This window comes from Apteryx rowi, unplaced genomic scaffold (genome assembly GCF_003343035.1).
Source record: "Apteryx rowi isolate R43461 unplaced genomic scaffold, aptRow1 scaffold_146, whole genome shotgun sequence".
In the NCBI taxonomy this organism is placed as follows: domain Eukaryota; kingdom Metazoa; phylum Chordata; class Aves; order Apterygiformes; family Apterygidae; genus Apteryx; species Apteryx rowi.
The window spans coordinates 218,893-289,788 of record NW_020447708.1 but is presented as its reverse complement, the minus strand read 5'-3'; the positions used below and the strand labels follow the sequence as shown (position 1 = coordinate 289,788).

Below are 70,896 nucleotides of genomic sequence, written 5' to 3'. Positions count from 1 at the left end.
AATGAAGGAGAAGGTAAGCCTGCGTGGGTAAATACCATCCTAACCCTGTTTAAACTTGTCCCTCCTTCCAGCTCTTCAACGTATTTGTTAATGTGTTTGGATGAGAGTGCCTCTAAATAGGTAGAAGGATGACTCATTAATCTAAAGGGACAATGTGAACTGATTAAGTACTAGGAGACAGAAGTTAAAAATGCCCTGATGCTCTTGATCTGGAGTCACTGGGAAGTACTAAGTATGGCCCTTATGGCAGCATTTTGCATTGTTTGGAAGAGTAGGGGTGTTTTTTAAGAGGGTGTTGCTGAGTTCATGCTGCCATTTGTAGCTACCTTTCATGCTCTAAAGTGGAACAGAGGTCTCTGCTCCATGGGTAAAAACCTCAAGGGATTCACCTTTATTTTTCAAGCCTAGAAGTGAAAGATGGCTGTTAGAACATAGTTCCTGCAAAATCTGTCTCGGATTTTCCCAGCATAAATAAACTGGTTTATTTGGATTCTGCTTGCTGTAAAAGACCTTCTGACTGTGAGGAAACTGCAATTTTGAAAATAATTACTCAGTTTTTGAGTTGAGGCTTTAGAAAATTTCAAGATTTAGAAATTTTAAAAGTTCTAAGCAGTAGCGCAGTCAGGGTGGACTTGCCTAAGAAAAGGAATTCCCTCTCTATCTACAGAGGCATGGCTCTCTCCCCTAGTCACTGCCTGGTATTGCCAAGAAGGGGGCGGCAGCAGCATTTCTCCTGCTGCGCCTAGGAAATGAGCTCAGGTAGGCTGTTCAGCTTCATGAGTCACAGGCTCCTACCACACCGAGTGAGGACTGGACTTCCTCCTGTCCATTCCAACACATACATCTCCCCAAGCCTTACTCACAGCCACTTTTTCTAGTCTACAGATTGTTTGAAAGGCCATTATCATCATCCTTCTCTGGCCAGTGGAGAAACTGAAGTGCAAATGTGGCAGATGACTTGTCCCACAGGCTGACAGCGCAGGAGGAGCAAGCCTGCAGCCTCTTGAGTTTCACTTGAGTCTTTCATTATTCATAAGCCCAGTTTAATGCTTGGGAGGAAGGGCTCTTATATCGCATGAAAGATCTTCCCAAGACTGTTTTCAAATCACACTCTGGGGCTTTTGTGTGGGATTAAAAACTCAAAACTAGACAGCTATTTGGCAGGTTCTCCATTATAGTTCCACCACCTCCTCTTCTCTTCTCCTACTGCCCACCCCACAGTCACATGTACAAATGACAAGCTCATTTAGTCACATCTTTTTGTGTCATCTTGCCCACCTTCTTCAAAATTTTCTGTTAAGCACCCACTTATCTGCAGGGCATCAACTTTTGGTTTAATGAGGTCATCTCTGAAAAAAAGGGTTTGGGCTGCTAAATGGCAATGCTTTTTTATGCTCTGTGTTGGGCTTCTGATGATGGTTCATGACTGGTGATTTATGAGGCAGCTTCCCTTACACTCTGCTAAAATTAACTATCTTCACAGCAGAGGTAGCAAACCACAGGTGTTCAGCTGCTGGTTCAGAGAACCTGGTGTATTAACACAAATGAATGACTACATGAGACTGTGAAGCACGTCAGTTGAAAAGTGGATGCTTCCCCTCCCCTGCCACCCTTTGCCTACAGGATGATAAGTTTGGGCAGATGGGTAGGATGCACACCAAGGGATGATTACCTCCTAAATTAACTCAGTGTGCCTTACGAGAGCTCCTGAATCTGACCCCAAAGCAGTGAAGTAAGGTGGACTGGGCAATGACCAATAGCTCCAGTCAGCTTTATACATGTCTTCTCCAGTAGTATAACCATTTGATCCATTCTGGTTTATAAGAAACTAAATATTTGCCATGACTGTGCATGTTCTGAGGCTTTTTTCCTCTGTTCAGAGGCAGTAAGACTTTGGAAAGGCAAACCTTATTCTATTCCAGCAAGGATTTAGCCATTTGTTAAGTCATCTGTTGTTTTTTTACAGCGGAAGGATTAACAAAAACCTTTTAAGCTTCCAAATATTAAAACTCTCTTTGTCTTTAAACTAAAGACTGCTTATATTACTAAAGTTGGTTGGCAATACCCCAGTTAAATGTTGTTGTTGTTTTTTTTTTAAAGATGTCATGTTGAAACTGAAACTTGAGGGGGGGAGGATGAGGGAGACTGATGAGGGGGAGGAAAGAGAAATAGCCCTGCAGCCATAAATGCTATGGCCCTATGGCTGGGCACACTCATCAGGACATGTTCACAAGGCACAAGTCCCTGAACTGTTTAATTCAGATCAGGCAGCATTTTTCAGCCTCTGAAACTATGAGTGAGTATTGCAGCTTGCTTGGCGAGTGGCTACTCTAGAGCAGGGCTGCATCTCATTGTTCTAGTTTATATAAATAATTTTTTGATACATAGACTTAAACCTTTTTTTCTGCCTCTCAAGTAAATGGCTGTTGTCTGTTCTGAGGGAACGTGATGAACACTGTTTTTTTGACTCACAGATAAGTTTTAGGCCCAGTCCCCCAGAAGACCCGCAAAACCACAGACTTTTAATCATTACCTTGACAGTTCTTGGCGAATATCTGTAAGTCTGTGCTGGAGAAAGAGAAAGTAAACGTGTGATTGCCAGTTTTTTTATACAAATACAGAATACAAGCAAATGCTAGCTGAGAGATGAGGAGAGAGATGGGGGAGTGATAAGTACCAACAGGAACAAATAGGACTTTGTGTGGCACAGGATTTACTCAGACTTAGCTACAGGCTCAGCACAGGCTCTGGAAAATCATGAACCAGTGTGAAATTAGTTGTGGAAAGGGATGATGTCTGAGGGCTAAATAAATCTCATGGATTTTAAAGACACCTTTTCTCTAGCTTAATACGCACTGAAGTCATGCAGTACTGCTCATCAATCTTTATAAAACATAGATGTAGCTACTTGGTTTTTGTGGKTTTTTTTTGTTTTGTTTTGTTTTTTTAACTTAAATGGAATAAGTTTATGTATCTCTTAGAAATGGGTGTTCTCTCTTTCTTCCTTGCTTCCCCCCCCCCCAACCATATTTTACCTTTATTGTCAATGCAGCCTTAATATTGCCCATATTCCCTGACTGAGCGCTGGGTCACAGAGACGCTAGGTGATGTGTGTTATGTGTCTGGGCGTGCGTTAGGTGTTTGTGCACCGATGCTCAGTAGGCTTGTGCTTTTCTGAAAAATTTTCTGTCTATCCTGTAAACATCTAATTATGGGAGGGTTGTTTACATCATCCTTTCTCACAGCTTCATTTTTAGCTGCCTATCTGGTTCTTGTTATGAGGTTGATAGAATTGTTAGTTGCTCCTATAAAATTTGAGAGCTGAGTTTTTGCTTTTGCTTAAGATAACAGGATTTGAAGTGTACTTGCTTTACACCCTAAATGCAGGTAAGTCAACAGTCTCTCAATATTGTATTAAAGTTGCCATCTAGACAACTTCCAGTGTTTTCAACTATTGCTGTGCTGCCTTGCCACTGTCATGAAATTGCTGATGGACAGGAGTAACAAGAAGCTGCTCTTCCCTAAGCAAGTATTGCAACTTGTGGAAGTGATACAAAGTATTATACCATCTGTACATGAATTGCTTTACCGACTGTCTGAAAAGGTAACAGTCTGGATTGAAACCAGGATCCTGCGATTCACGTGAGTTCATGTGGTTCTAGCTACTAGATGGGTCTTCCCTATTTGCATATTTAATATAGAGAAAATATTTTATTAGAAGCTACGGTCCCTGGATTTGCTGTTTGTTTTTAATCTCTCAGTCATGAAATAACACAGTGTACGACAGTACATGGCTAGATATATATTCAAAGGTAAAACCTTCAGTAAGTTGTTGCCGAAACTGAAAAGCATCTATTTATTCCTGAACTATGTTTTTCTTCTGGGTGGGAAACTTAGCTTTGTTTCCCTCAAAACTCTACGCAGTGAATTCAGTGGCATGAGAGCTGGCATGAGTCACAGGGCTCTCGCCAGCGGTGCAGGTCCTGTCTTGTTCCCGCCTCCGCTCGCGATGCTTTCGTGACTCCAGATGTGCCTGTGGGATTTCACTTAGGCCAAGTGCGTGCCAGGACAACGTGTGGGTTTAATACTACTGACATCAGCTGCATGGATATTTCGAAGTGTTTCTAGGAAAATTCCTAAAATGTTCCCGTGCTTTGCTGGGCTATGCAGGAACACGGGCTCATGGTGATCACCTGGGAATGTCACTCTCGCTTGGCCCTTACTTATTCTGCCTTGTTCCCTGGCTGCCTCACACAAGCTCTGGTGCTTGGTTTCCCCCCTTTTTGCACAGATCGTGGGGGGGTAACACAGGAATCCTGCACAGCGGATGCTCTCACACCGCTGTTCAGGGGCTGCTGAGCCTGCACACCTGGCTGTGATGCGCCTTTGCGAAAGGCTGCTGCAGGGTAATCAGGGAGCAGCCCGGAAGCGCGCAGTGGCCGCGAAGCTGCCGGCACACGTGGAGGTAACCACGGCAGGTGTGGTGTAAGCGGCAGCAAAGCTGCGGCAGGACTGCCTCTCCCATCCTGCTACACGCCGGCGGCTCGCCCGCCCCCTCACGCTGCCGGAAATGCTCCCGCAGTTGTCGCACGCAGGGTGCCAGCATACGTGCTCGCTACAAGCGAGGGCCTGCCATGAGCACTGAGTATTTCAAAATAACATAGAGGCCCCAAATAACCCAGTGCAGGCTGGTGCCTGGCTCATGTAGCACCCCTCTTTGGGTGCAAAGAAGTTTCTTCCAGCTGGGACACAAAATGCCTGGAAACTTTCTCCTCACTGAACTTGATGCCCAAGGCTACATATGTGCATATATGCAGCAGGGAGTGGATTTTTCCCATCTATTGCAGCAGTGCTGGGTGCTGGCCAAGGGGCATCCTCCATGCTCTCACCCTCTCCATTCTGCCTTCTAGTCACGTGAAGAGCCACCTTACTTACTTTCCTTGTGGGAGTATCTTTTTCTTCGGATGCAGATGCACATTTTCCACCTGGAATATGGAAATAAGGGCAGGTGGGTTAGATTTGGCACTGATAGACCCACACACTCTACTTAGAGCCATGTGCCTGCAGCCGTGTGGGTAGCTCACTCTTTCTTTTCCTTGGGCGAGGTGGGACAAGTTGCTTCACACAACTTTCCTTGCTTGCCCTCTCTGCCTTTCCTTTTGACTGCCAGTAGGGTGGAAGGCAACATTGCTTGGTGTCTATGGGGGAGAGGCCAAGGGGGGCACTGGGACTCTCGCTGTTGGACCTGGGGCTGTGCAAAGGGAGGAGAGGCACAGATCAGGTCTATCATCATCCACACGGGTGGGTGGATGACAGGGACAAATTAGGAGCTGCCGGCCGACGTAAACACATTTAGCCATTCACGTGAAGCGCAGCCTCTGTCCCCTGGGGAAAGTGGCAGTGTCTCAGCAAGGCTCCTAATTTTGAGGAGGAATCGCCTGTTTTGGACTTGTCTGTGTGAAATAGCTCCAGATGGGCGAGCAGGCACTAAATGCTGAGAAGCAACATGGGAGAAAAAGTGATGAGAGGCAGGAGTACAAGCTGGCAGTGGAAGGAAGGCAGCAAGGACAGATGTAGCGGATGTGACAGATGATGGGAAGAGTGCCAACAGCCCAGCTCCCTTGCAGGTGAGATGGAGAATGGGTGGTTGTGCTCCCCCGGCTCTGGAGCAGCGTGCTGAATGCAAGTGGCAGCTCACAGCTGGTGCCTGCCACTGCAAATGGTCCAGGTGACTGCTTCTCCTTCCTGGTTTAGGGGTCCTCAGGCCTCCCCACAACATGGCGTGGTGCCACCACATACCCACAGCAAGCGGGGCAGTCAACTGCGACACGGGGCAGTGCTCACGCTGGCGGCCTGGCTTGTGGCTGGGGCATACTGTGACCGAGACAACTCTGGCACTGCTTTTGAGTGAAAGACAGGAGGAAGTCCCCTGGGGTTTATGGAAATCAGCTTAGCACTGACCGGGAATTTTCAAACGAAATCTGTTCYTTTGTTTATTTAGGTTTTTTTCTTCTTCCTGAGAAAATGTCAGTTTGTTTTCAAAAATGAAACTCATCATGGGGATGTACTGGTTTTGATGAAACTTTCATCCTAGAGGTGTTCTCAGTGAGGGTGAAGCATCACAGGGCACGTGGAGACGCCCAGCACAGGGTAGCTGAGCACGGTGTGGGCATGGGAGCCACAGCTCCTGCGCCTGGGGCTTGCCATGGGCCTCTCTCACTTCAGTAATGCCACCGCTGGTGACAGCACTGGAGCTCTCCACGGAGGCTGGGTGAAGTTGTCTCCTGCTGCCCCCGGGGCTGCTGCGGGGGATACCGGCTAACGGGACGGCCATGGGCTCTCCCGGAACCTTCGCTGTGCCACCCGCGTGCAAGCCCGTGAGCCTGTGTGCAAAGCAGSGATGCAGCAACTCGTGGGGAACCAGCGCTGGAAATGTAAGAGCAAGGAGAGGAAGGAGAGGGGGACAAGACCAAGCTGCATGGCGTCCTAAGGGTGAGGAAAAGCCGGCGAGAGGCAATTCCGACGGCAGCTTAGTCAAGGCAAAACCCACCATCGGGTTTTCAAGGAAGGGCCGGAGGGTGCCCCCTCACCCCCTGAGAAGACACTGAGCCATCAGCGCGGTTGGCTCAGCCACCACTGCCCTTACCTGCAGGGTGGCAGCGCGGGCACTGGCAGCTCGAAGCTCCTGCGAAAGAAGGAAACCCGTCATGGGCCGGACAAGGGAGGCAACGAACGGCCGGTGGCCCAGTCRCTGGCTGGGCACCACTGATTTTCCCTGCACCTGAGCAGGTGCCCTGTAGACATCGTTTTCCAGTCGCCTGTTTTATCCACTGAAAATATTTAGAAGTTCCTGCCAACTTGCTTCCTTCAGTCGTTCAAATAAAACCCTCTAGTCCTCTCAATTAAAAAAAAATATATATAGCCATTTGAAAACATTTAGTAGTGTTTTGATAATGGCATTTCAATGTTTGATTTTAAAACTGTTTCAAATGTTCCTCCAAAGACAAAAGGAAATAAAAAAGACTGAAATCAGGAAATAGCTTAACAGAAAAAGGAAAACTTTTTTTTTCTGGTCCAACAAATTATTTTATTTAACATAAAATGGGCTATGGCCAAGGACCAACCAGTCCCATCTCCCCACAAAATATTCACATAGTTCTGCTCACTGGTGTGTTTAAGTAAAAATAATAGGAACAGAAATAAGGTGGCTATGTAACACAAAAAAATGTGTACAAGCATGATTGTAAAGCAGCAGCTGATAGACAGGCCAGTTCTAGAGAGATCTAATCTCTGGCAGTCAAAATAATCTTTGTTTTGAGTGAAAGACTATACTTACAGGGCTAAGCACTGAAATTATCTGGCATATTAAAGATCCCTTAAATTATGTCTGGATTATTCTATTACCAGGTTTTCTAGTAATAAGAGCAAGGCTCACTGGAGCATGCACTATTGCTTATAGTTTATGGTTTTGTGTTTGTAAAATGCTTTTGGAGTAGTCCACAAAAACTACCACATTTTGCAATGTGGTATTCATATTTAAGTGTCAAAGTTACATACGTGCTAAAAATGTACTAAGGGAATGTAAAGCTGCCAGATCATATTAAGCTAGGAAATGCTCTTGAGCACTCAACTTGCTTGTGCATTTGCATTATGAGAAACTCTCTAATTGCATATTTGCATGTTATTTCTCTTTCCCAGGACCCGAGGTAAATAAGTAATGATACCATTCTTTGCCRCTGTTCATACTCTCCTCACTAAACAGGCACTCCTAGGGCTTATTTATTTCATATACTACAAAATTCAGCAATTGGCACAAAATAGATTCTTTCTGGACATGCCCTCAGTGTATCTGCTTATCAGAGTAGCAGAAAGTTCCACAAATATTAATGAACTTAACTTCCCAACCTCCCATTCAGTGGGAGAATTTAGTTCTCTTTTGTTATGGCTGGGAACAAAGATAAAGCTAATCTTATCTCATTCCAGATGGCCTACCTGGGTTTCTTTGAATTTTGTATAACATTTTGACTACCTCTAGCTTAGCTGGAGATATTAATGTAAACAATTCACACATTAGGTCCTAGATGTCCTATGAAAACACTATTAAAATGAACTATTTATGGTATATGTAATTTACATTAGAAGTATATCATAACTGCCAGATGTCATAAGTTTGATGTAAGTATTTTTACTTTTTCCTCATCTATTTATTCATCCTTTTCTTCCCTACAGTCAGTTTGCTTCTGATTTTTCTGTCCCTCCCTTGGAAGGAAAAGCGATATAGGCCTTTAGGCTTAGATAGCTCTTCTCCTGAATTGTCAGAAGATAAATACCATATGTTTCCACAGTAGATTAGAACAGTAAACTGCTGCATAACCCTTAGATAAATCCTTCTTATTTATTCAGCAATGTGGAATCCTGTGGGAAAATACATTGTGTGGTCTGATAATTTAAACATATCTCAGCATCTGTATTCATACTACTGACACGCTGGCTGCTTTGAGGCATGTGTCTAGGTAGAGAACATGAGCCTGACTTGCCTGTGGCTGCAGATAATTTTTTTAGTAAGCAATTATAAATATGGCTTTATCAATGAAAGCACTGGGAAATAGTTCTGGCCAGCAACCTCAAAAGAGGAGAAATGTGATTTTTAAAATTATTTAATTTTTAATAGATTAAAATTATTAAAAGAAAAACAAAACCAGAATTTATTTCCTTTGCTTTTAATAGTTTCTCATTGCTATTTGTAGAGAAGCTGCATGTACTGTTCTATGAGCTCCAGAAGCTGATAAACACAGGAAGTGGTTAAGCCAAATATAGAAATGCAACTGAAAAGTGTAAGCTTTCCAAACTGAAGGGATGAAGTGGCAGGCTTGGGGATATATAGGTGGAAGAAAAGAGGGTCAAGAAATTAAATGAAGAGGAGGTGGTGGTCTCGCTGGATAACCAGTGGGATCTGAAATCTTTCAGCTCCAGGTTGCTAAATTTTCTCTCAGCAGCTGCGGTATCAAGCGGTCTGGTAACAAGAGCTACAGTTTGTGTTAGGACTCCCTTGCGCACCTGAGATGAACGTTGCCTTCTGCCTGATTCGCCTGCAGCCATATCTGCCAAAGCGCCAAGAGCCGAGGTCGCGGCTGCCCCTCCTGTCCCCAAAGGAGGCTTTCCCAGGTGGAGGCTGCAGGAGGCGGCTGGTAAGGCCACCCACTCCTGCTGCTGCAGGGCACGGATCCACCAAGCCGAGTTTGTAAGGGCCAATTTCAGCCTTGCGCACTGCACTGGCTGACCTGCGGTAGGACGTTACAACACTAGCTGTCAGGAGAAGGTCGTGCGGTGGAGAGCCACTGCAGCTCTTCTCTCCATCTAAGTTGCTTTCCCTCCACAAGAGGTCACTGCTCCGGAAATAACTTTGCTCATACCTAGCACTTTAGACCCACCATCTCTGACATAAAACAGCCAAACCCTCCAAAAAATGCATCCAACCWAACAAAAAAGCCCCATCTTTCTTTGGTGCATGGCTGCTTAGCCAGTGAAGCCCAGCATCCCCTCACTTCTGTGCTTCGTCCAATAACTAGTGCTACCCCTACAGTTACCCCTGTGCCCTCTCCCCTAGGAGTCAAAGGACAGCGCCAGCCATGGCTTAGCCTAACCTATGCCAGAGCTTGTTCACCAGCAGCTGCTGAGTGGGACACTGAACTGCTGAACTTTGCCTGTCAGTCTCAATGGAAGGAGAATTTGAGGTTATTTCCTCCACCTGGCTGCTGATTTGCACAAGCCTTTTAGGAGCTTCCTTATGCGCAGGTGGCTGTCTACTTTATTTTTTCCAGCTCGGGCTGAACCTACTCAGGAGAGACACTGACATCTGGATGGGGTGATTACATGAGCCTTTTTCCTTATGAATTCGGGTTTTTAACAATATAAGCTGTGAATGCTGGAACAAAACACTTAGAGGAGGATTTGAGAAAGTAGTTAGATGCCTAGCTTCTCACATAGCCAACAGAGGTGATTTGGGAAAGATTGCTCGTCAGCCTTAGTGCCATTATTACTGATTGCATGAGGTGCAGCCTACCAAGAACCTTCAAGAATGTAGGATCAGGTTAGCTTGGGCGGGCAGGCTACTGTGAAATGTGTATAAACTCTAACTTCCGTGATGTAACTTGAACTTTTCCTTTAGCCTGAATGGGACCCTGTCGTGGGCTTTGGAGCAGATGAGTCTTAGCTGTCGCTATCTCTCATCCTGTCTGATAATGATTAAAGCTGGTGGCAGAAAAGCACAGCAGCCCTTGCCAGGGCGAATTTCAGCAGCACTCTGAAGCTTTACCAGAATGCTGAGTCATTGCACATGTGTGCTGAGTGCACATGAATGCATGTTTTCTGCAAAAAAACCCTTGTCATTTCTCTATCTCTCTGAACCTCTCCAAGTTCTGTGATTTTTTTGTAAAGATACAGACTTATCAGCAGTCAGGTGATGATGACTGAGAAGTGACATGCTACATAAAACTCATTGTGAACTGGCACTAACAACCAGCTGGAGTGGGAGAGATACTGGTTGTGGATGCTCTCTGTCCTGAGCAAGACAGAAAAAGTAGCTAGTTAATTCTTTTCCCATGTTACCTCTTGCTTGCAGTTGTTTGTCATCAGAAGAGCTTGTGAAAATGGGGAAAATAACATGTGGAGCTGCATGAGTGCAGGGTGTGACAAGCACTGTAACAGGTGCCTTCTCTCCCTTCGGTGGACTTTCATCCTCTCCCCTCTAATGGGGAATATGGGTTTCACTGGCCCCACCTGTAGCTAGTATGAAAAATCTGCATTATGAAAATTGTGTTTGCAGTGTCCTGATTCCTGCTGCTGTTGGGAATGTTTCAAAAGCAGCAGAAGTTCCTTCCAGAGAAGTGACATAGGCACTTAAAAAAAGAGAGATTCAGCAAGATTAGGAGCTAAGAGCCTGGGGCTGAGATCCAGTAGGCATTCGGGCTTATTACTGCTCCTCGCTGCCACTGACTGCACAGGTTACGATCTACTGACTTTACATGGATTTTCACAGAATCAGAGAATGACAGAAAGGTTGAGGTTGGAAGGGACCTCTGGAGATCATCTAGTCCAACCCCCCTGCTCCAGCAGGGTCACCCAGAGCATGTTGCACAGGATCACGTCCAGGCGGCTTTTGAATATCTCCAGAGAAGGAGACTCCACAACCTCTCTGGGCAACCTGTTCCAGTGCTCTGTCACCCTCACAGTGAAGAAGTTTTTCCTCATATTCAGAGAGGACTTCCTGTGTTTCAGTTGTGCCCGTTGCCTTCCGTCGTATTGCTGGGCACCACTGAAAAGAGTCTGGCCTCATCCTCTTAACACCCTTCCTTAAATTTTCTTGGCTTGACTCAAACCGCTTCTTGAGATCAAGACTTTATGTTTTGGGGACTGTTGCCCCTTCCCCTCAAGGCTAGGCAAGGTCATTATTCCTTAGTCCCTTGACTGCAAAACTGTAGGGAGTTGAGGGGCTACACTGTCTTTGGAAATAAACAGAACATTTAATTTTGGCAACCAAGTGGCTCATCTGAGCTCCTTAAGATAGGGTAAGATGTCAGGCTGACTACTTGGAGGTTGCATGACTTTTTCTTTGATCTACTGAGAACTCTGCGGGAAATAGAAGGGATTTTCCTCTAAGAGGCTCCATGAGCCACCAAGGAATTCACCTGTCCACACAACAGTTTTTCAAGTGTTTGCTTGGAGAAGTGTCTCTAGAAAGCCCTTGGAAGTACAAAGGCACAGACCAAGAGCTTGGAGAGTATTTTGCAGAAGCGATGCTGCAAAATGAATACCCAGAGAAAGTAAAGGCAAAAGGTGCTGTGTATCTAGGTGGGAGAAGCATTTGGTGGCTGCTACGCTACAGCGTCATTGACTTTTCTGGATGGCTTTCCTTATGACTAGCCAGGTCAGGTGAAGGCACCACCATACTGTGCCTTTGTAGCATGCTGCTCAAGAACACAACCTTTCCTGCACGTCCTGTGCAGCCTGTTTGGGTGCAATAAACTCAGAAATATCCCAGTGGCTTATTTTATCTGGATAAAAGGACGATTTCTAATCTAATTTTTCTGCCTTTCTATGGGTGCCACTAATGAAGGGTCCTGGCTGTGCCGAACAGCAGTGAATTGTTTTGGAAACCCTCACCTCAGTGGAGGGCAGCGATGGCAGCTTGGTGGCCGTAGCAGAGCAGCAGCCTGGCCAACCCCAGGCAACGCAAGGGGTCCCTGCTCTGAGCAGCTCCACTGCAGACGGCCCCGAAGGTAGCCTGCCTGTCTTACATGGTGCTTGCCGTGTAGCCTCCTCTGTCTTGACACCTCCTTAGCAAACAATTGAACATGCGCTTGTAAATAAATATAGTATATTTATATATGTACTATATACATTACTTAAATATATGTTATAAATACAGTCTATTTCTCTACAGTGTGTATAAAAGGCTGTCCTGATGAGACATGGTGCAATAGCTAGGAGTTGGCAAGGTGAAATTTTAGACATAGTTTTCCTGTCTTGAAACCAGTTGTTCTCTGCTTCTTGTATTCCTCACCCATAATATCCTTACCCTCTTCACAAGCTTTCAGTGCTGAAAATCTATGGATGAAATCATCTCCATAAAAATCATCTTGAGGCAATAATCTCTGACGTACTAAGAACTATATTATTCATCTTAATTTGCTTAGCAAATTCCCTTTGTCTAATCAACAGACTGCTTACATTGTCCCTTAAGGTTGATTCAGTTACAGGTATCATTTGTTCCTATTTTTAATAAAATCCTTCTCTTAGCCCTGTTCTGTAATAATTAAGCGTAAAATGATATGCAACCTACCTTATTCTTGGTAGGCAGTTTCCCATCCTTCCACTGGATCTCTGCACCTTTGGGTAGCTAGTTTTGGTGTGCTTTCCCTGTTTGAATTGCTTTCTATCCTGGATATGTTACAGAATGAAAGTCAGTGACCAAACAGGCTGTTTATCTATCTCTTGCACTGCACATGCATGCAGAACCCAGACATTGTGCCTCAACAGAAAAAATTTCCACCGCAGACAATCACTTGACGAGTGGGGGTGGGAACAGGAAGAGGGGAGGAATGGATGAACGATGCTGCTTCCTGCGCTGCCGAAGTGAGCAGCATCATGCTTGCGGCCTCCACCAAGAGCCCTACACCTTGCCGCTGGGACTCACTCTAGGATCCTGATAGCAACCGGGGGTGCTTCCAATGAGAGCAAACCACAGGCGCTGGCCGTCTTGCTCTTCTGAGAAATGGTGTGACAAACCTAATGATAAAAAACACAGCTTTAAAACCCCAATAAAGCATAACTTTTGATATTGAATCTTTCCAAAATAATTCGTTTTCATTTCCTCCTCTTCTTTTCTTCTTTTCTTTCCTTTTCCTTTCTCTTCCTCCTGAGCTACAAGGAAGAATAAGAATAGAAGAACCAGAAATGCACTTTGCACAACAATGGTTCAGGGAATAAGCACATTTTAATTAACCCATTGCTATTATAGTACATTGCCGAAAAATCTCTGTAAGACTCAGATGTTTGCAGCAATTTTGTCCGAAACACGGAGGTGAGTAGGGACAGGTGGTTAACCAAACAAGTGCATTCTTCCTATTGACCACAACATAGGCTGTCCCCTGGTAACGTGTGGTTTTGTAGCTAGATGTACTCCACCACGAGTTAGGTCTGAGCCAAACAGCCCCTCTCACTCATTTCTCTGCTGTGCTTGCCAGATGGTCCGTAATTTGCAGTTCTTTATTGCAGATAATGACAGYGCAAGAGTGGGGGCAGTTTGGGGAGAATTCACGATCAAACATTTGAGTCAAGCATGACCAGGGATAAACAGCTGTGGTTGCATGCAAACTACAGCTGTGACATCTTTTCTAAAACTTCAGCACAAATGTGAAACTGTGCCTCTGGCAACTGGAGCTGGATCCTGCTGCAGCCCACAGCCAGGGCAGTGGGCTCAGCTGCCGGCATCACCCCAGCGCGCTGTAGCTCTCCAGGTCCAGCAGTGATTTGCTGTGCTTTGCAGCCTCTGCGTGCCTTACTTGTTGGCATGTTTTAAAGTGCCAGGTCTGTTCGATTACATTTGATATGCGGCTTCCCAACAGTAGTAGTAAGGACTATCACTAGCACCTGCTACTAGCACTGGTATACTAACCTCCAAAAGTCGCTAAAGTTCAGYGGTGGATGAAAGCATCGCCCTCTGGTTTGCTCTATTTATGGGCCACACTTTAAGAGATGCCTCAGAAAGGTACTGACACAGTATGTAACTGCCTAGTTGTTAACCTGGGTTTGGATGTTAAAAAAAAAGTTTTTGACTGTGTGAGCAGAATCTACAGTTGTTTCTGACTGGCTCTTGTCGGTAACGCTTTGCAGAAATTCACTTCTGTGATTGTCAATGTCATTAGTCACTTGGGTCATGTGGAAATGTTCTCATTTAGTGACTGTATGCAATTAATTCTTTTACATCCTTTTTTGAATTACTTGGAACTGGGGAAAGCATCCAGGAGCATTAGAAACAGAAGGGAAAGAAGGGGAAGAATCTCTCTTTGATGTGAATCAAAGTACTTTTCAAACAAGGGTTGCAGAACTATCTTCTGCCTAATTATTTCCAAGCTTTCATTGTGTTTTGGAAAATGCCTTAAGCTCAGGCCATTCTTTGCAGGTGTGAAAAGTGAAGTTGCTGTGCAGCTAAAGTAAGAGAGAGCAGGGGACGTGATTAACAAACGAAGGATATCTGTAGTCCGCCAGAAGTCTATGCAAAGATGAACAGATCAGGAAATGTTTGACTAAATGCACTTAAAGATATGCACGCTAAGTGGAAATAAGTGGTATTGTTAACGACTCAGCCTCATATTCCTGCCTGGCCTGTGTTTAAAGCAATTAATCAACTTTTTAAAATGGTGTGATGGATGTGCGCTGGCTGTTGTTACCTCGTGTTTTGCTTGTTGCCTTCTGTGCTGTCCTAATGAAGGACTATTTATGTAACAAATCCAGTCGTGAATTCTGCCTGGTGGTGGGGCAAGGCTGAATGAGTCTGGTCCCTGGGAGAAGGGAGGTCAGAAAGAGATGCTGCAGGCACCAGATACAGGCAGCTACATGGGGCTGGGGCTGGGGCTGGGGCTGGGGCTGGGGCTGGGGTCCCAGTAGCATTAGGAGCTGCCAGCAGGGAGGAAAAGAGCCTGGAAGGAGCAGCCAGTGTATATGGCTCTTAATCACCGTGTGGCAGATGCTGTAAACAATTTAAAGAGAACGTCTTTCTAGCCGCAGTAGCTGTCACTGTCCTTTGCTGTAATGTTGCTAAGTCTAAATGCTTGCTGTATGTTGAAAGGAGTTTGCACAAGCTGCACCCAAGTTTTCAAAGTTATTTGGAAAGACTTTTGGAAGATTAGGATGTGTTTTGCAGAAAATTAAATGGTTAAAGCTGACAAGGACATTTCCTATAAATAAATAAATATATCGGACCTATGTTTTGTTTTTTTAAACAAAGTGCAATTCCTTTAATGATCACTAAGTGGTCAGGTCCAGTTATGATGACTTCATTAAAAGTATCTGAAAGTTTATGGAAATTTTTTGTTAATGTTTTATTTTAAAAACAAAACTTTAGTAATAGTAATAAACATAATAGTGTTAACATGAGTACACCAGCAAAGCCTGGAATGAATCCTCACATCCCTGAAAAGGTCCCTCTCGTCCTACTAGAAAGCTTTGGTACATGAGGATGTAGCTTCAGCCAACCTTGCCTGCTTTTTCCTGTTCCGAAAATTCAGAGAGGTGGAGAATGAAAAATGTTTGTGAATCCAAGATCCTGTTTCCAGGTTGGCAGTTGGATCCCCTTCAACTTGATCTGGCTCCATAGTCCAGAGTCTTGTTTCATAATCTGTTGGAGCTATTTTTACCATTTAATATCTGTAAAATGGTCTAGGAAACAGTTTTTCACAGGATTCACATTCTCGCTGCTTTTGTTCAGGCCAGAATGACCTTCCAGAAATCTCACAGGAGAATAGAACTGTGAAAATCAGTCAAGGAAGGAAAAATGACATGTGATACTTTGCAGGAAAAAGATGATAGCATGAAGGAATCCTGGTTTGCAGAGCGATGTAAATGAATTACTGAACCTACTCAAATGCGTATTCAAAATGTTTCTTTAGCATAAATGGAATACTGATACTTTAGCTTTAGATAATTAGTTATCATATCAGGAGCTGAAGGGAGGGAAGGAACTGTGTATGTGAGAGCATGTCTGAAAATTTCATGTCATGTTATGATTTGAGCCTGCTGGCTTCCCCAATTTATTTGCGTGATTCAAGGTTGATTTGTGCAGCAATTCAAATTAAAAAAATATTTTAAAATGCAATCACAGTCATTTGGGGATGTAATAATTTGCAAAAATATAAGCCACTTGATGAAAAAACAGAAACCTGAAAGTTAGTTTACCAGTAAAAGTTTGAATAGCAAATGAGGTCTAGCTGGCTGTTTGCCCCAGTGGACGGTGCATGAGCAGTTCGACAGCTGCAACTGCATTGCTTTCAGCACCATGATCAACAGCTGGCAGAGAAAGAGAAACACAGACATAAAAATGACGAAGCAGAAAGGCACAAAAATAATGATTCACAGTAGCTGTATGAGCTATTTTTGTATCATCTCAGGTGAGGATGTTTACCCACGGATAGGAATGGGTGTGCCCGAGGGACGGTCACACGGTCTTTTGGAGAGTAGTTAAGGCTGTAAGCAAAGCCTGAAGGGCAGGGACTGGGCTAGGGAAGGAGCATGGACCTGCTGAGACCAGTGTGGCTGAGGGGACATCAGTGCTCTGATTTTTCCCTGAAACAATGTATGGCCTAGACTCCGGGTTCAGCACTTCATTTGCTTGGTCTCATTGTTCTGGGAGAAGAGTTGGGTATATCCAAACAGCAGCATCAGCAGTTCCTGGGTCTCCATTGATTTATACACGGGGCACAACCCCCTAACCGGGTCCTCTGATTTACATTTAAGTTAAATGTCCAGGATATTTGTACTGCTCATATGGGTGTTCCCCAAGTGCTCCTTTCCCCTGTTCCTCTCCCCAGAGAGGAAGGGGCTAGCTCAGGTCAGTGTTGGGGCTGACTTACCTCTTCCCTGTGCTCAGTCCACTCACCTATACTGCTTTTTGGAGGTTTGGCCGTCACCCAGACGTGTACAGCCCGGGTCAGCCAGGCTGGACTGAGGCTTGCAGACAGATAGGTGTCAGGTGCTCAGGCTATTTAGAAATCTGGGCTTTTAGTTAAGTGCTTGCAAAAAAACTAACCTTATGAAAAAGGCATTTCTGAAAAATCCAGCCCTACAAACCTTTGTTCCTATCTGCCTAGTGGCTTGCCTGGAAAATCTTCAGTTTCTGACTCTGACATCTGTTATTATGTCCCCTAAAATTTTTGTTATTCAGCTCAGTGCCGGAGGGGCAGGAGGAGTTTACAAGATACCTCTTACTGTATGTGATGTGAGCGGGAATGTCCCTAGAGTAAGAGCAAAGCGTATAAAAAAGGAAGCTGCTGCTCAATGGGCCAGTTGCTTGCTTGTCTTGCTGAGCTCAGAGCTAAAATGATAGTCGCTTGTCTTCTCCTCTCTGCAGTGTGGACTGTTGTGTCAGGTAACTTTCTTTTATTTATTTTTTATTTGTTCATTATTTTAGCAGTGCTACAGACCTCAGCTGGCAAAAAGCTCTTGTCAGCGTGCTGATTCACTGCTCTTTGCTGCGGTCCCATCTTCACACTTCCCATCCGAGGTGAGGCCAACGATGACAGAGCACTTTGGGCCCTTCTGGCCATGCACGCAACTGCACTCTTCTTATGGGCTTTCAGACATTTCACTGCTGATTTAACTTATAGTATCTGTGTTTATTTAACCATCTGTGCATTTATAAGCTGCAGGCATATGTTTGCGTCTATTTACAATTCTCAAATGATAAACCAGGTGAACAGCCAAACATTGCCTATGACCTATATGACTGGAAATTTTGGTTTGAGCTCCTGTTTTGGCCGGGATTTGAATCGGAGTATAGCACTGATTTTCTTTAGCCAACACAGAAGTATTTATAGTGAGTGACATGGTGCTTGTTAGTGTCTACTCAGAACACTAGAAGTGTCCGTATGTTACATTTATTTTTGTAATTAAAACTCATGTGTGCATGGCTGAATTTGTTCTAAAATAGCTTCCATGGTCATGGTTTATATTCTGCCTATGACACACTGAGCCCTGAATAGCAAAATGTGTATACAGCTTCACAACTGGCCCTGGGGTCTCCTGCAGAGATCTGCCCGGCCACAGCTGTGGGGGAAGCAGGCCGTAAGCAAGCCATGTCAGGCGATTTAGACATGCCCTGGGTGGACAACTGTGCCCTCTGTGTGCTATGGACAACCTCGTCTGTCTTTAAAAATTGCAAAGATATTTGGCTTCCTTGTAAATTGAGTGATATGTTTTCAGTGTTGTATCTGTCCCTGCTGATAACTCCCTTCCCATGCTGCTGCACGCACCAGTATATACAAATAAACTTTAGAAAATGTTATTTGTTCTGTTTTTAGTCTCTGACAAATGTGTGTGCATAGTATATAGTGACACAGGTAAGAATTTTTAGCAGCTTTACCAATTCGGTTCCAGCCACGCTGCAGGAAAGCTCACAAATCAGTAATGCACTGGCAGCTGTATGTTAGTTAGCACGGCTGAATATTTAGGAGCCCTTTCTGTGGTTCCCAGTGGGCAAACAGCCTTAGCAGAGGGACCTCAGTTATTGCTGGTGCCGGAGCTGCCCTTCTCTGCGGCATTCTCGACAGGAGTTAACGGGCTGGCGAAATGTTTTGTGTGAAGTGGGGTGAGAGATGTCACGTCCAGTGAAATTCTCAGGGGAATTCTTGCAAGTCGTGTTTTTTTTTTTTCTGGAGCTGTTCTCACAAGCAATCGAAGGTAGCAGCTGCGGGGATACCTGCACAGGGTGCGTTATGGGAGGGTGAAAGAAGAGTCTGAGTGTGGTGTCCTCTTCTCCCCCAGGCTCTGTGCAGGTGATGCACAGAAAGGTCCAGTCGGTCCAGGCAGGTGGAAACGTTACTTTTTCATGCCGGTTGATCACGAATGAAGATGCGCTACAAGTGACCTGGCAGAAGGAAATGGAAGGGGCTGACGACAATATAGCAACTTACAGTACCATCAACGGCCAAAAGATCGTGAAGAGCTACGGCAGCCATGTGAGCTTCGCCCACAGTGGGCTGCAAGCCTCGGCCATCTCCCTTCAGGGAGTCACTTTCCAAGATGAGGGATGCTACAAGTGCATCTTCAACACCTTTCCCTCTGGGGCTGTCACCGGCAGGATGTGTCTCAAGGTTTATGGTAAGGCATCGTAATTGTGTATGGGGTGAGAACTTTCTGAGGACCAAGCCATTCCCCCCCCAGGAAAAACCTTCCCTGGCCACCGGTCGCATTGCTAAATCGCTGTGCGAAATCGTTCGGATTCCTCTCTGGCTCTCCCTCCCTCGCTGATTTTAGCTCTGATGGGAAAGCAGTGTTTAGTAGTTCTTTAATTTTCTTCCTCTTTAAATCAACAACAGCTAGATCTAAAAGCTGACATTTAATATGCAACTTCCTCAAAGTTCCCCTAGCTCTGTGTTGTACTGACAGCTGGCCTGCAGCAAACATGAACCCGATGCTCTTCTTCTTCTTCTTCTAACTTTTACTTCTGTGCTCCTAAGCCTGTAAATTAAGCATTTTTTATTACTCTGCCTTCAGTCTTAAGTATGATGTGTCAAAAGGCAGAGTAGCATATATGCAACTAGCATATCAGGGAATTGATTCTGAAGCAATAGTAAAACTAGCAATAAATAGACCAGGTTCAAGAAATGGATGTAAAAAAGGGCTGAAATACAGTGCAGTTGGTGGGCTTTGCCAAATATATATGTGTGTGTGTGTGCGTGTGTGTGTGTGTGTGTGTGTGTATATCAGTATCAATTAGCTTGAACAGTATAAATTAGCTTGAAGAAGAGGTTGTCCCATGTGGAAAATATGAGTGTGTCTGGGACCTGCCACTGGTGGTATGACTCCTGCAGAGTATTTTATTTATCGTTAGTACCAGGTCTTTCTGCTGATAAACACACACGCACATACCCATACGCATACCCATGTGCTAGGAGTCTCATGTGCAGAAAACCCCCGGACCCTGGCTTGTAGGGGAAAGATGACTTAAGCAATAGCAGAAAGGAGGGGGAAATGTGAGGGGAAAATAAGTCTGAAACAGAAGTTTTTTCCCCCCCTTCTTGGGAAAGTTCCTTGAGCAGAAGAGAGAAATTAGCAGAAGGAATTCACTCAATATTTTAGATATTAAGAGGAAAGAGCTCCTGAAAAAAACCCAACCCTGAGTCATTCAGAGGGTAAATGCTGAATTATACATTACAGGAAAATATAGAAGGACTTTGCAGACAGATCCCTTTCTTGTTTCTCCTGTGAGTCTAAACACAGTGTTAGATTTCTTTGTTTTCTTTTGCTTTGTTTACCAAAGTGGGGGAAATATTGCCCAAAATCACCAGCCTTGTGGCTGTGATTCATCCCTTAGCGGATCTCCACTCTTGAAAAAAGTTTTTCTGCTAATACGCAAGCGCTTGTGAGCATCTCTTCCTGCTTCTCAGATGAAAATGCAGCAACTGAGAAGTGTTTCACTTCTCTAACTGGTAGGCATGAGCCCGCTGCTCCTGCAGTGGTTTCCCTGCTCCCCAAGCCCAGGCTCGCTGGCCACCTGTCGGTGTGCCAGCTCCTGGGCCAGGTCATCCTGGCATCCCTGAAACGTGCTTTATCAAACGCATCCTGGAGTGTCCGCGTAAATAAACTAAATGTTTGGTGAAACGAGTGGCCATGGGACTTACTGGCTGCGATGACACCGGTCCTTCTGTGTTTTTCCCCTGGCTCCTAGTATCAGACACTTCAGAAGAGAGATTTAGATACGTGTGTTCAGAACAAGCAGAGGATGAGATATTTTGTGAGGCTAGAGAATTAGTGGTTTGGTTTGTGAAACACAGGATTGATATCCCTCCTAAATCTGAAATGAGAACACGGTTAAATGCAGCTGATCGGAGATTGCTTAAAAATGCATGAATTTTATTTGAGGAGATAATGGATGCCCCATCCTCACTGGGTCCTGTAAGCATCCCTTTCTCCATGCCACGACTCCCCGAAGCTCTTCCTCATTGCTCTAGAGGCTGCGGGCCACCACAAGCTGCTTTTTTCACACGCCYAGGTGGAGCCCATTCTGTGAGGGAATATTATAGTTTGCATATTGCCTATTTCATTAAATACAATTTCTCTCTCTTATTCCCCAACCCACAACAATAAGAATAGCTTATTTACAAAAACAGAGAGAATTCCCACAGGCTGGGAATGCAAAGCCCACAGCAGTCTCCTAAGGCTCAGTAATTTAGAGCAAGGTGAGCAAGCCAGTTTACGGAGTCACCAGCTGAAAATGAAACGATGGCATCTGTTTGCCCTTGAGAGGGAACTACCAGGGAGTTTACAGGCTGGTTATTGCCCGATTATAGCAGCCTTCGTAAGAGGGGTGCTCCAGAATGGGTGCCATAGCTGCGTAGCGGCCAAGGGGAAGTGAAACCATGCTAGGAACTGGATACAGCACCATGAAAAAATACAGGTATGGACCGGTGGGATTTCAGACCTGTCTGGCCAAAAATAGAAAAGTGAAGAAGAGGCAGGCTTCCACCCTGTAACCAAAACCATTTTGGAACAGAGTATTTTCATGTCTGCTTGGTGGATTTCTTTTGAAGTGTATGCTCCTCTTCCCCCTCAGTTTTGCCCTAGAAATATTTTGCAGCCCTTCAGTGCCAAACATATATGGATATATGGAGGATGCTAAGAGTGAAACCTAGAAAGGGAGAGAGTTGGCAGGTGTTGGAGAGAAGGAGATGAGTCATTTGAAGATGGCCTAGTCTTGCTGAGTCAAAACACACTTTAGGAATTTGCTGGGATTTCTTCAGATGCCTTCTGTTTGCGTGTACATAGCTCCAGCTCCATGGAAGTCTGCAGGATAGTGGAGAAGTGTCATTGCTGTTTCTTCAATATGGAAACTGAGGCACAGAGTTGTTTATTAATGCTCATGTAATTGGAAAGGAATTTCTGTAAACACTAGGTATATTGTAATTCTTTAAATTTTTTATCAGTTTCTCTAAGATCAGGGTCAAGTCTTTAAATGTAAAGAACTCACCATCATCTGACAGCCCCCCTTTAATAACAGAAGGACATTACAGATAATCAAAGCTGACACATAATTCACTAGAAAGCCACTTTTACAAATACTTGGGAACACTCTTATGGCTCAAGTTTGGGAACATTTGCATTACTGCTCTGTAGGGTCTACTTAATGCAAGTACTTGAGCACAAAATCTCTTGCAGGTACATTTTCATGGGAAATAAATATTTTGGTGTAAGTCAAAAGAAGCAGTTCCGCAAATGCATGCATCAAACATCAGCAGTAGACACATGCTAACAATCAGTGTGGCGGGACTTTACTGCAAGAGCAAGTAATAATAAATTTTGTCTGTGCATCTATTACAGACCCATAATAAGGGAAAGATCAACCATATAGGATTTTTTTTTATATGATAATCATTCCCTAGGGCCTAATGTGGGAAGGCAGAGGACTGCTTAGTGAGAATAAGAGTGAATTTGGAAGGCATGTGTTTCTACCAGGATATGATGCTGTGCAATTTTCATGAGCTCTCTCTGTGTTGATAGAGCCTTTATCAGCCAAGGCTCACCTTAATCTATTTGAATAGGTTAAGATTGGAAATTGCCAGACTGGAGCAATGATACTAATCTGCAGTATCTGTTTTTTAAGTACTGATGCTCCAGTAAAGCCCTCTCACTGGAAACATTTGTGATAGTTTTCCTTTACTGTTTTTGGATGTTGCACCCTAATATTTGAAGTTAATGCTGTGGGTGGAGGTGTTATTTTTATGCATCCTGTGAGTGAAAGAAGAAGTTCAGAGATCATTTATTAATCAAAATATAAACTGTTTGTGACACTTGTGCTTTCACACATGGGAGATTTTGAGAAATTCCAGCTGAAATCCCCCTAAACACTTTTCTTGTTGCTTTCAGAGCAACACTAGTGGGCTTCACCAACTCCATTTGTGGGGTAATGTTGGGTTTCTGTCTATGGGTGACGCAAGAGATGAGAAATAGCCACTTCGTTCTTATAAGCAGGCACAACCATACTAAATAAATGAGATATAGACATAAAAAAGCAAAACTGCTAGTATATAATTTCTACCCTCTTGCAGTTATGGCTTGAAATATCCGCATAGTTTTGTGAGGTATATGTGGAATTATACGAGGAGGTATAGGTGCCCTTGTGCAACTGGCATATGCTTTTTTCCCCTTTAACAGGCTCGTTTGATATCTTCTGCATGTCTTTCATTTGCAAATCCTCATTTACCTGCCCAAAAGGAAAAAGAATAATTTTTCTTAAGAAGAGTAAACAGAAAATGCATTGTTTTTGTTTAAAAGCAGGATTGCTAAATGATAGTGATACGTGACAATAATTAATTTCAGCATAAACATTGTGCTGACCATATTACAAATTGTTGATTTTGCTTTGTTAATAATAATACTTACATATAGTACTACTATATACAGTAATAGATATTTATTTAATCTCAGGGCATTCATGTTAACTTAAACTTGAATGAAATCAGAATAGCCACTGTACTTACATGATTAAATAAAGAATATTTTCAGAAACAGGCACCTAAAAGTAGAGTATGGTTTGGACTCCTACACCATCAATCAACACCTGCATTGAAGTAGCAGGCAAGCTGGGTGAGCTGCTGTATGGAAACCTGCGGATAATGCTCTCACATGTGCCTGTATAAATATTGGCCTGAGTAACCTGAACTAATTAGACTGTCTTTGAGCAGGAGCTTGGACTAGATGGCCTCCAGAGGTCTCTTCCAACCTAAAATAGTCTGTGATTTTTATGGCTGAGGAATAAATAGGTGATTTTTCACATGTGTGTAGCATCTGTTGATGGTGGCAGCAGCTGCCACATGCTCAGCTCTTATGAAAATCCAGCCACTTGGTTAAGTTTCAACACATATTTTCGCACTGAGAACTCTTTCTACTGCAACTCTCATATTTTAATAATTGGAAAATTGTAAGGCTCAGGCACTTTGTCCATTGTCCTGTTGCTCACTAAGGAGTCTGCAATATCAAATGCCCAAAGACTTCACTGGAGCACCAAACGCCTGGTTTTACTACTTTCCACAGTGAAGAGCACTCTACCACCTCAGCATCCTTGCATGCTGTTCTGCTTCCTTGAAAACACAACATGCTTCATTTGCCCATTATTTCAAAGTCATTTTTACTACTAAACAAATATTAGCAAAAATGCAGAGGGAGAATTTACCTGCTAAAATCCAAATACGAACAACACAGTTGTTAGATATAAGGACAGGTAGGCAGAAACAAAAGAAAACCCCACTGTCATGCTTCAGCTCAGCTCCAAAGCATTGGGTCTCGCTCTCTGTCTGTGCTTTATTCACTTGACAAGTTCTACCCAGCCGTGCAGCTGGGAGCCAGTGATATAAATAGGAATCAACAAGCAGGCTTTATGCAAGTGAGTAAGCAAGAATGATGCCTGTGGTTCATCCTACCTGCTGATTAAGACTAAATATGACAGCATCCCAAAATCTTCAAGAGTGAGGAGGAGTTTGGAACAAATGATCTTTAGAGTAAACTTTGAGGGATACCATGACACCCTCAAAACCCAACATTAGAAAAAAAAAATGCACATGCACAAAACCTCCACAAGTGAAGTCCTGTGGTGTAACCACATACAAATTCACTAATAATTTCTTGGATAAATAGATGAATTTAGTCCTTTGGTGCTCAAGTCATCTCAAACAGCAATAAAGCTAATCATGAAGATAAATTTAACGGATAAGAACATGAACTCAGTGCAAGCATTCAGTTCTTTCAGACGGAGGAAGACATGCAGTTTCATGGTTGCTTTTTAATTACCCAGTGTCACCACTCCTCAGCTGGGATGCTCCAGTTAAGTTTTGATTTGAACCACACGTGCTTCTACTCCCTGTGCTCTGTTTTTGCCAAGTTCTATATTTTCAGRACTGAAACCTGATGACTTTCCTGCTCATTTGTCACTTCCAGGGTTTTGGTGAGCAGGAAATAAGATCAGACACCAAGGCTGTCCTTTCTCCTTGTTCCTTACTTAAATGTAAGCAGAAAGCAATGGATTTTATCACTTTGTGTCTTACAGCCATATCAGACCCCAAAGTGGAAGCTAAGCTTATGCCCAGGCCAGACAAAGCTAAGGATGATGACAAAGTGGTGGAGATGAGCTGCTCAGCAACAGGGAAGCCAGCTCCAAAAATCACCTGGCAGCTTCCCAGCGCCCTGCAGCAGAAACCAAGAGAGTACCATGTAAGAGTCAGCAACCAGACCGTGACCGTCATCAGCAATTTCACCCTTGCCCACTCCAAAATCCTCCAGGAGCACCCCATCGCCTGCGTGATTCAACACCCGTCTTTAAATGTGACCCTGGCTCTGCCCATGGATGGCCTGATGCAGGGTCAGTATGAAAGTGTGTGCAGGTGTGCTGTGCTCCTCACTCAACGTGGGGCAAAGAAAGGGAAATGCTTCCTGGGTTAGACCATGGGAAAACATCTCAAAAGGTTGAAGGGCAAGTCTGGAAGGTACCTTGAAGAGTGGCAGGAGGGAAGGAGGAGGTGCCGGGGAGCAGGAGCAGCCGGAGGCATGGGCATTAGTGGAGCAGCACGTGGTGCCTGCCAGGTGACAGGCACACCGTGACGTGTCCCTAGCCTCCGAGGGCTCTGTTGAGGACTCAGCAGTCTTCCCCTGTCATTTAGCCTGACATGTAAATATGACATGCCAGCCCTAAGTAACTTGATGGTGTGAGTGCTGTGTGTCGACTGTGGCATCAGGTCCCCCAGTCACAGGTCTGCTGGCCGTGACTCTTGTATACAGGCTGATACATGCTCCCAGTGCCCACATCGGGACTTCCTATCCTCTGGGGTTAGCTAAGGGATGTCTGAAACAGAGTTTTTTTCTTCTTTCTGCACAAATCCGTCTGAGCACCCGCCACTTTCCCCACAGGTCAGGATGCAGCCATAGCGCCAGTCCTTGCCACCACCATTGGGGTGTTAGTTCCTCTGATTTTCCTCCTTCTCCTTGGCTTCCTCTTCTACCACTGCCTGAGACAGCTGCATGATCCGGAGAGACACCAAGCCTGGCCCTGCTGGGTAAGTCTGTGTGTCCTCGCCTCTGTGCGCGTGTGCCGAGAGACCCCCAGGCCGTTTTGCAGCTCAGCCGTGGCGGTGCTGGGAGCAGGGACTCTCAGAGACTCTGCTGCCACCGGGCACCACCAGGCTTCACACCGTGTCAAAGCAGGTCCTGCATCGCTCAGGCTGGGTCTCATGCAGAGAGAGAGGGACAAAGCCATTAGCTGCAGAGCTTGCTCAGTCCCAAGAGGCACGCTGTCTCCTCCAGCAGGTTAGCGGCGCTTTGAGAAGTGGAAAGTTTAACTTGTTTAGTGAGGCCACCAGACAGACCTTCAGTGGGTCTGACATGCCAGACAGTGGGAACAACCAGAAAATGTTTGCTTTCTTAATGATTAGGCACTCTGTGGAGGAAGCTTTGCTCTGTTACTATATTTATATATATGCTAACTGTGCAAATAGTGGCCATACCCCTACGCTGTTCCTCAGCAGCTTTTAAAATAACCTACACACAACAGAGTCACGTGCAGCTTGCTGAGGAAACAGCTTCAAGGAAGTGTCTCAAGCAAAAATGAAATCTTTTGAAGAAGAGCATACTTCCATGTGGAAAACCCATGGCAGCACGTCACAACTTCTGTTATTAGCTGATTCACGCAGACTAAAGTGTCACTAGTTTTCCAGCAGTGAGTCTCTTCTGGAGCATGGGAAAGTACAACAGGGTTTTTTTTTAGCAACGGTCAAGATGAAAAAAAGAGCACGTGTGTGAACTTGTGGTGTGTAGTAAAAGATGCAAATTTAAGGCAGGTGAAAACTGAGCAAGATACCATAATTTCAAACAAAGAATCACATGCTGGTTTTGTGCCGCAGACTCCTCAGGCTCGTTGCAGAACGTACTTAATGCATGCACCCTTACTTTGGATGAGTGCTTTGGAGGAAAAAAAGCAGTGGCGTGTGAATACAATATGCTCCTTCCACAAATGCCATTTCTGTAGGTCTAAGCTGGTCTCTATTGATGAGTCTGCAAGGGGAAAAATTTAGCCTACCATCCTCTAGCACAAGCAGAAGCAAGGCATCACTAAGTAATGCACACAGCCTTGATCTTTATTCTAGCACTTAAAACATCTGTATATTAAAAAAAAMCTTCTCTTCTGTTAGGTCCTTCCTGTATGTACCAAGGACAAGTGCGGAAAGTACAAAGTTACTGGCAAACAAGCTCCTGCTGTACCTCTCACCTCTGGTGCTCCTTTGGATACGTGAATACCTGTGGGCCGTATTCGTGTGAGAGAAATATTTTATAATGACACCTGGGACTTTGAAGTAAACCTACTCTGATTTTACACCTGAGAAAATACCAGAAAAAAAGGACATTTTAATATATATTTATTTATTTTTTGTTATACTGTAATATTCCGTTTTGTATAAAAAAAGCTGTAAAGTATTTATCTGAGACTCTAAGACAACTGGCTGTATGGCTCTGCATAATGAAACTTGGGGGGGGGGGTTGTTTTGTTTTGTTTTGTTTTTTAGAGCTATATTTATTCCTTACAGCCAGGAGTCACAGGGCAGGAGGAAGCTGCCTGCCCTGACTTCCGCTAGCCTTTCCTAGAAAGTTATTTAGAAGCAAAGGGGGAAATGGGAGATTTCCTTTTTCCTCTATTCTCCTTGTGCTTTCCCCAGCCCCCGGCTTATTTTCCCCGTCCCGTGGCAGCTGCGTTGCCTTTCCTCCTCTCCAAGGCGCTGCCTTTTCCCCGTTGCCCCTGGCCCCAGGGCACCAGCGAGGAGTGAGGAGGTGGGAGGCAGAAGAAGGGGAAATTTTGGGGTGGGAAAGGGCCAGGCTTTGCCATGTAATGGAAAGAGTTTTCAGAGGGAAGATAAAAGGCACAAGGCTGGCAAGAAATCGCTCCTGAGCATAGGAAGGTTGTGGGGATTATGTATTGCTGTTATTTATGAACTGAACACCCAGACTGGGGGAAAGCAGGGTCTGGAACCAAGAAAACATCTGTTTGTGTGTGTTTAGGTGATTTGTTTTACGACGCAGATAAAGGTTGAATTGTGAAAGGCTTTTGTTGGTTTCTGCTTACAAGAAGCTTCATAGAGATAGAGATTGAATGAGAGAGGAAGATGCAGTGGCTAATATGGAAAATGAGGTACAAGAAAGATGGATAACGTGTTGTATTTCGTAGTATTAGAAATGAAATCCAGAACATTAAGAGCCGATACATGTATTTGCCTGCATACAGTACACTGTCAGCTACTAAAATTCAGTGCCATAACATGCTATATGCTAATGCTATTGAGGTTGGCTTCATGTAGCAAAGGAATGCCGGTGATCATCTAGACTGTGTATAATTAACTGGCTGTTAACTGAAAAAAGAAGAAGTATGAAATAGATACAWACCACCTTTCAGAGTGCAAACAAATATGACTGAAGGGATCAGAAATTTTTGCTGTGGGTAAATAGGATCGTAACTGTTGCTCTGAGGTTTCTTTTTCTTTATAATTACTTCACGTTTGCCTGTCAAATTATCTCTGTGAACAGTTTGGCAGTGATCCTTTGGGGATCATATATCAGATGGGATTATTCATGTATTCAGTATTAATTTTAAGAAATAGTCTCTAAGCTACAAAACATTGCAAAGTTTGAATAGGTTTTGAGAAGCAAAAATAAAACTGGTAAGAAATTCAAGTGAAATGGACTGCTCTATTTTCCTGCTGTGATACAAGTGATGTGAAGCAAGTAAACTTCATAAGTAAGTCAAAGCAGAGTATGTTTTCAAAGTTTACCCTACAATAATGTTCTGAGCTGGTATTGCCATCAAAAAAAAAAAAAAAAAGCCCACCCATGGTTAAAAGTATGATTTTTAATCTGCATCCATACGGTGATTGAAATTCCCAGCTCACTGCAGGCCACGGTCAGCAGCGGTGCGTTATGAGGTGCCTCATCCCAGCAGCTTTCTCTGCAAAGCCTGGCCAAGGAGGGAATTATTGAGTGGGGGGAATAAAAGGCTGGGAGGAAAGGAAACACCTTTAGAGCAGTCTGGGTGATGTTTGGCAACCATTTCCTAGCAATGCAAAAAGAGAGCTAAGGATTAACTCAGACAAGAGTTCCTCTGTCTGTGTAGGCTAGTAACCAAGCTGAAGGTGGGTGCTCCCTGTTGTGCTTTATCTTGTATTTCTCACCTTTCCTCAAGGCTGAAAGGGGTGAGCAGGAGCACTGGGCCTCCTGCTTGCCTGTTGTGGAGTAAAACTGGTGCCAGATAGTGCAAATGGGATGAGTTAGCTGGCACCTCTCAGTTCTGGGATCCTCTGGTCTTGACGGCACCCAGCTTGGCTTGAAGGTTGTAACTCATGTAGGACCTTAAGACAATGTCCTTTTAAACTCGACAGGGGTTTTCTGTTCCCTGTTGTTTGCAGGCTTTGGTTGAGTAATAAGAGCAAGTAAAAGTTGTCCAAGCAAACAGTCCTTAACTTAAGAGCGAATGTAGGAGATGACTTTCTTGAAACACATTCTTTTTCTCCCTTCCTTTATGAAACACTTGTCTTTGCTTAAAAAGGCTTTATATCAAGGCACAAAGATCACATGGTGCAAAGCATTAAGCAGGAGAATGCAGCATATTCCACTCTGCGTGTCACCATAGCACTATAGCATCACATACGTGATTTATTTACATACATGCATTATTTAGATACTCTTCTTGGTTCAAAAGCTGAACTGTCATTTATATATATGTATGTATATACACACACACACATACATATTCATATATATGTACACACACAAATGTATATATCTTTATGATAAAGCATCTAGTCCTAAGGTTGTGTAAAATGTCCAAGTTCATGTTTTGGCATTCCAGGCTGTTTCAGAGATTTCCCCCCTTGGTATTTTACTCTCTCCTGGTACCTGTGTTCCTGGCTCTAAGAGATCAGTGACATATAAAGGAACCTTTGCAGCAGTTCTGAGTGAAGAGGTGACCTTGACTTGTAACTGAAGTGCTGCCTTTAGACATTTTACAAGTCCCTGGCAGAAATAAGAAGGATATTCTTTTTTCAAAACCACTACTGGAAGAGATATGCGGCTAAATCCATGCAGTCAAAATGAACTTTGTTCTGGTGATGGAAGGTTGAAAGCATCATTCATCATTGCTCTGTTGTCTGATCCTGGGGAAATGAGTCATATCCTAAATACCACATCAGTGAATTTTGTTATGAACTCATACTTGGCAGAAAATATAATCTATTGTTGCTTGTTCAGTCCTCAGCATTGACTCTCTGCAAATCAGCTGAAATAAGAGAACTGCACTAATTGAGTGCATTTACTGTTTCATAAATGAAAAATGATCAAACCAGGCAGATAAAAAACAGGCATACTTTTTTTTCATTCTTAATATACCAGAAATTACTCATACTTTGGAACCATACAAAGGACCTTCTCATATTTCCCCTGCTTTCATCTTTGCTTATCTGAAGCCCTGTGAAGGAAGCACTGAATTCTCATTCAAGCTGTTTGCAGATGGACTCTCTGTTGCACCCTGCTCAGTGTGGAGGAAAAAAATCACCTGAAATTTCTGCAAAGCCTGAGGGAAACCTCAGTTTAAGACCTGCACAGAATACAAATGTAATTTTGACTTTCCTAGCTTCTCAGAAACAGCAATCTTTAACATGAACCACTCTAAAGAAAAGGGAAGCAAAGTTAGCTTTTCTAGTAAAGGATTACTTGAAATAGTAGATGAAAGGCTAGGATGCAAGAAGAAGCTTGCAGAAAGAAAGTTTTTAGGGAAAAATAGCTCTTTTTAAATTGGAATGTTTTATTTGATATTATCCTTCAAAAAATTACAAAATGTCCAGCATCCCATCATAAACACCCAGGATTACATTTAAGCTTAGAGAAGCCTCACAGGCCTTGCATCTAACCCATCTAAAGGAATTCAGCTAATTGCACTAAGAGACTTTTTTTTTCCCCAGTTGCCCATCAGCTAAGGAAAAAGAAATATCTTTGCTTGCCAGAACTTTTGTTCTAAATACCAGAACTGTTACACAAAGAGGAGGACAGGGGAAAGAAAGGTCCTAGCAGTGATTTGTGAAGATCTTTGCATATCTAATTCAGAACTGTTTTATTTTAAGGATATTAAAAGTGGCTTCTGTTCTTTCTAGAAATGATTTATTAGCAGAAGCGAGGGCTCTAATCTGTGYTTCAGTATTTGTCCACATATATAACTAGGCCATTTCTTTCTGAAAATAGATGTCTTTATAAAAAGATTTCTGACCTTGTCAAGACAATCTGAGAGCAACACTCAAATCTTAGCTTGGGCTGCATGGGGAAACCAAGACCCCACTGTAGCACCAGAAGAAAGTGCTGAGTGCCCTTCAGCATCCTTCGGAGTGGAAGCCTTCTGACTATGATGTAAAATGAGATGGACTGGGTCCAGCTCTTGGCTCACGGATAACAGGACAGAGCACAGGCAAGACACAGCCCTCGCCCGTGGATCCTGGCCTGGCAGAAGGAGCTTGTGGTGATCATGTAGTTTTAACTCTTCTGATCTCATGTTTGTGACTGTTATCCTGCTGTGGAACCGGCAGAAACACATTCAGGGGCCACCATGGAAAAACTAAAGCCAGAAGTCATCAGGGAACAACACCAGGCATAGCTAGTGGGACAGGTGCTTTGCCCAAAAGGTGAGCGAGAAGGTCTGGGGACCCCCTACTGGATTCTCCACAACCTTCTTTATTCCCTGAGTGTGTTTCTTCTTCATTTGATTATTTTCTGGTCCATGGGATCCAGACCTGATATTACACTATCAACCAGTGCAATACCTCTGCTACAAACAATAGACGATGTTCTTGCTTTGCTCTGCTTTTACTTGACCTAGCCATATGGTTTGCCTTCACTAGTCAGTCTGAGGTTGTTTCCTCTCCCTGATGGTACCCCATCTCATAGCACCTTCAAAAATGCTGCTTTTTTGTCTGGATCTCTTCTCCCATGCTAGGCACCCCTTGCCTTTCTCCATCACAGGGTTTTCATCAAATGTCTACCCACCTGACTGAGTTAGGAATTGGCAGATGTTCTGTAAAGAGAGGCCACAGGACAAGGACAGAGGGAATGCCACTAGCCGGTATGCAATATCTATCCCCCGAGCCTGTGCCAGGGTTCAGTGTTAGCTCAATCCGCTGGCCAGCTGTTGCAACAAATGCACAAGCAAGAAAAATCGAGTGGTTTCCAACATGTCCTGTCCCAGCCACAGAAAGGGAAGGAAGGAAATCATCCCGGGGYGCGTGGCAAGGGAGAAAGGGCTGGAGCACAGAGCTGGGGAGGGAGCACCCCTTGGGGAAGAGGCTCCAAGTAAAGCCAAAAGTGGGAATTATTTCCYCAGAACATCTTCAGGTTGGCACTTTATTAGAAAATAAATCCCTAGAACTTAACCGCTTCCGGTAGGAAGCATTTCTCACAGGATTAGCTTTGTAATGAGAGGATTATCCAGGAAACTCCCACTAGATCTATCCAGCTCTTTGGCCTGTCAGTTCTGTGGGGTCTTAATAGACTAATAGGCTTCAGTAGTTTGGCCAGTGCAGCAATCAAACCACAAGGAAGATGTGCAAAGAGGCTGGGAGGAGGAATTTGGGGGGGGTGCTTGGAAAGCCTACTCCTTAAAAGTGAATGGGTAAGTGTCCTATTTTGTGGAGTCTGTGGGGTTAATTAATTAATGACAGACACTTTCTACTAGCTCTCCGCTTGGTGCTGGCTGGTGTATGCTTTTAATATGGTCAAGGAAGAAGAGGGTTTGGCAAAGTGCATAGCTAATGTTGTGGGAGGGAAGTTGTGCTGGGTATTGCACTGAATGTTTCCCCTGGTTGGTTTCTGATGAAAAGTGTTGTTATAGGTAAACGTGACAAATTGACAACCACTGGGGCCGGGTTGCATAAATTCCAATTTATAAAATAATTGAGCAAGTCACAAGTAAGCAAAACAGCGCTGGGCGGCCGGGGGGGGAGTCTCCTGCTCCACCAACGGCGCGCGCAACCCCCCCTCACAGTCTCCTTATATGCGATTCCAGTTCCGGGTATACGGGGCACCTCCTATAACTTCTGCGGTTGCGCCGGCTGTTGCTAGGGGGTCTTCTTCAGCCCTCTGGTGGTCGTGGGGATGAAGGCTGGAGTCTTCCTCTGCATTGTGCGCCATATTAGGCTATCTAAACTAACATTGCCGCTTCGCTAGCTCAGCTTAATTTTCTCAGGYGGAGTACATGCCCCCCACCACAGGCTGTAGGATGTTCCCACAGATGTTCCCAAGGCTGTTTCTCRCTGATGTAACAAATTAGTACATACCACAATACAAGATGTTCCCAAGGCTGTTTCTCACTTTGATGCAACAAATTAGCACATATCACAGTGTCAAATCCCCATAACTTCCCTACTGTAATAAAAATGTTACCARCAGGTAACAAGGGGAAAAAATCTTTAGATAATAAACCTGCTCTGGGAGTTTTGCACAGTATTTGTTAAGCTGATTTCTACCACTTTTGGTTTAGCAATCTGTCTGGGCTTGCAACCAGGAGCAAATGAACRTTTCCTTTTCTCTTCACAATTTCATCTACAGACTGTGCCCGGAAGCAGTGTGTACCTTGGACTCTGACAGAACTGAGAACAAGAAATACAAACCATCAGAAGGGGGAGAAGAAAACACCGTGTTAGCAAACTGCTGATTAACTGTTGTTCTTCTCACTAGTAATTCTCTATTTTAGCATGAGCAAAAATAGAAAACAAAAGCCTGGAAAAGGAATTGCCCCCCAGAAAGTGTTCTCTCCGATTTAATCCTAGACTTTTTTAAAWTTTTTTTTACAAATATGAATTAATTAATTGAGGTCAGGATCTCCAGTCACTACATTTCAAACATATTGCTTTATCTAAAAAGCTGAAAGCTATTGTAATTCTTTTTAAAGAGATAAATACATCATTCAGGCCCTTTGATTAAATGCCTGAAAAGGGAAAACCAGCCAGTGTCTTTTACATGCAAAGTTCAGGAACTACAGAAATTAAAATGAAAGTGAGGGAGGGGAGGAAGAGGCAGGGATCTGGAAAACAGTGTAAAAAGCTGAGCAGCTTCTGTTTCAATGATCTGACCTGTTACCAGGGCCTTTTAGATGTGCAAGTGCTATTTTCATATGCTATCAGAGCTGTTTCAGCATAATATGCAGCTGGTTCGTATGATCCTTGCTCAGGTAAAGAAGCAGTGAGAGTCAGAGAGAGAAGGTTGTTGTTGCAATTAAAAAAAAAAAGTCCATTCTGCTGCCTGCACAATGAAGAGTTTCTAAAAGGGGAGAAAGGGGGCAGGACAGCCCCATCCTCCTCCCTCACACAGTCAAGAAATAAAGTGCAGATCAACCTTCACAAAACTCTGTATGCACGTGACCATCTACCAGTGCCTGCACGCAGGTCTGTTTTCCCATCTCTCACCTGGCCCCCGGCACCAGTATGGGAGGGGCAGGTCTGCCCTCCTCCTTCAGCGCTACCTTGGGTCTTACCACCCCTCTTACAAGACGCTTGTAAGATGCTCAGAAAAATGCCCGGTGGCTCCGTGCATTTCTGAGGGCTCTTCATGGCCGTGTGAGTACCRCTGCGGGCACCTGGGCTTGACTGCTGCGTGCCTGCAGCACACATCGTGGCTGCGTCCTCCCCACGCCTCCCTGGGGGCCCCGACTGCTCGGTCCCCCGGTGCAGCCTCGCGGGGTGGCAGCAGGGACGCCCCCTCCGCAGAGGGGAGCTGGGCCGGAACCGCGGCTGGCAGCGGGAGGGCTCCCGGGGACACGGATACTTGCTTTTGTTGGGGGTGGTTTTGTTCGTCAACAAAGCGTGTGAATTTGGTTGGCAGTTCTGACCCTGGAAAAGGGATAGGGAACGTAGGTTGATTGCGGTGGTTTTCTCCACTACTTGCCACGGGCTTCGCACATCCTCACTGGCCCCGCGGGCTCGCCCCACTCACGGGGAGGTGAGTCTCCGGTGCTCCCAGCTGGCTGCTCCCCCGGAGGTAAGACCGTCCCCTAGGGCTGGCTCACGCTGGGAGCAGAAGATGGGACCAGGCAGCAGAGGGCTACGAGGGGAGAGAGCGAGCCGGAGCAGTGAAAAGAAAATGAAAATCACAGTGGGGCTGTGTGGAAAGACTGAGGCGGTGGTGCACACCGGTTTCACTTCCCTGCTGTCAGTTTGCAGTGCAAGCTGGTGCATCTGTCTGCTGCCCCAGGACAGGCGGGATGGAGTTTTTTCCCTAAAAGAGGATGGTAGGAAGGATGTTCAGGAGTYCATCTCTTTTTCACAAATTAATTCACAAGGTTTGTGGGGGGAAAAGTATAGCCCTATGGAAACACGTGATGAATCTAAAACACAGCTGGGGCTTCCCAAGGGTAGTGCTCCCTGAGAGAAGGTGACTCTCTGATCTGGCTTTTTATTTAATCACTTTGTGGTCACAGTGACTTTATTGTTGGATTTTCACTGAGCTCTGGGAGCTTCACTATGAAAGTATTTACCAGCTAAGCTCCACATCAGCTCATGGTTATAGCATGGGTCATTTATAATGATCCTTCAGATGGAGGGAAGAGTCAAATTCAGAAATAACAGAGAAGAGCACAGACAGAAAATATATGGTATTTGCTTTGCATAAAGATATCTTCCTACAAGATAGCCTTCTTTTCTAACAGAATAAGCCAAAAACTATACAGAGCAGAGGAGGCATCCTTCTGTAAATACAGATAGAAACTTCACATGGTGCTTAATCTCACCACTAGATTACCATGTGGCTAGGGACTGTGTTGCGTGGTTTCACAGAGAAATACTTGYGCACCAGGCCAGGTGTCTGGTTGCCCCTGAGCATCACTGAGGGTCTGTGTCACATCACTGGCTTTCCCATTCTGGGGTTACATTAGATATGAACACACATGGAAGAGGGTGGAGGTGTCGTTCAAAACTGCCCTCTAAAGAGACTCCTCTCTCTTGTAATCTGATTTTTCAGATGGCCCTTCACTCCTTCCTTCTCCCACCAGTAACCCCCCGCCCTTCCCAAGAGCAAGCCACATTTACACATTGTAAGGTATGAACCCGTATAAACAGCATGCACAGTGAGGCTCATCAAGGTGGGTTTAACAAGTCAGTGAGGAATGCCAAGCTTTCCTGCCCCTTTTGTGGAGGGAGGGCTCTTTATTTCTCTTTCTAGGAAATGGCTGGCAACCATGCAGTTGGTGGGGGACAAAGTCACACCAAGACCGTACCATGATGATTGGGCAGCTGGGTCAGGTATCTGGATGCTGCCAGACTGGGAAGGGCATGATACTAACTTGAAGCCAGTTCACTGTCAGCAAGTCTCCATTAATGATTAACTGGGCTCTGACAATGCAAAAGTCCACAGGAGAAAATGAGGGAAAGAAAGCGCCTGTGCGACCGGCCCATCTCTGCTGATTGGTCTCAGCAGAAAAAAGGCGCGAAACCGCCAAGTTTCTAGCTGGGCAGGTAGCTTGCCCTCTGAGGGACACAGGGAAAGGGAGCAATTTTCCCAGGAGAATCGTTCTGCCCCACAATGGTTTTCCTCTGGATCTGCTGTGCTGAAATCTGCCTGCTGCTGCTCTGCAGGGGCTGCCAGCTCGAGAAGCCAGTGACAAGTGAGTAGGAACATCCCGTTCCCTGTGCAAGGTTATCTCTGGAGTGCAACCAGGATTTCTCAGCAGCGAGATTCAGATGCCATTCTGATACAAAACTCTTGATTGATAACTGGAACAACAGCTAGTAATCTTGAAGCTGGTCAGCAGCAAAATCAAGGAAATGCAGGTCAGAGGTGGGACAGAGGTCTGCGAGTTCTTCTTTGCAATCGAGTCCTGCTCTCAGCCTGTACTGAAAAGGCCACTAAGCTCCTTAGCACTTGGGATTGAGTGGGTTCACCTTTCCAATTCATTTGTCTGGTCAATGTATGTTTCTATTGGGATGGGTGGGAGGGGGGAATATCTCTGCAGCTGTTTGCAATCTCACCCAGCTGCTGGGTGCTCTGGGCTGCTCTTTCTCCCCCCACACACCTGCAGATGCTGGTGAGAGAGGAATGGAGATGCTCTGAGGGCCAAGAGCTGCTTTGCTGTGTGCTTCAAATCCAGTTGATAACTGTGTGTCATATCTGTACGGGGCACCTCTGACCTCTCTTAGGCGAATGTGGGTTGAAAGAGTGAATGCCCAGCAAAGTACCTTTCCTACCTCTCCTCGCAGTTCTGTGAGTGGGAAAACCATTGCTGGCATTAGGGTTGGAAAGAGTTTATTCCCTCATTGATGCAGCAGGCCTGGTCATTCCTCTGAGGAGGTTTCCTGCCAACTCCGTGCCCCTCTTCGAATGTCCCGTAGTGGCCCTGGTGGTGCCCAGAGCGAAGAGGAATCAGTTTGGCKGCTGCTGCTGGGAGAGGGCTGGGACAGACAGCTAGCATCTTGGAGCTGAGACACCCGGTGCACACCAAGGGAACAGTTTCTTATGGCTCTGCTGGGGAAAACAAGCCTCTTCTTCTGCCAGTGGCTCAGCCTTCCCACCCAGCCATCCCCCTGGTTTAAGCTGCAGAGCTTTAGATTCCTGCTACTTCAGTTGTAATCCTCCTCCTTTGGTTGTAATCATCCATTCCTTCCCAAAGAGCCCTCCAACATTTGCTTTCTTCGCAGATTTTTGATGAGGAGGGGAGGGCTTGCTCACRGAGGGGACTGGCAGGTTTCAAACCTGAGACTTGGTGCTCTAAGCTGCTGAGAAGAGAAGGAAACAAATATGTTGGGATAGTATCCCCCATGCACCAGCGTGGACTTGCTACTGAGCACCTCTGAGTGGGCTGCAGGGGCCCCCAGTGAACAGTAGTGAGGGCCAGATGGTCCCCGTGGACCTTGTTAGCCACAGGGAGGCCACACTGCAGGGTGCCGGCTCTGGAGTCCTCTCTGGGAGAAGGTGCTTGGCCGCGTGGCCAGGACAGGAAAGTACCAGGCCTCCAAGGGGCTGGAGGAGAGCACTCCTCTGCCCCATCCCACCTCCCAGCCATGGTGCTGGGTGGTGGCTATGTGTTTCCTCTGGTGGGGCTGCCTGTGTCCCGGAGATCAAACATGGGGAGCAGGCAGGTGAGCCCATGGCTTGGCTTTGCTGTGCTTTCTACAAAGTCTGTCCACCCTCTGGGCAAATAAGGAAGCCTAAATGCATCACAGGGCCAGCATTGCAGTCATTCACTGGTACTGCTGTCAGTGTGATCAGCTGTTCCTGTGCTGCACTCTTGCTCACCGCAGCACTACCTTGTGGTTTGGAAATGTACAGCCTGGGCTCGTGCCATCAGTCACACACAAGATGTAGGTGTTTCGGGGTGTCCAAGCATTCAGCGTGGTCTCATGGTGGAGTTTCTCACTCCAGAGATCTGCCAGATGGGAACACATGTGACCGGGTGCTTCAAGGCACTCCAACCTTTCCTGAGTGAACTGTATTTTCTCTCTCGCTGATTTTGAGGTTTGGTTTGTTCCTAGGTTTGGAGGAAGTAGTGAAGTCTGAAAATGTTATTGCAGCAGCCCTTGAGGGAGAGGCAAACCTCTACTGCAACTTCACGCTCATGATGGATGTTCTGCAAGTCACCTGGCAGAAGAGAAATGGGTCTTTGTTCAAGAACATAGCCACTTACAGCCAAAACTGTGGACCAAGACTGACAGGGTCATTCCAAAAGAAGGCATGGTTCACTAGAGCAGCCCTGAAAGCCTCAGCGATCACAATCCAAAAATCTCACATTAGAGGATGAATCCTACTACAGATGCATCTTCAATGCATTCCCTCATGGCTCTTTCAGCAAAGATATATGCCTCAATGTCCAAAGTAAGTTTTCCACTCACACCTTCTTACTTTCTGGCACACGGCATAGTGTGGAGTCAGAACGTGTGTAAAGTGTTACCCCTCTATAGCATGGGGACTTTCCGCTCAGCAGCGTCTCCTCAGTATGTGTTGTCCAGAATTGCAACACCTTTCCTCAAAGATAGTAAAGGTAAAGAAGCCAGGGAATGCTTTTAGATTAAAAACTCCAAACAGAGAGCTGACCTGTCCAGCTTTGACCACTACTTCACGATAGAGTGTAAACAGCATGTTCTCTTTTTTTCCTCTCAGCAATTTCTGAGCTAACAGTAGAGTATGATCCACACCTGGCTGCCGAGGGCCTCCGCACTGCAGTCTGCTCAGCAACAGGAAAGCCTCCCCCCAAAATCATCTGGCTGCGTGACAAACACCTGGATGAACCCTCCAAAGTACACCATATTCAAAATACAAATGGAACAGTAACGGTGGTAAGCAGATATACCTTCCCTGCCCACCATCTCCAGCCCTTGGCTTGCCTCCTGGACCATCCTCAGGGAAGGAAAATGAAGCCAATTTACCCAGAAAAAGAAAGTGAAGGTAGGTTACTTTGTATGGAGTGGTGTGGCATGCATTGGAGAGTGCTTAGGAAAGCTATATCAATAGCTAGCCTAAAGGAAAGGAAAACAGGTGTGGTCCATGCAGTTGCCCATCATCTGGCTGCCATCTGGGTAGTCACTGGAGTGTGCAGTTGTGGGAATGCAACTTTTCTTATGTAGAGCTTGTTAAACATTTTTCTGTAAGTTTGCACCTTATGTTGGATGAAAGTTTCATGGTTTGAAAACATCCAGGAGGTTCCATCCCTGGGTATGTGCACATCTGTGCAGTGTGCATGTACATACATATATATATGTGTGTGTGTATACATAAATATATACATATACACGGATGTGTAACTGATGTGACCAACTCTCCAGCAGTATCCACAGCCAGAGTGTACTAGCAGAACAGGCCCCTGGCTGTCGAATGCCAAGGAGAAACATTATGCATAGAAGAGCTTGCAGGACCTTATCTATTAGAAAGGACGGGAGACTTCCCTCGTGACAAAACTTGCTGGTACAGAAATGGAAAAGCATGCAAATTGGGAGTGGGAATGTTGGTCTTTGCTTCCCCCGTACCAGGGAAATGTGAGAAAATGTTGGTAGTTACTTCAAAAATAAAATATGCTCTTTACCTACCACAGTGTTACATTCTTAAACTGTTCTTTTCTTTTCTTCAAAGAATGAAATGAGCTCAAACTGATTAAGGTTTCTCCTCAGTCCCAACCTCTGGCAAAGGACATGAGGAACATATTGACATCCCACCATGTTTTGTGTGACTTTATTGGTATCTTTTTGTAGGTGTTCCAAAGAGTGTAATCATCATGGCAGTTTTAATGGCTGTGACATTCATGTGCTTGATACTTTACATCATGAAGCTAATCAACAGAAGAAGAAAAAGTAAGGGAAACTGCCACTTTCTTGTCAATGATATGACTTGCCTGTGTCTATGCTGCAGCTTACCTTTCTGCTGCCTGTTGGTGTCCTGTGTATGCCTGCACTGGACATCTATCCAGCTGGTAATAGCAGTCATAAAACAGCAAGACTCACCCTAAATTACAGGAGACTTCTAAGTGTCATGTGACTCATTAATGTTGTTTCGGACTTCAAAGTCGCAGTGCACCCAGCACAACTGTGGAGAAGCAAGGCTTACACCAAGACCCAGGCAAGCAAGCCTCAAGCTTGCATATCCCAAAGGACCAGCATATTGCTTAATCCCAGTGAGGTAATGCAAATGCCTAGAATTTCCAGCAAATACTCAGACCCATCAAAAGCCTTGGCAGCACTTCTCAGGAATGTATCTGCTGCTTTATGCTGCCTGCAAGGTACAGCATTGCTGATATTCTGGGTTTGAGTATGGGCAATGGTAGGAGAGGACCTAGGAGACAGAGATGAGAGAGGAAAGCAGACCTTACACTCACATCCTTTTGACACCATCACACAGAGAATGACCCCTGGAGATGTGCCGCTTGCCTGTGGGGCCATCTGAGAACTGTTTCCCTGCCACAAGCTGAGTTGCAGCTGCAGCTCATGAAGGCCCACCTCACTGAGGGAGTTGCCACCCAGTGATGGGTGCCAGTGGTGGAGAAGGAGCAGGATCATACAGGCCCACTGGGGAGGCCAGCATGGAAGCCCAGCATCAGCCAAGGCGAAATAGCCATGCCAGGTAGATTACAGCTGGCTGACACATATGTGCCCCACCTAAACACTAGCAGTGCTGGGCAAGGCCTGGAGCTTGAAGGGGAAAGTTTAGCCAACAGCTAGCTGGAAAGTAGGGGAAAGGGTACTGGAAATGCCCAGGAGAGCAGACAGGAGAGGAGGAAGGGGGTGATGAAACACGATGGAGCTTGGTCTCTGTAACTGGAAACCTCACAAGGATGTTTTCCCAGAAGTGTCTGTCCTGCCCTGCTGGTCACACAGGCACAAACATGTACTGGCGGGCTAGTGGCATCCACAGACAAAAYTAGTCAGGGAGCACAGCTGGTAGCTTCTCACTTTCCTTAGACTTTTTTTCAGATTTGCTGTTCTCCTTTCAAGCTCTTACTAGTCCTGTGCTGTGGGTAGGAGCCCTTCTGTTTTTTCATCATTTCTCTCCGGTAGATCATATTGAGCTGTGTCATGATTAAACCACTACATTGGTTCTCTTATAGAAGCAGACACCAGGATCTTCACTTTGCAAAAGGCTACCATGTTTGAAGAGAAACCTGAAAGAGAACAAAAATTGCAGGAACTTGTTTTCAGAGGAAGCAGGGAGCCTGAACAGTAATGACAATGATGTGTTTGAGAGTGGAACAAGTGCCATCAGCTGCTTACTGAGAAAACAGTGATGGGTTATGTTTTGACTGAGGAACAGAGGAAACTGAGGCATCTCTTGGGATGAAAGACTTGCAGCTGAACAGTCTCCTCCAGTGCAAGCAGTGCTCCATGGCCTCATCATAGAAGTCATTTCCAACAAGTGACCAGACACTTGGAGGGGAGGTGTTGAGTTTAGAGAAGTAGGTTAAGATTGTGTTGCCCCTCTTGTTGTGGGAAAGGAACATGACACATATAGAGTTTCCTACTCAAGTGACCCTGTTAAAATAAATTTCTTAGCTCCCTAGTTTTGTCTCCAGCAACTTGTTTTCTTGCTGCTCATAGGCACCCAGGTGTAGCAGGGTCTCAGCCCACCATCAGGTGCAGCTGGAATACCCTAACATGGTTTTCTTGTACTTGCCCTCCCTGTGTTGAGTCAGAGAGGGAGAAGAGCCATCTCCCCCAGGAGCCCCGGGGGGTGGGAGTGGGTGGGAGTTGGTGCCCAGTGGGGGGCTGAGCAAGCTGTCCAGACCCCAGGGTCGAGCTAGCAACCTTCACACATGGCCTCCCTTCACACCTTCCCTTTCTTACCAGAGAGAAATCCCCGGCCGCTGCAGTTGGAGCTGCTGGAGCCTGTGGCCCTGCGCTCCTTCCCTCTCCCACCAGTAACCACCTACCCTTTCCAACAACAATCCACGTTTACGCGTTGCAAGGTACGAACCTGTATAATAGCATGCACAGCGAAGCTCCATAGCATGGCTCCTTGAGAGCTGTGATTCCCTGGGGCTCGCCGGGCTTTCGGGGCATGCCTGCCATGTCYGAGGTCACTCCTCGCAGCTGCCTCCAGCTGAAGAGATGTCCTCAGTCCCCCTCATCAACTGAGGCAGGCTGCAGTGCAAGGGCTCAGGGCGATGGGTGATCTTGCCTGAGAGTGAGGGAGTGTGCGTGAGTGTGCGGGGCTGCAGGAAGGCAGGTGAGGGATGCAGAGACAACAGCACCAGCCTTCCCTCAGAGGTGCACAACAGCAGGACAAGGAGCAATGGGCACAAGCTGGCGCATGGGAAAGGGTTTTTCCTCAGCATGAGGGAGGTCATACACTGGACCAGGTGCCCCAAGATGCTGAGGAATCTCCATCCTTGCAGATAATCAAAGCTCACCTGGACGAGGCCTGGAGCAGCCTGATCTACCTGGACCTGCTCTGCACGGGGGTCCTGGACTAGGTGACCTCTCCAGGTCCCCTCCAGCCATAGTTATTCTGTCATTCTACTGTAGAGAAAAAAACACCCAGTGATATCTATCTGAACTATTCACTTTGCTTTCATTTTTCAGCAAGGCTGTGAGATGTGAGCATATGTGTATAGAAGCCTTTGGAGATATGATCCCGAGTTGTTATTTTGTGCTCCCTTTTGATATTTCACAAGTAATCTGGCAGAAGAACCTGTGCTGCAAATACAGCAAGACCTGTGGAACTATATCTCAAGGCAGATATTTCATAAGAAGTTATATTTTTAATGGTTCAAAACGGACAGCTTCCTTTACAGCTGTCTATATCACTACATTAGAGGGTGAGCTATGTTACAAGTGTCTCTTCAATGCAGTTACATAAGCTTTTCTAGCAGTTTGCTTTGTTGTGCAACCTCAATGCCAAATACTTCTTTTTGTAATAGCAGAGTATCCTCTAGTGGAAGAGATCAGAAATGAAAGTGGTAATGTCTTTGTGAGTCATTCATAAAAATAATAACTTGAGAGTGCTATTTCTTGTTTTTTCTGTTTGGATTTTCAGAGATACATCTTGGGATGCAGCAAACCTATCCCAGATATTAAGAAAGTATAGACACTGTGTCCATGAGATTTAGGAATGACACAATGGAACGACTTTATGAGGATCCTCCTGAAGGAGGAAACTCTGACTGTGGTTACTGAAAGATAAAGTATTCAAATGGATTGACAGAGAGAACAGGGCATTTGTTTTCAGTCCTGCCTTGCACTGCTGGAGAAAGAGATCTGGCAAAGAACGAGGCAAGATGAGTATTTACCCAGCAAAGGAAATGGGGAAATGTTCCCAAGTCCCTTCTCCATGCTCTTGGGCTGGCCTGTGAAAGCTAAAAGGTTTGCTAGGCCTCGCATGGAGACATGCGGGGAAGGAGGAACTGCAGCAGTTTGGTAGCACCTGGGCGTGGGACAGCAGCTAGGGCGCCAAAATCCCTCTTACAACTTCTGCCCAGAGACTGGTGCGGACCCACCACCAGGCCAGGGTGGTCTCTTGAGGGAGTTGGATTTTCTGCGGCAGGGCTTTTTGGCTGGGGGAGCTCTAGCAAAGCAGAATTTCCAGTGATGTTTTAATCAAGCGTTGCCCAATGTTTAAAGGGCAATTATTCCCTCTGTTCTGATAGCCCATGTGCTGATTCAGCTTGCTTTGAAATGTGCTGTGCCACAGGCATAGAGCTTACAATAGGAGGCTTCAGCTCAGTGTTCCTTGAATGAGAGCTTTCTGAGGAAAAAAAATCATTAAAAATTTAAAAAAATAGGTTGTCCAAACCAGCACTCTAACCAACCACAGAAATTATCTGTATTTTTTCCAGGCACCTGGAAGTCACGGACATACTGATCTTTAATCATAGTATGACTGGTAGCCATCAATATATGTGGACAAACAAAACAAAAAAGAGGAAAGTGAGTTGAACTACTGCTTTACAAAGATAACTTTTTCCCAGGAAATGGAAATTCTAAAGAGAAATGCACAGGCTCACTGCTGTGAGACAGCGATTAGCGGTACTTGAGCTGAGCGGTTCAGAGCCCGTGCACTTGCTTGTAGGGGAGATGGATGGCCTCACCTCTATATTCCTGGCAGAGAGTACATTTTATCCTCTGCGCACTTCCACGGGCTCTTTTGTAGGAGAGAAATGAGGAATTACGTTGGTAATTGCCTGTGAAATTGTGCTAAAAGTAGATGTTTTCTGCTGCACCTGTATGAGCAGAAACCGATTTTTCCCTGACCTGCTTATGGATTTATGTGAGACATGAGAATGAAAAGGATGGCAGACCCTATGTTGGCATCACCTGGAGATATTTATTGTTCTGTGTGTGAGTAGTAGCTGCAGCTCTATTTCCCAACAAAGATTGCTAGAGCCCAGAGTAGTGCTGAATATGTTAAAATTAAAGAGCCAGAGATCAAGGAAAAATATTTTTCGCTTTCTTAAAAAGCAGAAAGTCTTCTCCATTAGTTTATTTGACATACAATTTGTTGAATCAAACTGTTGAAAGGATTGCGATGTTTTCAACCTCTATAATTTTACCACTTTTCATGGGTTATTTGCAGTAGCACAGACCTCATCTCAACTCTAAAGAAAACTGCACAGATATTTTTTATTTTTTTTAAGAGTGAATAGCTTTGGTTGAGGAGGAAAAATGAAAATATGACAAAATGCTCAAAGAAGGACTCAAAAAAAACAATAAGCAGAAAAAGCCCTTGTTTTTTCAAGGCAGTCTCACTTGAGGGCTTTTTAAAAATATTCCAGTACAGGATTTCTGCAGGTCAGATGAAATGTTGTTCACAATTGTTCAGGTAGAGGTTTAGAAATGCTCTTTGATTCTTGCTGATGAAACAGCATTAATTGTTCTTTTTAATCCTAATAATTGGGTTGTGTCTTTTCAGAAGGAAAGGGATTATCAGTTTTAAAAGCAAAACAAAACGAAACAGAAGCTGAGACCAAAGCCTGCCCAAAAGCCAGCCCCACTATAAGGCTCAGATAACATGCCCGAGTTTTCCTTCTTTCTAGCGTGCCTGTCCCCAGAGCTGAAGGAGGTTCAGCGGGACAGCAGAAATGAGTATAACAAATTGTAGTGACCGTCTCACCTACCTTTTGAGATGTCCCTCTTTGCTGACTACCAACCTGATTTTCTCTCAGTGACTTGTCTTGCCCCCTGGGAAGCGAGGATTTGCACCCTCTGGGGTGCAGGGATATTTGTGTGTACAACATGTTGCACTCTTCCCAAGGGGTCTGTGTACCCAGTGGTGTCCACAAGCTGCCCCGGCTGTCAGGTTGCTTAGCCGCATGCAGAGAAAATGCACCCAGATGAAGATCAGTGAGAGAGTCATGAACTATCATCAACACAAAAGGACCAATGTATTTCACTGGGAAATGAGAGAAGGGAAGAGAATGCGATCTTAGATACGGATATCTTAGATGTACTGAAAACGTACAGCTGCATGATGCKCAACCTCTTCCACTTCTGTTAGGCTCTTCTGATATCAAACCTTCTGTTACATCGAAGCTGAAATTTGGGTGTCTTTTATTTTACACAGATGGTTTAGAGGTGGAAAGCAAAGCAAAACGTAGAATGTTTCCAGCCCTTTCCTGCCACATAAAGGGACCTTAGAGCTTTTTAATGATTTTCCTCACATTGTTAACTTTCTCTGCTGGAAAATGTGGTGCTCTGTGCTGTGAAAATTGGCCAAGATATGAAACTGAAAAACGTTCAGCATTTGCTTTATTTATAGAGAAAAGTTTGATATAGAGAAAAAATATGGTTTGCCTGTGGTCATGTGTTTGAATCACTAGCAAAATGATAAGAGGTGGCAGATCCTCAGATCAGGTTTGACCTCCAAGTAGAATTCATGAAGCGAGCTAGTCAAGCATTTCTGACTTTTGGTTGGACTACATGAATCTGATGATTAAGGGAAATACGCTAAATTGTACACACACAGACAGAAGGGAAGGAGATCAGCAGAGCCTACAGCCTTGATGCAGGCCTCCAGTAGGTGATATGTCCTGTAAAACTTGCTACTCTTTCTGTTACTGGAAACTGCGTCACTGATTCTAGTCTTAGCCTAACTCTTTATTTTCCTTCCGTGTTAAAGAATAGGACTGTATCATATCATTTTCTTTTAGACCTGTAAAAGGTTACTGTCTCAGATGGTTCTGCTTAAAAGAGGTCATCAGTCCAGCAATCAAAGGAAGAACCAGGAAACATGTTAACAGCAAAGCATGCTCACCCAGAAGACAAAGGAAAGAATAAAGAAAAGAACTCATTCGTTATATAAGGGATTTTCCTATTTAACCAGCACAAGTAGCATTACAGGTGAAAAAATAAAAGAAGCTGGAACAAAGAACTCTCCAGATTTTAGGATTTGAGGTTTCTACTTGCTTTCTTTCTCACAAAACTTCAAAGGCTTTCTTACATCAGAGAGTCAGTGTTGCACCTCCCAGCTCCAGAGAAGGTGAATTACAAAGACCTTGGCAAAATTTGGCAGAGGTGGCCGAACTGAGCCAGGAGCTTGTGAAAAAAAGAAATAGATGAAACATGAGCTCAGAATAGGGCAGAAAAAGACTTTTGTGTTTTGTTCTTCTGTGATGAATATAAAAAGACTTTTATTTTCTGAAACTGCTGGTTTGCTTAGAGAACTTTCCAACTGCTTCTGTCTGCCCCAAGTTTACCTGTAGTCTTCACCCATTACTTCAGACCTATCCTTTCCTTGCTCAGTTCTAGTTTCCTCCCTCTCTTCCAAGGAAGAAGCCCTCTTCCTTTCCAGACCCTTTTGTCATTTTCTTCTTTCTCCTCTGAGTTTCCCCAGCCCATTGAGGGAGTAGTAGAATTTTGATGAATACAGAACTTCTCCACCTCAGAAGACATGAGTTACTGGGTAAGCTAATGCAAAAGACCATCCAAATCCCATGAATCTCCCCTTTATTTTCATGACATAAGGGAAGGAAGATGTCCCTGGGCTTTCCCTGTTTCTGTCCCTGTCGTTGCACAGAGCACTTCTAGATAAATTTATTTTAAGCTGTGTAGTCCACAGTTCTCTGGAGTTTCAACTGTTGTGAAAAGCAGGTAAGCACAGAAGATTTCTCGTGAAAAGAAAAATGTGTTTGAAGGGTATAGGTAAGTCAGTCTCAAACAGCAAGCAGGAGGTTGGTTGCTGGTGACCTGGCCTGCTTTGGAGGGAACACATTGWTTCTCCAAAAGGAGAAGACTGGCAGAAGGAGATTTAAGTGAATCTAGACCTACTCGCTGGTCCTAGGAGATGGAAGGAAATGTTGAATAAAAGGCAGTTGCAGAGCTTGAATTTTATTTTGTGTGTTGGCAGAGGGAAGGACTGCATTAAATCGAGCACGGTGGTGGTGCAGATGTCTCCGAGAACAGCTATCTGGCTGGAAGAGCCAGTGCAATGGCCCCCAACAACCAAACAGGTTAGATCTGATCCTACAGGGGGTGGTTCTCTTTTTTTGACATTATTCATTAGGTCTAACAGCACTGTCCTGTACACTGAGATACTGAGAACAATGGAAAAGATCCATGTTTAATGTATGGAAGAGCCCAGGATGGCTTCAGAAAGGTGGACACAGGCATAGCAAGCACCACCCCATTCCTTGGAATAGTTTAATGGCAATGCTTCAAAAGCCCCTGAATATCTGTATCTTAAATATGGAAGGGTTCGGGGTTTTATATATGCTCTCTTGACCACTATAAAGGCATCTTTGTCAAATAATTTTGGCAGGGGCTTGAAATTGTCTCATGTCCAACATTTTTTTTTCCCCCACGAGCATTGATATTTTAAAACAGGAGGCTTTCTAGAGCCTTGTAACAGAAATTTTTAAATTACTGTGAATGAAGTATGAACACAAATGTGTGTCTGTGTGTGTGAAAGCACCAGGAGAAACAGCAAATAGCAGACACAGTGCTGTGTACTGATAACAAAGAACACTCTTGTTAGTTGATCAATTTGAGAAACGGGTTTTCTGTCAAGGCCAGAGCAGAGCTCTGATAAAATTGCAACAGAAACAACCTGTCAATGGCCGATCCTATAGGAGGTGGTGTGTCACCGGAAGGTGGCAGGGAGATTGCAGCGTATCACCCACCCCTTTCCCTTTTCCTCTTAGCCCAACAGGAAGATAATAGCAAAAGACCACTCCCAAGGATATAAAAGATATGGCCAAAAATCAGTTTGTCATTGCCAACACAGAGGAACCCAGAAGATGTAGTGAGGACTCGACAAGGAGCATCCCCTGCCCTCCACGCTGCTACAGCTTTGTGCTTGTGAATATGAGACTGTGTGTAAAATCAACTTGCCTAGAGATTTCTGTATAATAAAATCACCTTYCCTTTTCCTAATATTTTTCACTGAGTTTTTACACAAATTTCCTGCAGCCTCATGTCAGAAAGAAGGTGTATTTTGTTTATCTGGGTTGAGGATCCAGAAAAGAATCACCCTAGTCCTAGTGCTCAAAACTTTATTGTGATGATGGCCAGGCTATTGACCTGTTACTAGCAGTTAATATTCCAATTTGTGCTAATTAAGGGAAAAAAAAAAACCAAAACATTTTCCAGGTTGATGATAACCTTAGTAAATTTGTTACATAACTTCCAGCGAGACTTTGCAATAAATAAGATCAAGAAATTGATCTGCTCTAAAAAAAAGAAAAACATTTTCTGGAATACTAAGTATTCACAACCCAGTACCTGTGAATGTCACAGCTCTTAACTATTTATGTAGTTTATTATATTATTCCATCCTCTTGCTGCCACTGGATTATTGTTTTACGACAGTATGAAAATCTGTAATGATCCCACCAGGAATGAATTTTTGTTAGTACCATTGAAGTGAAATTGGGGAAGAATATGCTTTGAACATAAAAACACTTTGCTTTGTTGCATGTTGGAATACAATCCAAAATTTCTTTAAAAATAGAAGGCAGTTCTGTTTTATGCTGCAATCCTGTTTTCAAAAGCAGTGTGATCATCCATCCCAGGGAACAATTGGAATTAATTCTGTGTTTAGAGTCCTGGAACTGTTAAAATCTCATGGTCTTTCAGTGTTTACTGTGTTCTTATCTGAAGTAGTTCCAAGAACAATCAGTTAATTTTGCTGATATTAATAATCCTTGAAGGAAAAACGGAGGGAGTACTTGGAGATCCTGATAAAAATATAAAGGCTGAAGGAGGAAAGCAGTCTGTTTTATTCCTGGCAGCTCAGCACYTAGGGGAAGGAAATCATTTTCAGCAGATTCCAGAAGCAAATGAGCCCTGGCAGATGCTAAAGTGCTTTTATAGTTTTACTGCTGGATGATTAAAAAAGAGCAGAGCACGAACCCACGATAGGCTCTCCTACGCTGATTTTGTTGGTGTGCAAGGCTGAAGCCCAGCTCTGCGACCGCTGTCAACCCTAACCCACCATGGGAGCGAAAGGGCAAATGTCACGCACGTCTTTGAGGAGGAGAAGGAGGATCCGGGCAGCTACAGCCCGGTCTGGCCTCCGTCCCTGGGAAGACTATGGAGCTAATGCTCCTCCAAGCCCCTTCCAGGCACGTGCAGAAGAAGAAGGCGGCTGGTGCCTGTGCGGATCTCCGACGGGCAAACCAGGACCCGACGGCCTGCGGCAGCGAGCGGGCAAGGACACGGCACTGGAGGCTGCCCAGCAGCATCCTGGCAGCCGAAGCGGTGAGAGGGGGCCTGGACCGGCGGTGGCGGCGCCGTGGGGTGCTCAGGAGCCGCCAGCCGGCACCGGGGCCGGTGCTGCTACAGGTCGTTATGGACGAGGCGGGGCGCTGCCCCGGGGGCGGAGGCTCCGGTCCTGGCGGGGCGGCCCCGGGGAGGCGGCCCGGCCCGGCCCGGCCCCGGTGCTGCCCGGGGGCGCCGCGGCGGGAGGCGCAGCGCAGCCCCGGGGTGGCTGCCCGGCCGTCTGCGCCCCCGGGGCATCGCCGTGAGTAAGCGCTCGGCTTTTTCTCGGGTTTTGCTATTTTTGGGTGCGCTTTTTYTTTTTTTTTTTTTTTTTTTCTTTTTCTTTTAAATGTGTTCAGCTACCGGCGTCCGTGCGCGGAGATTAGCGTCCGAGATCCCGCGGCTGGCACCCGGAGCGGCCACGCTGGAGCTCGCCGCCGGGCGCAAGCTGCGGTTTGTCCGGACGGTAAAGTGCACTGAAAACCGGAGCGGGGGCAGGGGGGGGTGGGGGCAAAGGGCCAGAAACAGGGAGGGGGTTGCAGGGGCTTGAGCCGTTTCTGTGCTCCGCRTGTTTCTGGATATCGTAATGCAGTGGTGCATGGGCTCCGGCCCCCGTTAGACCTGCGCGTTTTGCTTGAAAAAGTATACTTCGCCAAAAGTATGAAAGGTTTTTAAAAGTTGATTGGAAAAGAATCATAAAAGGTCATTCATTGAGGGCAATTAAATACAGCAGCGGGGATACAGTCTGTAGCTCAGGAAACCTCTGAGATGCAATTTGAGATAGCACAGCATGGAAAGGATCACTCTTTACTTGCCCTGGTCTTATGCCCCCCCCCCCTTATTTTTTTTCCTTTTCCCTCCTAGTGCACTAGAATGGGTCTCTGACTTAGAGGGACTTTTTTGTGACCACTATAGCTTGCGAGATATGCTGGTTCCTTATTGTAGGACATCTTGTAGCTACACTGTGTCAGAGCAATGGTGTGTGAAGGAATTTCCCAGATGCTAAAGCAGCGAGATAGTAGATTATTATTGAAAATTGTGCTTTGCTGAAGGTGTAGCACATCTTCCTGTGGTATATAAATACATGGCAACTTGAAACTTCTCTCTGGTCTTTTACGCTGGCCGTTGATTTTTGCATGTTTTTAGGAATATCTGTCTGAATATCTTAGAGAGCACCATGCTCAAGTATCCGACTATGCTGTATCATCTGCAAGTTCATTACTCTTTTGGCTTGTTGCTGATGGATTCTTATTTCTTGATTTCATGTATAAGAACTTAGTCTGTATTCATGCTTCGTAATTGTGGAATTGTATAAGGAGATGTTTTGGCCCAGAGAGTTTAAAATATAAGGGCAGGCTACTTGAAGCGTGTGTATGTGTTATGTGCACAAGTTTGCTGGGAATTTGTTTCTTAAATGCAATTTCCTTTCTCCCTCTCATTCATTTATTCAACAGCTCTTGCTTTCTAGAGCAGTATGATAACACAGAAAATGCTTACAATTCATTCAGTTTTCTGTTTGTTGCATGTTGTGAAAAAATTATGAGAGTTGGGTTTTGTCTGTGTTCTTGATAGGAGACATTCCCACGAAGCATCGGCTAGCCTTGCTGATATTGGCAAGAAGTTCAGGGGTATGTGATATGTGTTACAAAAATACTTTTTGTCAAATATTTTTTTCCGCTTGTATGATATAAGCTTCAGTTCCAGGCAGGTCAACAAGTCAGTTGTATTATGGCAGTGTTAACTGATTGAGGGAATGGGGAGCAAGTCAAGAGTTATTCACTAAAGAAAGCAGAAACACAACCTCTCTTTTGCCCCTTCCCCTCCTCATAAATATATTTGTATGTAGTAGGTGCAGTATGCCCCAGAGGTTCCCCAGTTCATTCTGTTTTGGGCGGACAGAGAGTCCTGAAGCCCTCAGAGAAGATACTTCCGTTTTATCCCTTCTGCCTCGTGTGCTAACTCTACCTCTCTCCTGCTGCTCTAGCTAGTCCCGGGGCACCTGCTGCTTCATAAATTACAAGCAATACATCTGGCTTTTTGTGGAAGCCACAGGGCACCCTGTGCAGCTCTCCTCTCGGTAAGTTGTTACAACTGTCAGTTTTTGCTATTAATGGACAATTTGCTGATAAATAAAATAAGGGCGGGGGATGTGGGGAGAAAACTACTCCCAAGGGATATCTGAACAACTCTGCTGGCTCAACGATCCAGTTCCTTTCTGAACCTGTGCACAGCTTGAACTCTTGCAGTGATCACAAAAACTCTGTGTTAATGGGTCCCACCACTAAACTGTTTATTTCATTAACAAGAACTTCCTTTGGTTCATCTGAAACGGTCCACTTAGCTGTTAAATTAGGTGTCACCTAGTGTTTGTGCTGGAAGAAACAGTGAGTAACTATTTCKGTTCATCTCCTGCCATTAATGTTTGTACAGACCTTTCTACTATCGCAATGAGAGTCTATAAAATTTATCTGCTCATGTGGGTCCCTAAGCTACAAGTGTCAGGGTTTCAAAAAAAAAAAGAAGTTTAAATTAAACCCATTGCTTTACATGCATGAATTAATCCATTCAGTAATTCAATATCCATGTGGAAGTGCTCTATGAAAGAGTAAACTGCTGTTTGCAATTCTGGCTCTAAATGTGAGTCCTTGAGGGACAATTCAGAAAATGAATGCCTTTCTAACTTCCRTCACACAATATTTTGCTCCTTCATCTCAGCAATTTCTGTGTTGTGTAGTAGGACCTGTGAATTTTTCCGTCTGCCACTCATAAATACGTTTTTCTTATGTGACAAAGCAACTGTAACACTCATACTCTGCAGAGGTGGTGTCGCTGGAAGATGATCTGTTATTAAGTCGTGCATCTCTTCTCATCTCTCTTCAGGTGAAGGGGATGCTGCCTTCCAAAATGACTTTCCAAGCTCTGCTTCTGAGTCTGTTTTGTGTTGTGCTTGGAAAACCAAGTGGTAAGTTGAATTTCCTCTTGTCTGTCTGCAAGTGGTTGGAGGTCTGATCTCTGATTCCTGAAGCTTCACCAGTGAGAGTATGGGCCAGGAAAAAATAGGGGGAATACAGGTCGCTGGTCCTATTTGAGGTACCTTAGATAGCTGAGACATATGCATGGTGCTGGCAGATGCGATGCAGGACCTGCTGAAGCAGCATTTGGAGGTGGGGGGCACACAACGCCTAGGGGCAGGTGTTTTACAGCAACACTTGACACATCTGTTCAGTCAAGTGTGTTGAGCCCTACGGGAGAGTTCACACCTTCCCATGCTGGATCTTCTCCTCAGGACCCAGTCTCTCTTTCTGTTTCCCTCCCTTTCAAACACATTGCAAACTCTGAAGCTGTATTGTCCAAAAATTCTCTTTAGCCCATTTCTCCATGCAGTTCTCTGAGAATAGCTTCGTATGTGCCTCCCTTGTGCATTCAATCTTCCTCCAGCTTTTTGAGAACAAAAATCACCCGCATGTCTGCTGAAAATGGGAAGCCATGCATGGATTTAATAAAACTGAAGTGAGTCTGCAGGGACTGGTACAGAAATGGGCTTTGTCTTTTCCTGTTAAAGAGTCTAGTGGAAAAAGGCAGGTCCTTGGCTAGTGTAAATCAAGATCGCTCCATTGACTTCTGGGAGGATACAAGAGCAGGACTTTTAGGTGTGGGAAAACCACAGAAGCAATATGTCATTGATAAATTGCTATGTCTATTGGTAATCCAGGCCTTAGAGTCAACTACAGACTTTTAAATATGAGTGTGATACTAGCTCGTTTCATTCACTGTTTCTGTTGCTGCAGTGGTTACGCAGACTGGCCACAGAGAGGTGAAGATGGGTGACAACGTGACTCTGAGCTGTGTCCTGACAGAACCCAAGGATATTCTGCAAGTGACGTGGCAAAAGGACTCCGAAAAATCACGTGAGAATATAGCTACRTACAGCAACATAAAAGGACTAAGGATTCACGAACCCTTTCAGGACCGAATGAATTTCACAAGTCTGGTTCTCAATGAGACAAACATCACTTTCTGGGATGCTAGAATGGACGATACGGGATGTTACATATGCCTCTTCAACGTTTTCCCCCTCGGCTCCTTCTCGGGCCGTACCTGCCTGAGTGTCTTTGGTGAGGTTCTCTAGAGGAGTATGTCTCTAATGGAAAGCGAGATGTTTTCTCAGCCACAGCGTTTCCTTCAGTGGACTCAGAAACTCCAGTGGTAGGAGCTTGCTGCATGGGATGTGGCATAGAAATAGGGCGTTATTACTGTGAGCAGGACTCTGTAGGGTTGTATTCAAGCCCGTTGCAGTTTTGGCTCCTGAGCTTTCGTTGTTCATTATATTGCAAGTACTAACTAAAAAGTAGCTAAAAGTGGGATCTTTGTGCAGCCCCCGAGCAGCTGGAACGTGTGCAGACCAGCATGTTCATTGTGTGTTCTGTGGGTGCCAGGTACGACTCCAGTGCTGTGAGCTGCCATGCCAAACCCTATCACTGATGGAGGATTAGCAAACGGGAGAACAGCATGGACCAAAAAATGGTTTTACTTGACAAATTATTTTAAAATCTGAGATTTCAGATTATATGAAACTTTTTCAGTATATCATTTCAGTATTAGATGAGGAACACTGAGTCGTGGGGAGGATCTGGGCCAATGTACTTTTCTTGTGTTCATGTACTACGGGCGTGTGTGAGAATTCAGTGAGCTCTGCTCAGGTTGACACTGGTTAAATTGCTATCACTGCTTCTGACCAGGTGCTCTCTGTGGTAATGGATTGTTTCGTTTGTGTCTTGGAAGGTCTCAATGCATCTGTCTATTATAACATTTCCGAAGGGCATTTGACAGCCATCTGTAATGCTGTTGGCCTCCCAGAGCCTACCATCAGCTGGAACGGCTTGTTCAATTCTACTCCAACACAGGAGGAGGTCAGGCACAGCAATGGGATGGTGTCTATCACCAGTAAAGTGGAGATCTATGACACGCGGAGCCTCAGGAAGCAAGAGTTGACCTGCAAAGTAAGCAACAAGAATGAAGAAATGGAATTGCCCTTGAAAATGAGAAAGGGTGGGTGAATGATACAACTTACTTGTTAGCATTCTCTTAGCCTCCGTCTTTTGCACTAGCATGTTTGGATCTGCTGTGAAAGAGAGGGATTGAGATGTGTGCGTGCCAGGTAAGAAGGAAGTAAGCCCTACTCTGCGTTCCTCCTTGAGACAGCAATATATTGTGGTGTTTTCCACAAAGGAAAAAAGCCAAACTAGGGAACTATGGATTTTAGAAGCACCACGCATTCTGTAGCAAGTTGAAACTCAGTTTTCAGATATGCCTTTCTCATTTCTTTGACAGTCCAAAGACATATATCAAGTGAAAAATATTTATATCAAGTGAAAACTCTGTGGGTGGAAGTTTGCCAAAGTGGAAGCCTGGAAATTAGTAACAGATTATCTTTGAACGATAATTAATCAAATGTCCCAGTTAAACTTATTACATGTTTTGATACCTCATTCAGTTAACCTTCTGCGCAGCATGTTTTAATTTCCCTGACATTTTTGCTAAGACAGGCGCACATTGCAGTGATCATAAGGGAAGAATAGCTTTTCGGGCAGACAGGAAGGTGATCATTTGTAGATACTTATACTAGTTTTATGAGAAAATCTTAAATACATCAATGTCGCATCTAAACACCTTGCAGTGCCAATTTATTTCTTCCAACATTCTACTCTGCTGGAACGATATTAGCCCAGTTCTACAGATAAGAAAGAGAAACATTATGAGCTTAAGTAGCAGCCTGAGTTCACTCAGGAATGTTATGATATAACCTGATTTAAAATTCAGATGTCTCCAAGTCCAGAGCCTTAAGACCATTTTTCTGCTTTGTGGAAATTAGGAAGATGGGAAAAGCAGTTAGAGATTGTGAACTAAATCCCTTAATAAGTGCTAAGTGAAAAGTGATTGTTATAGGAGAAATAGTAAAGAAAAAAAATCTGACTTTTTAAATTTTCTATCAAAAAATTCAAAGCAAATTAGTTACGAATTCTCAGTGATGTTAGCTGAAAAATCATAATAAATCTTTTTATCTTATCTCAAATGCAGTGTTCTTTTGTTTTGATTTGTTTTGTTTGAAAAGGAAACGTGTATCTGAAAGCAGGAAACTGAGATTGCTGTTATTCATTGCTAGGAAAATGAAAAATCAGTTAAGAGCCCATTGTTTTAGCAGTCTAGCCTTTCGGAGAAAGAGAAATTCAAATGAAAAGCTGAACCTAGCTATGCTAAAGGACATGATAGTTTCAGCTTGATCCAAATAAATTTTAGTTCAGTAAGTTTTAACATCAGTGAGCTTTGAACTGAGCCTTCATATTATTACTTTGATTAATGACAGTCAAATGAAGTGGCTAATGCCTGACCCGAGGGAACCATTTGCACTGGAGTGTTGGTTAGAGCTACTTGCAGGCATCAAAACCATGGGTGTACTTTCTTTTTTGAAAGTTAATTTAGTCTTTGTAACAGTGATAGAAATGTTTAACAGTAAAAGAAGTATCTGTTATTTTGCAAACAAGAACTTGGATTCTGGAGGAACAAAGAAATCCTTCGGGAAGCGTTAAGACTTGTAAAAAAATTCTGCTTATGTATGTGTGCCAACTGCCATATCAGGGATGAGAACTGACAGTTTTCTTTGTTGTGGATGAACTCGAGCACATTTTTTTTTGACAACGCATTTTCTGGAAAGCAGTAGGCAAGTATGTTTGGCTTTGAAGATACACACACACACTCTCTCTTTTGAGCAATTGCTGCTTTCATGTAGCTTAGTAATAACTTTCACAAAATCTCAATTAGGAACCATTGCCATTAATCAGGCATTCTCTTGGCTCTTTTTGCTCTTTTTTCCTATATAAATCATCTTTGTTTCTTGTTCTTCACAGAAGAGTCATTCTCATTCCTTGGACTGATGATTACTTTGGGGATTTTACTTGTCGTCTTTGTTCTGATTGTGATGGCAGTGTGGTGGAGGAAGAGGATATGCAAGAGGGGTCAAAGCGGTGAGTCATCTGTTGCATGGAAACCGACAGTTTGCACAGAGCAAAAGGTCTTGCAAGGTGTCACCTCCACAGAAAAATGACACTTCACTGAGATATCATTAAGRGCTGTGACACCATCGTATTGGACAAGGAAACTTCATAATAATGTGACTAAAATTATTAGAGGTTGCCTCAGTACCATGTAATTTTAGGAGCTATTTTCCTACTACTACTGCCAAGGGGCAATACATGACTGCAGATTAGGAGGGGACGTTACAAGCAGAGCAAGACACACTGCCTGTATTTTGCTTTCAGGTGGAAGTCTTAGGAGACGTAAGTAATTCAGTAGACATTTTTGCTTTCACAGAGGGACACAAACRTATTCAGTCTAAGTCTGCTCAGAGAGTTTTTGGCAGGAGAACTGGTACATTGGAAAGAAGCTGCGCAGGAAGTGTGATGTGCCCTCGAGAGAAGGGGTCTCTTCTGGTCATGGCACCCTTAAGTGTTTTAAGACAAAACCATATAATATGATGGAGAAGTTACTGAGTCCGAGTTGCTTCCAATTTGGTGCATGAGTCTAATTCCTAATGCTGAATTAAGGAGAAATTGAGGTCAATGCAATTGTCCTTGTATGTGTGATGACCTGATAAACCTGATAAATAATCAGATATCTGGTCTTAATTACTAAGAACTGTGTAGAAAGGGAAAAAAGTAGAGAAGGGAAACCAGGTAAGAAGTAGGAATGAGTGAAAAAGGCAAGACATTGAAGAAGCCGCCCATGTGTGGAGGAGATAGATAGAGTCTTCAGCTTCAGAAATCACAGAAATGTGATAGTCTTTGTTAATCTCACTCTTGTATGAGTAGATCAAAATGGTTTGTCTGGCTTTAAATTTTATTACTGTGTTTAGAAGTAGTTTCTGAAGCCAGCACACATTAACTCCTGAATGTTTAGATAGCTGTTTCATACTGATAATGTGACTTCATGTAAAGAGGTATTTCCAGGAATGTCAGACTGTGTGAGCCTAGACGCATAGTATTTACTGTTAAGAGGGAGTCATCTAATAGATCTGCCATTGCTAGAGGTACAAAATGCTTCACTGAGAAAAAAGAGAAGCAAATGCTTTTTAGCACCCAAATAAAACTTTTTAATTGTAAAAAGCATTGAGCAGCTTTGCATCAATCCTGTAAGCAATTCAGAAGAGGAAAAAAATGGTACAGTTCTTTAAATCACTGCTTAAAAACAAACTACTTTTAACATTTGGAATTTCAGACCAACACGGAAGTTAAAAGACAGAGATAAAAAGCTTCCTGTCTAAAAAAAAAACAGGTCAGATGCTTGTAAGAAAGACGTATCCTTACACACCAACTTGTACTAAGCAGATGGTGAAGGAGAGATCTTGAGGGAGAGGTGACCTGGCAGAGGTCTGTGATCACCTGCTGGAGTGGATCAGGGAGTGACCAGGCAAAGAGAGAGCTAAAAAGTGCAGGCAGGGTCCTGCACAGGTGAGAAGCTATTTTCTCATGCGCCAGATGAGGAACACCACGCTCGAATGCTGGGACTGCACTGCTGACTAAAGCAGGAGCAAGGTCACACTCTGAAGTGCTGCTAGGCCAGACCAGGCTGCTTAGCTTTAGATGAGGCCGAGGATGTTAATTAACCCGCTGGCATGATTTTGGCCCTTGGTAATTAGCTGTTCCCCAGGCAATGCATGCACATGGTTCCAGCAATGGCAGGTAACAGGACCATTCCCAGTGGGCAGTGTGGTTAGCTTTACAGCAGGTTTCCTCACCCTATACTGTCCACTGCTTAGCAGGCTTTGGACCCTGGAGCCGTCTCATGCATCCTTGTGCCATGTCATGCAAGACAGTTTCTTGCTGCGAAGACACCACTGTGATGCACAGCAACAGAGCCTGAACGTTATTTTGGATACTTTGAACAGAACACCCTTCCCACACACACAAAAACGTACATAAGTCTTAGGTAAACAAGGTTACCATGGGGGACCGGAAGAGACCTACGGTCAAGTGCTGAGCAGTGGGAACGAAATCATTCTGACCTCCTTGGCTCCGGGGCCAAAAATAGTCTTTGGCTTTGGTTTCAGCAGTACAGATGTAGCCAGAGTCTGCTGAAGTGAGAGAAACCATCTATGAATACAAACGGATTCCCTTCAAAATTCTTGAGAGGGGGCTGAGTTAAAGTGAGGAGCAACACATTCAGGATATTTGTTTTCCATACAGTCTGTTCCCTCTTTTCCTACCCGTTAAGTAAGGAGGTGTTGATAGAGATGTTATTACAAAATTGTCTCTCAAGTCCTTGTGGTGGGCCTGGAGGTTTACGCTTTGAAGAATGTAGCTGGCAATGGGCGATGGTCACGTTTGCTGTGATTTTAAGAAATGATGTACTGCTGCTCCCAGAAACGGCTGAGAGGATGGGCTGCTGGGACACAGGTCACAGCACTTTATAAAGTCCAGGCATTGGGTTGGCAGTCTGGTGCATGCCAGGGGATGTGTGGGTAGGGATAATGTCTGGGTGCTGGTTAGAGACTTCAGGTTAATAGGGCTGGATCCCCTGGCCTGATCTTTGGAGGGTCTAAGAGCCAGTTCAGCCAGATAAGATCACTCAAATCTTAGAAATAAGTGAGTGTGCACGTTTGGTTTCAGTTGCCAAACCTAGATCCAAGAAAGATGAAAATTACCCAATATTTTGGGCATTTTGGTTTTCTATTCCCAGAATCAAAACCAAAAAGCTTCATTTTGTTCCATGTGAAATGTTCCTTTTTGAAAAGAAATCCTTTGAGCACACTTCTAAGGAAGGCATAAGAAATAGTAAAACATGATGTGTTTACACTCAAAGGGCTGTGCCCCTTCTTTCTTACCTAATAACTCAGAGGTTAGAGTGGACCCCGGGTCAGCAGGGACATGGGCCCTCACACCCTGCTGCTTGGAGAGCATCCAGCTCCCCAGCCGCATGTGTGTCCTGGTGCGTCGCAGTGTCAAAAATTTGTATAAATAAGTGTTCACTGGRGCAGAGAGGGTAAGCCAGGTAAGCAGTGTTTAGCAGTGGATGCAAGTTGGTTGCTTTAGAGCTTATTGGTAAAAGCAGATTTTTAGGGACTTCATCTGTCAGTGTTCCTTCCTACTTATAGTGGGTTTTGAGTAGCTGTGATGCCAGGGTGTGGCCTCTACAGGAGCCTTTGAAGTCTTTTTGCCTCTGTCTTTTTAATGTAGTCTAGTTTGTGTCGGTCTTTTTTTATATCTTTTCAGTTGCTCTTCAGTGTTTACTGTTGAAAATGCCATGCACTGACTCAGATTCCTTTTGCATAAAGGCAACATTACTTTATCCAAAGTAATCTTGACCAGCTGGTCCTCTTCCTTTATAAGGTGGACAACATAGCTAAACATGTGTAGTCCATCTTCCTAATGTACATCTGTTTTCCTGAAAGCCTCATTAGTTAGCCTGTTGTAAAACTCTCTAACACTGGTGCAGTTTGATTACTCTGCCACTATCTGATCTTCTGGTTATTCTTTTTTATCCATTGCTAAAAGTTACTCTTCATCTTGCATATGATTCCACTGTAACCTTCCCAGCAAATCCTTAGTATGCCAAGGATAGCTGTGGAGCTACAGTAACTTTTAACACTGTGTTTAGAATGTATTACCACTCTAGAGCTAGCACATTTTAACGAGGAAATACCCTGGTCTCGCCTCTAAACAATGCACATTAGACCCAGGTCTCATTTTGTGGTGATTTGGTTTTCGCCTGATCATCTTTGAAATTGAAACTTATGGTCTTTAAAGCGTTGTTTACAGCAGAGTAAACCGAAAGAGCATAACATTTGGTGGGAAGCCTTTTCCTGGGCTTACTCTACAGTATCCTTATATATTCTGTTGCAGTGAGGAACAGCRCCTGTGTACATATTTCTGGACACAGGTCTTAGACAACACAAAAGAGAGCTAACAGCAATGACTGGGGGATGGCAATTACTTTCTGAGGTTGCTTTCTGGGATTTCAATGCTTCTTTTCATTCTGCACTAGATTGAAAGCAAAGCCCTTCCAGTTTTGTCAGGATGCCTGTTTTTTTAGCTTGAAAYGGTGGCTTTTTATCTGAGTGTCTGGGGACCCTTCTCTGTCACAGCTTCTGCTGTACTGCTTCTGCTGCTCAGAGTAGGGTGGGTTTTTTTGGTTTGTTTTGTCTGTTGTTGCTTCACCCTCCCCATGACAGACACTTGGGAATCAGATGAGGAGCTGGAGCTCAAAATCATTGTCCCATGCCTCAGGCATTTGCCTTAGGTCCCAGATGACAGAGCATACACATAGTTTGCTTTTCTCCAAAGCCATCTCGAGTGAAGCATCTTCACAAAGCCTGTCAAGCTGGCAAAACACCATTTATTTGGAAACAAACTGAGCAATCTTTGTGGCAAGAGCTGACACAAAAGCATCAAAAAGCTTGAATCTTCATTCCCTGCCACGTATAGAGGCACACCTAGCTGTGCCTGTTGCTTGAGTAAGCGCGATGAGCAGGCTGCTAGCAATTACCTGTCCACAGGTGTAACTTCCTCTGTGCCAGAGGGTTTTTCAGTGCTACTCTTTTTTGGTAAAAAGTTACACCTTTTCCTAAGTGGTTCAACTAATAAAGCTTAATTGTAGGCCGCACCAATGTAAAGCAGTCTGGTTGACAAGCCAGGTATCTGGACCTAGAGACTGTTAGTCTAAATAAATTCCTGTGTCTCCTCTGTTACACACATATCTCAATCTGAACACTCTCCACAGCATCAGCTGTTTCTTCAAGGCCTGCAAGAAACTTGTATTTCACCCCAGGCAGTTAAAAAGCTTTAGGGTCAGTGTGTTTTCCAGAGGCTTGTAGTGGTCTGTGAGAAAGGTTTATTTCCGAATGGATATGTATGCCAATATGATTTTTTTAGCATGGGTGCATAAATAAGAACAGCTGACCTTTCTTGGGTGGCTTCTGTATGTTTTGCCATGTGCAAGGTTTGAAAAATAGGGCAGATTCCAGTTGTCCAGAAAGCCTTACAAGAGCAAGCACTTGCACAAGTTTTCCATTGCTTTGTTTTTGTTTACACTACAGATGAGAGCTATTTCTGGAAGAGCATTTTAGCACAATTCTCTAGTGCTTATTCAGTTTGGGGAAGGCTGAGACAAGATTGTTTATAAGCTTTGGATGAAAAATTATCTCAGTTCTTATTTTATCTGTATGACTTTGCTTGTTTCTTCAGTGGATTTACCTCGACATGCAGCTCTTGTTTTTCTTAATAGCAAGAGACCTAATCGTTATGAAGAGCAGAGTCACAAGGCAGTGTTAAGAGACTTTTCAAGATTATTTTTGCCAAGAGTGACAGCCACATATCAGCCTTACAGGTGATGAACTCAGTACAAAACTCCCTTTTGTGAGCTGCCTGGATGACACGCTCTCTGCTCACAGAGGAACGGGGCTCGGGCAGGGTTGTCCCAGCTGGGCAGTCCCCTTTTTGAAGCACCGTGGTTTCCTCTCAAATGGGGCTTTAGCATGAGTGGGAGGTTATATTTGTCCTGTTTTGAAATAGGATTTGAAATAACAAAAATATGCTGAAAGTTGTTTTGCTGACAACAAGCAGCCTCATTCCTTTCCCCTTCTTACCATCCCACCAAAAAAAAAAAAAAAAAAGGGGAAAAAACCCAAAGGAAACAACCAACCTAGCCAAAAAGCCCTACACAGACTTTAAAAAGAAAAGGCTGTGCAAAGTTTTCAGCAGAGGAGTAATTTTGATGTCAGGTTGCCCGCAGACGCAGATCTTTCACAGCGCAAGAGCACACCAGCTGCAGACAGCTCCCATTCCTCCACGAGGGCCTTCGGCCTTCACCTGCAGAAAAAGCAGCAAACGCAAACGTGCCCCCTGCTCCCAGCTGGGCTGGTTAACGAGCAGCTAATTGGTGCCACCGGGGCTCCCGGTCCCGACCAGGTGGGCAGCTGGGGTCACAGCCCCAGCGCTGCGGGTGGCCCTGCTCGGGGCAGGGAGGCTTTTCAGGGAGGGTGTGGGGAGCTTTTTGGTTTTCCGCTGCCCTGGGAGGGACGTGGCCCTGTGTGTTTGGGGACAGTGTGCTCAGCAGTGCCGTTTTTGCCTGGGAGGAGGAAATAAAGCCCATCTGCCCCAGATGGGATGGAGGTACTGATGCAGGAAACCTTCCAGAGTTTGGCCTGCCTATCTAAGGGAGAGATGATTAACCAGGTATTACTAGAAACAAAGTCCCTCTTCCCCCCCCCCCCCCCCCCCAAATAAGGGGGATTTTTGCTATGTGTGATTAGCACAATGTCTGTCCCATGCATCATGTCTGTGCTCTGATTTCACCATGAAATAATTTTCTAGGCCCTCTTTCTTCTTTTCATTTAAATAATAGTGCTTTGTGTGCAGCCAGAAAATGGCTGGCAGCTGAAATGGAGAAAAAATAGCATTCCTATAATATATGAACTGTTGTTTTGTTGTTTCTATTCCCCATTTAATTCCTTGGTAAGAATTACATACGTGCTCAATTCTGAATTTGTTTGAAAAGGAAAAAAATACTTTGGCAGTATGCAGTGTTATTCGATAAGGGCACAGGCACCTCTCTGTTATACTTCTAGGCCAAGTGTAAGGAGGCCAGGAGTTTTGCTTTCATGTCTCTGCTGATTTATTTGTTAGCTGTCATTTTTTAAGTAGGATACTACATTGTCTTAATGTGGGTGCCTTTTGGATAAATTACTTGTCATTGAAATGAGTGTCAACAGTAGGCCGGACATAAATTCAGTACATTAAACGTTAAAGCTTTTTTCCACTGTAATGTTTTCAAGAATACTGTTATATTGTATGTTAGTAGAATTTTCCCCTGCTACCCCTGACTTCCTCTAATTCTTAGTCATGTTAACTAAGAAGGACCTTTTTTTAAATGCCCTATGAAAAAAAGATCCTTTCAGGGGTCATAGACTGGAGAGGACTCAAGCATCAGGACTAAATTTTGGAACATTAGGCTATTGGTATACTCAACAAATATCCTTATTTGTGTATTTTCAAAAACAGGAAAGTCAGTTTGTTTTTCATGGTTTATAAATCCATTTAGGTTTTTGCATATTCCCAGTCTCTGTGTCATGTTCTGAATTCTGCAGTGTGTGGTTGCCATAGCTAAAACACTGTTTTATTTAGTATCAGGTACCTAATCATTTTTTCAAAACTCACATAATCTAGTCTTCAGATCAACTTTTTTCAAAGCCTGAAATATTATTTGAAGAGGAATTGGTAGTCTTTGTTTAATGAAAACACAGAACAATGTAATAATTTTACCTGTTCTTTTTGTAATTGTAGGAAAGGGTGAATGTTTTATTTCCTTTTTTCAGTAAGTCATTCCTCTTATACACAGATAGATTAATATTAATCCTGAAAATTTCATGCTCTACTCCGTGTCTTTTGTTTGGAAATGTCTTCTTATTTTTGCTCCGCTGTTTAAATATGCAGTGAGGCTTTGTATTCAGCTGCCAATTTTGTACAGTCAGAAAGGGCCGTTGCAATTGTCCGGTTGCTTTCAAGGTACCTTATTAAATTTTCAGGGGATGCAAGTGAATGAATCTCAAACCATGCTCTTTTTGAAGCAGGAGGCAAATTCCTGTGCTGTGTAGGTAGCACAGCTGGATGGGATCAGCAAGGGCCTGCTGGCCATGCCGTGCCCTGCCTGCTGCCCTGCCAGTCCTCTGAAAGCAGGATTGGCTTTTAAAATGGATGTTTTAATTTTCCACTGTGAGTTTCATGGTAGGATGTGCAAACTTCGTTTAGATGTACATGTATCTCCTGCAATTTACTGAGGAGAGCTGGTTTAAAGCAATGGAAACTGAAACCCCAAAAAACCGGCTGCCCGCGCAAGTGAAAGCGAGCCACCACTCGTCCCCGGAGAGAGCCAGACATGTGGCCAGGCAAAGGCTGGGAGTCTTTTCTTTAACTGCGTCTCTTCAGTCCATTGTCTCTAGGTACTATAAATAAAGCTACAGCGTAATTCTGGGCTGGGAAGGTAATCTTTGGGGATTTGACAAAGTTGCCTTTTATAGCCTACTTTAAGCTGGAACTGATTTTGCAAACTTGGTGTTTTAGATCACCAAGGACGAAGCGTTGATTTAAACCTTCTAATGCAATTATGTCTTCTGCTTTTATGTTTTTGTTAGTTTCCTTTTAAAAAAAAGAGAAGAAAAGGAATTTTTTTTCACAGTTGTACCATAATAACTGTAGGTTTTTCTCTTGCAATCAGAAACTTGAATTTATGTTTCAATTGGTATTTTGTATAATATAAAATTTTATCTTTTTTTTTTTTAATTCCTTTTTCGACAATGTACTTCTCTCTGCATTGGTAGAGGTGAAGTTACCAGACGGTAACATCTTTTGGCAACTATGGCCAAGGGTATGATTGCCAACTTGCTCCTGAGGTGCAATAGTTTGTAAAGCGAAGCCCTGCCCTCCAGTAGTAGCAAACACTGTTGCATGGCATGTTTCCTAGCTGGGTGGTTTGTCACCAAAGAGAAAATGCCATTTCAAAGTACCGTGCGCATGACACTTTCAGAACTGTTGTTTTCAGACTTTCTCAGAAATACACTCCTAGAGGGCTTTCTCTTGCTTTAAGAGAAACGGGGGAGAATCAGATAGGTGTCGTCTCTAGCAAACAGAAGAAGCAAGGGGGAAACGCAGGTCAAAGCCTGTTTTTTGGTGTTTTAGGGGAATGAATGACTCCATGTGTAGCAGGGAAGTCCTACGGTTGTTCCCCCAAGGGTGGTTTTGTGGTGGTTCCTCCCTGCTTTCCCCTTGGCATATCGCCCCTCACTGCACCCGTGCTGCTCAGCAAGACCAGAGGAGGCAACACAATGACCATGATTCATCCTTTTTTTCCTGTTTTTCTTTGGTTTCTAGGATTCTAGAGGATTCCCATTCATCTACCAGATCACTACAGCCTAGCAGCCTGAAGTCGGCCTTAAAAGCAGTGACTTGCATGGCTGGAGAGTAACAGCAATCAAAGGGAATTACATCAGGACCAGAGCACTACACTATCTAGATGCTGTGCTTATTGCTGAAAGATTAGCACAATGTTTGTTTTCTGGTCCAGACACTTAATCATAGAAAGTAGGACCGGGGGAACATTTAGTCAGCTCCTCCGCTGCCAGACTATTTTTAGTGTTGCCAGTCTGCAAAACGTATTTGCCTTCTTCCAGTTGAATTTTGAAAACCTCCAGGTTTGGAGGCTCTTCAGGCTCTCTGGGGGTGCCCTTCCAGCACTTAATAGCTCTCACAGTAAAGACGGCGTTTTTTTGTTTTTTTTTTTTTTTTTCTATAGCATCTACCTGCAATTTCACTCACTGCAACTCTGCGTTCAACACCCTCTTCATGTCACCTGCTTCTCTGCTCTTCCAGCCAGCTGATCTGACATTTTTCAGGGTGGCAGGCTGTGTTGCTTAGCTCTCCCTAGAGGGACCTGCTGCTACAGGACTCTGATGGCACCAGATTTGCCAGCAGCCCTGGGAAAGAGCAGTAGTGCTCCAGGCAGGTGACAGATTAGAAGCAGTAGTAGCCACAGTTAGGGAAGAAGTGTTTTAAATAAATTTTTTTTTTTTGGCTTTTCTTCTAATCCTGTCTGCTCTTAAATATTTAAGTGAGGAGAAGCAGAAAGCACAACCCAGTGGACGTGGAAGTACTGGCATCCCCTTCTTGCATTTCCTTTCTCTTTAACAGTGGTTCTCTCTCTCTATTTTTCTGTTAATACCCTAGCCCGCTCCTTGCGTAGCTGCCAAAATGCAGGGGCTAAGTTTCTGCATAGTTCCCGTGGTTGTTGTGTGTGCTGTCCAGAGCGGTCTCCCCAGTCTCCATCCTTTCGTGTCATTTGCCTTTGAATGCAGACAAACTGCTCTGCTGGTCAAAAGCAATTATTCCCTATTTTGACTTTGTTGTGTGAAATGCTGCACCCAGAGCTACCTATCGTGTGTCACTACTGTGAACTTCATGATATCAACGGGAAGTCTGACAGAGATTGAATTTGCTGAAGTGCTATGTTTTTGGTAGCCGATAAAGGCCCTGTGCTACTGCTACAAGCTGGGACATAACCCTGCTCCTGCCCCAGGGAGTTTCCCAGCTCTTCTCTGTTTTTTATTCCTGTTTGCTCCTAAATGCCTGCACGTGCCTGCTGGCCTGACCCTTTCCAGGCATGACGGTCCTGCCTGTCCCACCAGCTATGCCGCGCCACACTGCTGGGGAGAGCGGGTGGCTCCTGGGCGTTGCATTGTGGCTCATCTTAATTTGCAAGAGGTCAGAGCCTCTGTTTGCCCTGCGCCTCCTGGGGCTTGGTGAGGGCTCGATGCATATTTGCCAGTGTAGATGTTGCTAAAAACAAGCCTACCTCTGGGCATACCAACTGCATGGCCTGTTTTACTGACAGGTGGGAGGACGGTGGGGAATCCTCTGGGAATTTTTTTCTACTGATGAGTCCTAATGTCTAAGATGTGTCTCCATCTTCTGTTCCAGCTTAATATTAGTCATCCTATTGGGTTGGCCACTGATATCCTCTTGCCTGTTGGATTTGATTAGCCCTTTTTTTTGTGTATCTGTAATATTCTGTTGTATTAAGCATGTAACATTTTGGATAGTGCTTTTTATGTCATATATTAATCAAATACACATAATGTCTGTCTAAGCATCAATGGGGAAGATTTAGCAGATAGGAGACTTATGACTAACTGTTTCAGAGCTAATTTTTTTTGCTCAGAAAGCATACAGTCAGAATATTTTCTTCTAGAATGGCAGCTCTTTAGAGTCTGACCAAAAAATTGTGTGTGTGTATGTCCCCATGTATTATTGAGGGTATGAGAGGGGTGATGTTTACTGTTACTATTGTATCAGCAACCTGGCTATTTTGCAGGTGCTATGCGATATATTTATATATTTTATTTTTTAAATTTAAAAAAATTGATCAAGCCAAAACACCACTGTTCCTTTTTTTGTCTGCTAAAAATAGTTGGTTTGGAGGACCAAAAATCCTTCATTCCAAGTTGTGCTTTTTTATAGTTTTGATTTAAATTCCTTTCTGTACAGAAAGTGGGACTCCAGGGTTTTTTGTTTTGGCTTGTTTGGGGTTTTTTAGTTTTTTTTTTTTTTTCCTCAAAAGCTTTTTGAGCAAAGTAAGTTTTAGAATGAATTTAGAAAGTATATTTGACCAAAGCAGATGCAATTTACTTCAGATTTGAAAATGACCAGTCTATCAAATTACAATTTTATATATTTTTAGCAATCTGACATGTCTCGTGTTTGCTGTTTAATTATTCCTTATTTAAAGTTGCATGTTCTACTGATGTATTGATTGTCTTGTCTTGTGTATTTGCCTTTGCTGAAAAGATGCCAAATAAAGCAACTTTAAAAGTAAGGCTGTATGATTCCTTTCACTTGTAAGTGGCACCCACACCACGTGTGGGCCTTTGTAAATCGAATAGAGTTAACCCAAGCCTGTTTTTACCCAAGATGAGAGAAGCATCGTGCTTGAGCTGTGTGTGTGTGATTAAATCCCTTGGAAAAGGCAGTAGCAGCCTGCTGTATTCTTAAAGACATATGACCTTTTGTGGCAAACTGTGAAACCACAGTGATTTTTTTGCTTATTTGTCAGGGCATCAGCCTATACTTTCCTTCTTAAAAGATGTGATGGTGAGAACTTGCTTCTGGTTAAAAGGATATGGCAACACTCCCATCTGTGTAAAGGACTTGGAGCGGTAGGGTTATGTCCTATGTTTTGCAGTATTAGGGAAAGGCAGCAATTTCTTGCTTGTCTGAGCTCTGCCGGTAGGTAAAGTAGAATTGACCGTGATTTCCAGAGAATTTGAGACTGTGACATAAGCTCCCACTTACAAGTTTTTGGAGGAGACAAAAATTCTCCTGCTGCTGATGGTTTGTGAGGAGTGTCCCGCTGGATGCTGGCCAGAAGTGAAGGTCCCGTTGACCCCTCCCTTGCCCAGCATGCCAGGAGGGACGCGGTGCCTGGCGGCACTGAAATGGCAAGGCCTGGGTGGGGACTCGACCTTGTCTTAGCAGGGCAAAATGAGCACGGAGAAACAAAGCTAACGTGGGGACTGTGGGCTGGCAGGGTGACCCAGAGGCTCTGTGTAAGGAGTTGCTTTTTGGCTGACAGCCTGCTCCTCAGAGACTGTCAAGATGTTGGCTTCTCTGCTGAAACAATTGACGGCAAATTGTTTAGTTCCCACAGCTGTGTCCTCTCTTTGTGTGCTTTTCTTCCCGGCAGACTCAAGGCTGCTGTTACTCTAAGTCTGGAATTAGGCTGACATGTGGGGCAGGAAGGTGAGGGCTCTGCTAGAGATAACAGTTTCTGTGCACGGCTGTGCTGACGGGAAGAGATGGTCGTCAAAACCCCAGCAGGCAGGTCTAGGGTTATTGGGCGGGAAAGGAGGAGTTTGCAAAAAAGTATCACTTGTGACAGCAAACCAAGATGACTTTCTTGCCTCAGCCACTTTCGCATTGCTTTGCCACATTGAAGTCAGCTCCATCACTCCAGCTGCCTCTAAAAAGGGACAAATGCACCCCGGGGTTTTTCCTCTTGTATCCTATCCTCCTTCTTCACTGATCCACAAACCTTCCTTCTGCTTCTGCACAAGCTATTTTCATTTTCCTAGGCTGAAATATAGACTTTCTGGATGTCTACAGGTGCCCTCTTGACAGTCTGTTGCCTCACGTGCCTGCCCGCTTGGCTCCTTGGCCTCCTGGCGCCCAGCTGGTTCCCTGCTCACTGCAGCAGCTGTCGCCACTGGAGTGTGGTGGCAGTTGTGCTTCTCACTCTGCAATGCAACAAGCTGTCAGGGGAGGAAGTGCAGAATAATTTTAGAAGCTAGGAGGATGTAGGGTATTTGCCTGCATTTTTTTTTTTTTTTTCTTAAGATGAGTTGAAGCTAGCAACAGAATCAGCACTGGGCAAGAACTTGTGTGTCAATGACCAGTATTTAACACCCAAAAGGGGCTTAAAGAGCTTCTAAGTTAAAAGAACCCAAACTGTGTATTTCTGAGGCCACATGTATTTAGCAATATTCACTTTTTGCATATGGGTATCACATGCTCTCTCCTCTCAGGGACTTCATGCCATTTTTCATTCTGATTAGGAAGTTTCTATTTCCATGGTCCTAATCTCACGACATCCAGCTGTAAACCTCTACAGCCTTCTGCAGCTATGTTTCTGTAGGGTCGGCCTCCTAAAGATGTGTTGATCATTTTGTGAGCCAAAAGAAATTCACTTTATAAGTTTTTCCAGCATGCTGGAAAGCTCACCAGCACTAGGGCATAGGTGGCTAGCATGTCTTCTGGCAGTCAGCAACTTTGATGTGTTGTCTTCAAGAAATCTGACTTTGCAAGGTCTCAGAAAGACTATCTACCCCACCTTAGTAGGAAAACATAAACTGCAATGTGGG

The 70,896-nt window shown here is 44.4% G+C and overlaps 2 protein-coding genes and 1 long non-coding RNA gene across 3 annotated transcripts; all 3 read left to right on the top strand.

Moving 5' to 3' along the window:
• The first annotated feature begins 17,584 nt into the window (after positions 1-17,584).
• On the top strand, positions 17,585-28,961 carry LOC112962319 (OX-2 membrane glycoprotein-like). Its single transcript, XM_026058365.1, has 5 exons — positions 17,585-17,644; positions 19,039-19,374; positions 25,316-25,627; positions 26,173-26,318; positions 27,450-28,961. The coding sequence occupies exons 1-5, from the start codon at positions 17,596-17,598 to the stop codon at positions 27,549-27,551; spliced, it is 945 nt and encodes a 314-aa protein (XP_025914150.1). The 5' UTR covers positions 17,585-17,595; the 3' UTR covers positions 27,552-28,961.
• A 5,743-nt stretch (positions 28,962-34,704) lies between these two features.
• On the top strand, positions 34,705-42,292 carry LOC112962323. The gene is made up of 5 exons (XR_003252251.1): positions 34,705-34,895; positions 38,802-39,141; positions 39,427-39,711; positions 40,512-40,610; positions 41,861-42,292. It is a non-coding gene; the product is annotated as an uncharacterized LOC112962323 (long non-coding RNA).
• An 8,402-nt stretch (positions 42,293-50,694) lies between these two features.
• LOC112962332 (OX-2 membrane glycoprotein-like) lies at positions 50,695-68,829 on the top strand. Its single transcript, XM_026058384.1, has 8 exons — positions 50,695-50,703; positions 52,014-52,069; positions 52,426-52,518; positions 53,322-53,403; positions 54,230-54,556; positions 55,224-55,490; positions 57,347-57,463; positions 66,359-68,829. The coding sequence occupies exons 4-8, from the start codon at positions 53,331-53,333 to the stop codon at positions 66,364-66,366; spliced, it is 792 nt and encodes a 263-aa protein (XP_025914169.1). The 5' UTR covers positions 50,695-50,703; positions 52,014-52,069; positions 52,426-52,518; positions 53,322-53,330; the 3' UTR covers positions 66,367-68,829.
• Positions 68,830-70,896: the final 2,067 nt, after the last annotated feature.

Excerpts from the sequence above, each read along its gene's own strand:
- LOC112962319 (XM_026058365.1), top strand. The coding sequence starts at position 17,596 with ATGATAGTCGCTTGTCTTCTCCTCTCTGCAGTGTGGACTGTTGTGTCA. Across the intron at positions 17,645-19,038 it reads AGTGTGGACTGTTGTGTCAG|GCTCTGTGCAGGTGATGCAC; the intron begins GTAACTTTCTTT and ends CTTCTCCCCCAG. Across the intron at positions 26,319-27,449 it reads ACCAAGCCTGGCCCTGCTGG|GTCCTTCCTGTATGTACCAA; the intron begins GTAAGTCTGTGT and ends CTCTTCTGTTAG.